Source organism: Melitaea cinxia, chromosome 4 (assembly GCF_905220565.1).
Source record: "Melitaea cinxia chromosome 4, ilMelCinx1.1, whole genome shotgun sequence".
Lineage (NCBI taxonomy): Eukaryota > Metazoa > Arthropoda > Insecta > Lepidoptera > Nymphalidae > Melitaea > Melitaea cinxia.
Window position 1 is genome coordinate 19,818,309 of NC_059397.1, and position 72,089 is coordinate 19,890,397.

The 72,089-nt window shown below is 44.4% G+C and overlaps 1 protein-coding gene and 1 non-coding gene across 2 annotated transcripts; one reads left to right on the forward strand and one right to left on the reverse strand.

The window, feature by feature from the left end:
* Positions 1-6,586: 6,586 nt before the first annotated feature.
* Positions 6,587-6,659, reverse strand: Trnak-cuu. Its single transcript has one exon. It is a non-coding gene; the product is annotated as a tRNA-Lys (tRNA).
* Positions 6,660-17,628: 10,969 nt separating this feature from the next.
* On the forward strand, positions 17,629-46,416 carry LOC123670478 (fat-like cadherin-related tumor suppressor homolog). Its single transcript, XM_045603973.1, has 34 exons — positions 17,629-20,673; positions 20,743-21,022; positions 21,113-21,219; positions 21,670-21,880; positions 22,328-22,518; positions 22,693-22,836; positions 23,701-23,862; positions 24,262-24,466; positions 25,154-25,293; positions 26,000-26,241; positions 26,963-27,388; positions 27,981-28,203; positions 28,284-28,385; positions 28,765-28,986; positions 31,272-32,069; positions 32,177-32,309; positions 32,455-32,679; positions 32,753-32,776; positions 33,296-33,532; positions 33,642-33,851; positions 33,932-34,341; positions 34,429-34,885; positions 34,955-35,269; positions 36,328-36,486; positions 36,641-36,930; positions 37,042-37,300; positions 37,714-37,883; positions 39,091-41,314; positions 41,399-41,856; positions 44,418-45,033; positions 45,168-45,644; positions 45,726-46,022; positions 46,097-46,207; positions 46,283-46,416. The coding sequence occupies exons 1-34, from the start codon at positions 17,629-17,631 to the stop codon at positions 46,414-46,416; spliced, it is 13,704 nt and encodes a 4,567-aa protein (XP_045459929.1).
* Positions 46,417-72,089: the final 25,673 nt, after the last annotated feature.

The window sequence follows — 72,089 nt, forward strand, 5'->3', positions numbered from 1 at the left end:
TTGTACACCTAGTAAAAAGTTATGCAGATTTTTGAGAGTTTCTCTCGATTTCTCTGGGATCCCTACATCAGATCCTGGTTTCCTTATCATATGATAAGGAAACCAGGATCTTTACCATATGGTACCACACATCTTCTTTCCAACAAAAACAGAATTATCAAAATCGGTTCATAAACGACGAAGTTCCCCCAACATACATAGAATAATAATAATAATAATATATATATACGGTCGAATTGAGTAACCTCCTCCTTTTTCTGAAGTCGGTAAAAAAATAACTATAAATAATAAATTCTTATGCCGCGATATTATTCGTAGCGTAACTTTTCAAGTGTTCCTTTTTCGTTTTTTTTAGAGAGCTCTGTTGTTTATACACTGAGAATATTAAATATTGTACAAAAGAACTTCTCTTTAATAAAATAATAGACGGTAAAAATTAACTTCGCACAGATGTGTGTCAACAAATTATGTTATGCTACTTGACCCCTACCTACCTCGCTTGGTGTCAAACCTTTTTTATATATTCCGATTTTATTCACCGACTTCCAAAAGAGGAGGTGGCTCTGAACACGAAATACAGGTTCCAAGATGTTATCTTGTATAAGATAAGTAGAGTAAAAGCTGTATCAAGAATAATATTTGATATATATAGAATAGACGACGCGTTGGCGCAACAATCACAGCACTGGTTTGTGGCTTTTGCGCTGGCGGTTGCGGCTTCGATCCCCGCACATGACAAACATTTGTATTGGCCCTACAGATGTTTTCCGTGGTCTGGGTGTTTGTGCAGTCCTTGTGGGTCTCCCCACCATGCCTCGGAGAGCACGTTAAACCTTCGGTTCCGGTTGTTATCATGTACACCTGATCGCGATCGTTACTCATAGTAGGGAATATATCCGCCAACCCGCATTAGAGCAGCGTGGTGGATTAAGCTCTGATCCTTCTCCCACATGAGACACGAGGCCTGTGCCCAGCAGAAGGATATTACAGGCTGAAGAGAAGCAGAAGGATATTATAGGCTGAAGAGAAGCAATAGAATATTACATTAGTATTAATTCAGACAGTCCATAAGTTTACCTCAGAACTTTTTACTGGGTGGACTGATTTCGATGATTCGTTTTTGAATCGAAAGGTGGTGCTGATGTTGTTTACAGTTTATATCACAACAATCTACTTTCAAACTTGCTGACATGCAGGATTCAAAGATTACATTTAAAATAGATTCGTATCCGTTTCGATCTTATTAAAAATGGATTCTTCATTGCTATGGTGAGTTGATTATTGTCTACAAGTGCTTTTTCACTCGAAACTTTTCTAAACCGATTCAGTTGAAATGTTGCACGTAGGAATTTAATTGACCCTGATAAGAACAAGACCAACTCGCGCTTTTTGATTTTTATCAACTTCAGAACGCAGCACTCGTAGATTTGTTTGTTTATGAGTGAAAGTAAACCTTGTCCTCAGATTGCCACAAACATTATTTTGTCCGATTTAAGTCGAGGTTATTATTCAAGATATGAAGTTCATTGGCTATAGTTTACTTTTTAACCGACTTCCAAAAAAGGAGGAGGTTCTCAATTCGCCTGTATTTTTTTTTTTTTTTGTGTATGTTACATCAGAACTTTTGACCAGGTAGACCGATTTCGACAAATTTTGTTTTAATCGAAAGGTGGTGTGTGCCGATTGGTCCCATTTAAATTTATTTGAGATCTAACAACTACTTTTCGAATTATATCTAATAATGCGTTTTTACTTGACGCTTTTTTCGTCGACCTACGTTGTATTATACCGCATAACTTTCTACTGGGTGTACCGATTTTGATAATTCTTTTATTGTTGGGTAAGGGGATATCCCTAGTTTGGTACCATGATAAGGAAACCAGGATCTGATGATGGGATCCCAGAGAAATCGAGGGAAACTCTTGAAAATCCGCAATAACTTTTTACTGGGTGGATCGATTTTGATAATTTTTACTGTAATCGAAAGCTGATGTTTATCATGTGGTCACATATAAATTTTATAGAGATCTGATAACTACTTTTTGAGTAATCTTTGATAACGCGTATTTACTTGACATTATTTTCGTCACCTTGCGTTGTATTATACCTCATAACTTTTTACTGGGTGCACCGATTTTGACGTTTCTTATATAAATTAAAAGCTACTATTCGTCACGTGGTCCCATTCAAATTTAATTGAGATTTGATTAGTAATTTGTGAGTTATATCTTATATTGCGTATTTACTTGACGGTTTTTTCGTCACCCTACGTTGTATTATACGTTATATCTTTTTACTGGGTACACTGATTTTGATCTTTTTTGTATAAATCAAAAGCTAATACTTGTCATGTCGTCCGTTTTAAATATGATTGAGATATAATGAGCAATTTTTGAGTAATCTTTGATGACACGTATTTACATGACGATGTTAAGACGACTGTGGTCATGTTCAATACTTTGCCACAACGCCATCTATCAAAATTTAATGAAATTACTTCGTTCACTATCGATCAAATTACAATATTCCACTAGAGTAGAGAGTAGCAGTTTATTCGTTATAAATATATTTGAGCTTTTAATTTTTGAGTTTTCGCTAATACTGGGTATTTACTTGGCTATTTTACGTCGACCAACGTTATATTAATCTCATTACTATTTTACTGGGTGGACCGATATCGATGATTCTTTTTTTAATCGATAGGTGGTGCTTCTCATGTGATCCCATTTAAATATAATTGTGATTTGACTCGAACTTTTTGAGCTATATCTGATATGGCGTATTTACTTGACTGTTTTTGGTGTTTTCTTCTTAAGAATCGATTTTCATTTAAGGCCCCGGAATGAAAAAATTGAACAGTAAAATCTACTGAACGAATGACCTTGTTAGAGATGGCGTTCAGACGTTTTCTAATAACGCAATTAGGTTCCGATAGATGGCGTTATTGATTCATTTATTTACAATTTGATATAGTAATATAATATATAATTCTTAGACTAGTAACCTTTTTGTGCCTATTTAGTATTTAGACAGTTGATCTGAAGGGGTAAACTCCAGTCGTGCATCGGAGCTGTGTGAAAACATGAACATTACATATTTTTAATAAAAAAGACATAAACCGTAATTCAATATAAATCCGCTTCAACTAAAAAACCCGCCGTAATAAGCGATGTCAGCGCTTCGCGCGAATCGACGACGGGCCTTTTATGAAATTTCTGCCTTCAATCGCTAACAAAATGTTAGAAATAACAGTAGAACATTATATAATTCTACAATTTTATAATGTCGCGTTATATGGAATACGAACAAAGTATTACTATTTTTTCGTCGATCTACGTTGTATTACTCTGCGATGTAATTGAAGTCGGTTTTTTTTTCGTTTGCGAGCAAACACAATTATATAATATACAGTGAAAACTGTTGCAATTGTCTTCAACACGACCGATTTATATTTAATTTATTACAGTATTTACAATAGATGTATGATCCTTTGGCGATGGTTGTGGAAAGCACATGACAAAGTAAATCATCTTACTATTATTTTTTAAAATGAACTCAACCTGAAATGTATAGGAGTGTAGATATAAAAATGTGTGTAAAAATAAATGTCTATATAATGCTTAACTGAGGTAGGGCACAGCAGGAAATTTTCTGCTCAAAATGTGGAGCAGCCCGACTGTGGCAGTACCTTACAGAAGATCACAGCTAAATAATACTGCTTCCAAACAGTGTTGTGTTCCTGTGGTGAGTAAGGTGACCATAGTTTCCGGGATTTTGGCAGGCGTCTATAAGCTACGGTAATCGCTTACCATCAGGTGAGTCGTACGCTTGTTTGCCGACCAAGTTGTATATAAAAAAAAAATTGTAAAAAACAATGTCGATATAATGCTTGACAAAAACCACTTCTATTAAGGGTTCGAATCATAAAGAGAGACGAAAAATTAGAAATAAGTGAAAGTAAAAAAAAAACAGCAGTATGTAACATAAAGTAAATTGTATAAAAACATATCCTAGAGAAAGTGTCGGGACCCACGTCTCGTGCCAACATTGCGTTAAATAATCTCATTCTAGTTATTTGCAGTTTTTTTATCTAAATTAATCCTACTCTAACGGCTTAAAATATATAGATTTCAAGATGATATCTATGATATGTGTATTATCAGTTTTATGAAATGAATATTATATATTACGTGATCTGATTCATTCTTACGTTTGAGGGTAGGCTTAAATAAATTTTACTTTTTAGTATCGACTTCTACTTACCTTCTATTAAGTCGAGGCTTTTAATAATTGTGTTTGCAAGCAAACGAAGAAAAACCGACTTCAATTATATCGACAAGTAATACAACGTAGGTAGACGAAAAAATAGTCAAGTAAATACGCATTATCAAAGATTACTCGAAAAGTTGTAATCAAATCTCGATGAAATTTAAATGTGAATATATACGGTCGAATTGAGTAACCTCCTCCTTTTTTGATGTCGGTTAAAAAGTTTAGTTCAATCCTTTTTCGGTTACGAAGTACCTACGTTACATCGTTGAGTTATTGTTTCTTCATTTATTTATGTGTGTATGTATGTAGTTTCTAAGTTGTATTATTTTATTCTAATCGTATTTTTGTTCTACCGTTTGTCTACTTACACCAACACGACGTATGTAACGCGTGGGAAGCTTAATACCTTTCCTTATAACGTTTCACAACACTCGCGTCTCAGACTAAATGAATTCAACAAATATTTTAACATTCATCGCAAAAATAACGACGACTTAAAAAGCAATTTGTGTTGGTCCATCTTTGTGTGTGTACGAGTATCGTGTATGTTGTATGTGTAGCGTTTAACGTCGACACACATTCAATGATTTTGATAATTTTACTTTGTTCGAAACGTTGTTTGACACTGTTCTTAGCTGTGTTTCGAGAAAGTCTAACGAAGCTAATCTGTTCCTAATCCGCGACGGTCATCTGTTGATTGGTTCAGACCCATCGATGAATTATTGTGTTAGTTAACGGTCGGTTTCATTAATAAGTTTGTCTTTGATTTTGATTAGTTACAGATTTGTAATTCAATTCGTTGGAGTAACGTTAAAATCAATTTAATTATTATATTATTGTGATTAGCTGTGCCCGCGACTTCGTTCGCGTGGATTTTAACAAAAAGATTATTGTTTAGTTCGCAGAGTTATAAATAAATTTCTAAAATAAAAGTAGCCTAAGATACTCCTTAAATAATATTAAATTTCCGTCAAAATCGGTTCAGCCGTTTCAGAGATGGAACTGGAACAAACAGACAGACAAAAAATTTTAAAAAATGTTATTTTGGTATAGGTACCATGTATACATACATCCTTATGCATTTAGTAAAAAACGGTTATTTTCATATTATAAACAGACATTCCAATTTTATTTATTTGTGTAGATTAGCTGTGCCCCTCAGTAAATGGGATATCCAATACAAAAAGATTTTTTCAACTCGAATCAGCAGTTCCTTAAATTAATGCGTTTAAAGAAACAATAAAACTTAGGGGGCGTCCATAAATTACGTGAGGTGTTTTTTTTTTTAAATTTTCTGGACGCCCTCCAGGTGAGATGTCGTGACATTTTATTCAACCCCCTCCCCCATCCCCCAATCTCACGTGAGATTTTTCAAAATGTGGGTTTCTTACGTAAACACGTTGGATTGTTATTGTAAAAAGAAAAAAAATGCTTCGTGTTTTGACAAAAAAAAACAAATATGGTGGTTTGACAGTCAGTAGATCTATAACGTCGAAGTATGAATGAAATTATTTTCTTTCGAACGAATTAGTGAATGATCTTAATCGTATTACGATTACGCTTAAGATTAAATCTTAAGCATGTACAATCTGGATTAAATGGACCAAAATAGTATTTTTTTTGTTTCAATCAAAAAAAAATTGCGTGATATTTGCCGAGGCCCCCCTCCCTCCAACATAAGATTAGATGAGATTTGACTTGACCCCTCCCCCCCTTAAATATCTCACGTATTTAGGAACTTATCAGCTTTATACTATTAGTATAGATTTATTGTTTTCTAGTAAGCAAGTGCTCAAATAGAATAACGAGATCGGGCGCAAGTAGTAATGATAGTGGCAACTGTTTGTGACGCATGTAGCATATATTTTTAATAGCGCCTGGTTTCGTTCCTGCTGATGTATAATAGCACAGTTATGCATTAGCGTTGCTATTTACTTTTTCTAGGCGACTGATTTAATTTTGGAATACCCTCGTATTGTATTACGTCGCGGTTCACCTTGGGGGGTAGTTGTGTCGCGACGCGCGGGGTTTGCTAGGGTATATAAGCCTCAGGGCGAGTGTTTGCGGGCCCTTTTTGCTCTTTTCTTTTTTGGGTTAGATTCTCTCGCCGTCTTGGGATCTAGTTGCGATTTGTTGTGGGTGAGTCGTTGTAGTTCTTAGGTAATAGCTTTGCTTTAGTGTAGTTGATTTTGTGTGTTTTGAAAAAAAAAATTAAGATTCTGTAGGATTTTTTTACTCTCTCTCTTGTGTCTCGTGTTAGGAGTTGTGGGTGACTCTCTAACCCAACGAACAATTTTTTAACACGTAGCACTGGCGCCCAACGTGGGGCCCGAACCCACGACCCTGAGATTAAGAGTCTCATGCTCTACCGACTGAGCTAGCCGGGCATTAATTCCATCGGTGATCGCGCGTCGAATCGTACTGTTTATTGTCAACGTTGTAAATCGTTTTCTCACTCTTATGCCGATTGTTTTAAGGATCGGAATGTTGTGTTTTGTTTTGGTTGCGGAGAGCCTAATGTTAAGCGTCCCGATTGTGTTAAATGTAAATCGAAATATAATAATGGGGCTAAAGATTTAAAAAAACGAGTAAGTTGGAACCGAGTTAAAACTAGTAATAATATTAATTTTTCTAAATCTGATTGGGATTCTTGGCTTAAAACAATTTCAATTTATTTTTTATCGTATAAATTAAACTCGGTTCTGTGTAATGATAATTGTATTGAAAATAGGCCTTATGCCGTTATACAAATAGATGACATTAAGTTGTCGGGTCTCTTAGACACTGGTGCGTCTATATCAATTTTGGGGGGTAATTTTTATAAGGATTTCTTACAACGAGGTTATACTCTTTTTAAAGATAATATTATTTCTGCGGTTGTGGCTAACGGGAACAAGTTGTTTTCTCTTGGTTACTTGTGTTTACCGGTTGCGTTCGAAGATCAACTTCATTTTATAAAATTTTTTGTTTTTCCGGAAATTAATTCAGATATCATTTTAGGTATTGACTTTTGGAAAATATTCAAAATTTGTCCGAAATATATTAATTCAGTTAGTTTTAAACAAGAATCTATTTTGTGTAATAATTCGGATGACGTCATTACGGGTTATGAACATTTAAATAGCGATCAGCGTTCAATTGTTGATAGCATTATTAATCAGTTTCGTTCTGTTTCTTTTGAGCGGAAAGGTTTAGGGTTGACTACCGTGGTTACTCATAGAATTGATACGGGGGATGCTGTTCCCATTAAGCAACGATATTATCGGATGTCTCCTGAGAAACAACGAATTCTTTCGGAGGAGGTTGATAAGATGCTTGAGTTGGATGTCATCGAACCCTGTCAGAGTGAGTGGAGTTCTCCGGTACTTTTGGTTCCTAAGGGAAAGGATACGGGTAGCTATCGGTTATGTTTGGATAGTCGGAAACTGAATGCGGTAACCAAAAAGGATGCATATAGTTTACCTTATATATCAGAAATTTTAGATAATCTTAGGGATGCTCATTATTTGTCAACAATCGATTTTTGTAGTGCCTTCTTTCAAACTCAGAATCAGGAATCGGATAGGGATAAAACGGCTTTTTATATTCCGTCACGTGGTACATTCAGGTTTAAACGTATGGCGTTTGGTTTAACTAACGCACCTGCCACTCAACAGAGACTAGTAGATAAGTTGTTTGGAAACCGTTTCGGGGTTAAAGTTTGTTGTTATGTTGATGATTTAATAATTGCAACCGCGGATTTCAATGAACATGTTTCTATTTTATTACAAATATTGGAAATTTTAAAAGAATGTAATCTTACTATTAATTTTGATAAATGTCGTTTTTTTAGGAGTCAGTTGAAATATTTGGGGTATGTAATCGATAAACACGGGTTGCGTACGGACCCGGATAAGGTTTCTGCAATAGTTAATTTTCCCACTCCAACCAATGTTAAGGGTTTAAAACGTTTTTTAGGGACAGCGTCGTGGTATCGTCGTTTCATTAAGGATTTCAGTGCTTTGGCGGCACCGTTAAATAAATTAACTTCTACTCGTAAGGGTGCACCTCCATTTAAATGGACGGAGGAGGCGGATTGTTCTTTTAGAAAGCTTAAGGAGTGTTTGGTCTCTGCTCCTGTTCTCAGGTGTCCTAATTATAACGAACCTTTTGAAGTTCACACGGATGCGAGTAGTTATGGGATTGGTGCGATGCTCTCTCAGACCTTTGAAGGGAAAGAACATCCTGTCGCATATATGAGTAGGTCACTTACCAAGCCGGAACAAAATTATGGTATTACGGAACGGGAAACATTGGCGGTTTTGACAGCGGTCGAACATTGGCGTTGTTATCTCGATAATGGTAAAAAATTTACAGTTTACACGGATCATAGTGCCCTTAAGTGGTTTTTATCATTGTCAAACCCGTCGGGTCGTTTGGCTCGGTGGAGTACTAGGTTATCAGAGTTTAACTTTGAGATTAAACATCGTAAAGGTTGTGATAATGTTATTCCTGACGCGTTGAGTCGTTCGGTTCCCGTGAGTAGTATATTTTCAATTTCAAATTATAAAGGTAATGATAAATGGTTTCTTAATATTTTTAATGGCTGCGCTAATAAGCCAGCATCGTTTCAAAATTATTGTATTAAAAATGATAAATTATTTAGATTGTCTAAAAATAAAAATTATTTAACATCGGAGTTTGATTGGAAGGATGGATGTGATTCCTATGGAACATCGTTCGGGAATAATATCAATTAATCATGATGTACCTACTGCGGGTCATTTGGGTATGTTTAAAACTCTTAAAAGATTAAATTTAAAGTACTTTTGGCCGAAAATGTATAAAGATGTTTTAAATTATGTCAATAATTGTTCTAAGTGTCTAGAATATAAAGCTCAAAATCATTTGACATTAGGTGTCATGGGTCGTCCTAAGAATTGTGTCCGTCCTTGGCAGGTTATTTCAATTGACATTATGGGTCCATTGCCTATTAGTAGAAAACAAAATAATTATATATTGGTTGTAACTTGTTGTTTTTCAAAATTTTGTTTAATTTTCCCTATGAAGCGCGCAACTTCCAAAGTAATAATTAAGTTAATTGAGGATAATGTTTTCTTAGTTCATGGTATTCCACAGTCGGTAATATTGGATAATGGTACGCAATTCATTAGTAATGAGTGTATCAAATTTCTTAAAAGTTATAATGTTCCTAATGTTCATTTTACTCCACGTTATACTCCACAGGTTAATCCGGTTGAGAGATATAATCGTACTATTTTAACTTGTATTGCATCCTTTGTCGATGAGGATCATAGATCGTGGGATAGGTACTTACCTCAAATTCAATTTGCAATTAACAGCGCGGTGAATGAAACTACGGGTTTCACTCCGTCCTTTTTAGTTTTCGGTAGGGAGTTAGTGTCGTGTGGTTCGCATTATTTGGACTCTGATAGTATAGAAAATATGATTTTTACTCCTCGTGACTGTTATGCGGAGAACTTAGGTCGGTTGGCGAGTATTTTCGATAAAGTTCAATTTCGGTTGTATGCCGCTCATTTAAAAAATACTTCAAGTTATAATTTGCGTCGTAGGACTGCGGAATTTAATGTTGGTGATCTTGTTTATAAGAAAACTTACTTCTTGAGTGATAAAGATAAATACTTTTCTAAGAAATTAGCGCCTAAATTTATCAAATGTCGAATTGTTGGTAAAAGATCTCCTCTTGTATACGTATTACAGGATATGAATGGTAAAGATCTTGGGGTTTGGCATATTAAAGATTTGAAGTTAACAGGAAGTTCTGGTAGTAAGGGTAATTGATATTGTGTTTTATTTTAAATCTATATTACGTATTCCATTTTTGAGACGGGTGATGATCTCATTTTTTTTATTTTGTGCTTATACAAGTACATGACTTATGATAGTTGTGAGTTGGGTACATCTCTAATGTACTTTTGGTGTTTATTTTTGTTGAGTTATTCCACTGAGCAATAACTTAATTTGTGTGTGTTGGGTGCATCTCTAACGTATCTACTCACTCAATTTTTTTTTGTTTAAAGCCTACGCCATAAGTTGTTGTTGTTGTGTTACAACTTAACTCTGGAACGGGTGGCGATTCCACATATTATTTTATTCTATCGAATATATATTCGATTCTAATTGTGTTATGCACATTCTAAAGCCTACATCAGGAATACGGTATTAAATATGGATTAAAAAAAAAAAAAAAATTGTTAAATTAAAAATTTTAAGTAGCTGCTGAGTGGTGCTCATTTATAGACCGTCACTCTGAGTGTCAGGGCGTTAATTGTCTAGGTCGGTTAACGCACGTTGATAGTTGAATTTCAGGATGTTGTATGTTAGTGACGTATGATTGGGTCGTAAGACAGTGTTGCAGTGAATTCAAAATTATATGTGGTGTTTTTGTAATTCGATTATCTCTTATGATTAATCTATCAAAAAAAAAAATTTTTTTTCTCTTAGTATGGAGTTAAATTTTATAATCCCTTCCTGAGCTTACCAGATTCTCTCCTTACGTTAGTTTTTTTTAGAATTTTGCCAGAGATGCAAAATTCTTCTCTGTCGGGGGGGGGTATTGTAGCATATATTTTTAATAGCGCCTGGTTTCGTTCCTGCTGATGTATAATAGCACAGTTATGCATTAGCGTTGCTATTTACTTTTTCTAGGCGACTGATTTAATTTTGGAATACCCTCGTATTGTATTACGTCGCGGTTCACCTTGGGGGGTAGTTGTGTCGCGACGCGCGGGGTTTGCTAGGGTATATAAGCCTCAGGGCGAGTGTTTGCGGGCCCTTTTTGCTCTTTTCTTTTTTGGGTTAGATTCTCTCGCCGTCTTGGGATCTAGTTGCGATTTGTTGTGGGTGAGTCGTTGTAGTTCTTAGGTAATAGCTTTGCTTTAGTGTAGTTGATTTTGTGTGTTTTGAAAAAAAAAATTAAGATTCTGTAGGATTTTTTTACTCTCTCTCTTGTGTCTCGTGTTAGGAGTTGTGGGTGACTCTCTAACCCAACGAACAATTTTTTAACACGTAGCACGCAACAGCTAACGCAGACTTAATTGTTGCAGGTTCCCGGGAAGCGAGCGCCAAGCGCGTGTTCACGACCACACATGAGGTGAGGCGCGTTCACTCCTCTGTGACTATCAATTTATTAGTATCAATACACATATTATTTTATTTTACACGCGAAACATTTTACATTCAATATAAATAAATAAATATTTACAACATATACACACGGTCATCTGTTCCTAAAATAAGCAACTTAATGCTTGTGTAACAGCCGACTGGTATAGCTACATATATTTATTTGTGTACAAATAAGTGCACTTACAAATATTAGTCTGTGTAATATTTTTAGTGTTAATTACCCGACTGCCAAGGGAGGGTTATGTTTTTCGCGCGTATCTTGTATGTATGTATGTATGTAATATTCTTTACTACCTCATATTTCCAGAACCACTAAACGGATTTACATAACTGAGGTATCGTTAGGTTCGTCTTTGCTGCCCAAGTGTTCTTAGATAGGTGACATTAAAAAAAATCAAACATGGCGGCTGTGCGAAGCCATTGTATTTAATGAAAAAAAAAATTTTTTTCTCGAATACTACAATATGGGTATCAAATTGAAGGGCACAATACAAGGATTTTAAAAAGGTATATCATGATTATTATTACCGTAATACTAAGACAGAAATACAATATTAAAGTTTAAAAAATGTGGACTTTGCTCTTTCGCACGCCTATGCCATGTCAAACTCGCCTCCTAGGCGACGATCAACTTCGGGGTGTAGCCTTTCAAATAAAATACAATGGTTAAAAAAAAACATACAATTAAAATTAAAAATAAAAATTAATAAATGTCACACCAATTTACAATTACATTAATAAAATTAATAACAAATACATAATACCAAATACAAACAAATAATTTTAATAATAATTTCATTATATTAAAACTAATAGTTGTTGACTTAAGCAGTCACCTATTTGCTAAAGGTCAGGCTTACGTTGCTTTGAGCAGAGTGAGATCTTTCTCCGGGCTTGCTATCAGTTCTCTTGACCCTAAAAATTTACTTAATCAACCACATGATGTAAACTGTTTTAATTAATTGAACCGATTACGTAATTTGTCTGACTAAAAAGACATAAATAAAATAATAATTAAAAAAAAAAAACAAAAAACCCGCCTGCGTGAAGAACAACTAATAGAAAATCAACTGAAAAAGCTGGAACAAGATAAAAATTCAATATGCACACAAAGTCAGCGAAATAAATAGAAACAGTATCAAACATTTTTTGCTGTACATTTAAAATATATTAATAAGGTAGTCCTTCGAAACTTTATGCAACGTCATAGATAATATGCAGTCGGAGGCATGAAATTGAAGGATAAGTCAAATCATTCTCTCTTTGTGCATGTCTCCGACTGCATGTTATCTATGACGTTGCATAAAGTTTCGAAGGACTACCTTATTAATATATTTTAAATGTACAGCAAAAAATGTTTGATACTGTTTCTATTTATTTCGCTGACTTTGTGTGCATATTGAATTTTTATCTTGTTCCAGCTTTTTCAGTTGATTTTCTATTAGTTGTTCTTCACGCAGGCGGGTTTTTTGTTTTTTTTTTTAATTATTATTTTAAAAATGTGTAACGTTTTATAACCGTCTCATGTGTGGACTATACTTTTGGTGAATTGTTTTAACAAAAAAAAAAGTTTTATAAGTACTTTTTGGTGTTTGAACGTATGTTTGTATAAAGGTGAATTAGCTTAAAAACGTATTAAAAAAATATGATGTTAAAAATAAGTGACCCATAGTTAAACGAATTGTTAACTTATATCAATTATCAATATAAAGCTCTGCATACGGCATGGTAGGAGGAGGTGGGTGATAGGGCGCGCGGCTTTGATATTACGTGACATTTCCCACAATTCATACGTAGACGCAGAGTCCTTTCGGAGATAAATCTGTGAATGAGGCGTAATTTTTATGTCAGTGTTTATGAATGTTCGATAAAGGTTCCTTGTTGTGATGACGCAACCAGTGACCTCAAATGTCGCAACAAACGGTAAAGGTGTTCGTCTCGCGTGTAACTCACAGTACAGAACTACAACGCTGACCCACGTACATCGCCGCTACTCACCGGAATTTTTGTTTCTTACCGGTTATGGCACGACACGACACATATTCACACTACAAGGAACACATTTTTTATCAAATCATATTTTGATTCGAAGACGTACACAATTATTTAGATTAATGTTTCGGGAATTTCAACATTCATGTCATTAAAAAAATTAAAATGTATTATTTAAAGGAATGATTTCATTGTAAACTATAAAACTATATGAAGTCATAATGTACGAGTAACTAGTAATTTAGATACTTGTATACAAATTGTAGTAAAAACTGATTGAGCCTGCACCCACCACACCAACACACGCTATACACCAGTTGTGAACCGCGTCCGCTATTATGTCATCAACAATGTTATTGTACCTGTAATGAGTTGTGGCTGGCCGCCGGTATTAACTAAATCTTTGTACCAGTAAGTATTACATGCGATAGTATTCTCATATAAAATTATTTGTAGAAATATTAATTAATCATTACTAACATATCACAAACAATTTTACCGTTAATAACGTGAGGTTATAAGATCCACGTCTACGTGTGTCAAGGTTACATGAAGGCACTTTTTTATATATCGAAATTTAAAACAAAGTAGTCAAAAGCAAATATACTAAATGATATTAGTAAAAAAAATATCAAAACTATCCCGTTATATCTAAATTAAAAATCAATTAACTTTTAACCTTTAAAAGCTAAATTAGCCAGCATAATATTGATGCAAGTGAAACCTCGGGATGACGGTAGTAAACAAAACCTGTTACTGTAAAGAATGTTCAGACTCATTATACAAACAAGTTCAAAAGCCTAACATTTTTTGCATTCTTAACACGTTTTTGTATCTAATTGGTAAAATAAATTCGCCAAATTGCACCGAATGTAATTTAAAAGAAGACGTATATCACGTTATGGTTGAATGTGTTCGGAACGAAGTTGAAAGATCAGATTTGCAAGTGGATTTGTATGAGGTTGGCAAGTGTAACTGTATTCTGGCTTACCCGCTATTTGAGGAAGCCAGAATCACTACATAGTATAAAACAAAGTCGCTTTTTCTGTCCCTGCATATGTATGTACGCTTAGATCTTTAAAACTACGCAACGGATTTTGATGCGGTTTTTTTTAATAGATAGATTGATTCAAGAGGAAGATTTATATGTATAATAACATCCATTAAATAGTGGAGAAATACTGTTATTTTTGAGTTTTGTAATGTTATGTCGTAAATAATAAAAATTTTTTCGCTTAAATTGCAAACGCAGGCTGAACCCTACGAGATTTATTAAAATAATGTACTAAGTATTGTACACATTGAAAAGGTCTACAGAAAACTCCGCGATGGTATATACCTATCTCTTATGGATATCCCACAATAACATTTTTTTGTCATTTACTTTTTACGACAAATAATGGCTAATTTTCGAAGCGATTTTAACCAATACAGCATTAATCCTTATCCAATTAAATACCTTAAATATGTTTTTTATTTAATATAGATCTATATGGCCTTTTACAGCATATGATTTAAATGAATATTTTCGAAGATATTACAGATTTAAAAATCGCGGTACGTAGCGTTTGCGGCGGTTCCAGCCGGCTTTTACTCTAAGTTAACGCGTGCGGGCCACGGGCAGTAATGAATAAATCAAAACTACTGGATCGATTTTAATCATTTTTTCAGTGAATGACATAGGCTATAATTATATTTTATACCCGTGCGAAGCCGGAGCGGGTCGCTAGTGTTGTATAAAATTGTGAAAGTAGCTCTTAAGCGTAGATAGTATTGAATTTGTTGTAAGACCTATGAGGGTGGCATCGTCAGACTGACGAAACCCTCCATAAATAATAAAGATTAAAAAAAAAAAAAAAAATTCTTAACACGTGTAACTTATCCAATCAAGCGAGTGTTCTGCACTGCGCTACTGTAACCTACTGATAACACATTTTATCTGTGAGGTGTTACAGTTAATAATGAACGAGACACGACGACCAATACGTATAATATGAACCGATAGGAGCGGTTGTGTCACAACGAAATATCCGTTCATCCTCTCGTTTGAATACTCACTGCCCTCCGCACGCGGAGGTGCTCGAACTGGTGATAATGAGCGATAAGTAAACGATAGGTGAACGATAAGCCGCCGTGATAAGCGTGTCAGCGACCCTCTCCGTTCACCTGGACTCGCCCCATCGCACCACGGTACTGAGACCCTAACTCTACACATCTTCTGTGTATTAGATACTCAATATTTCGAAACAAAGCCTAACCATTAAAAAGGCGAGATGCGAATTATTTTTAAATGCCCTAAAAAAGATGCAAGATGCAGCTAGCATCTTCTACTTTTCCGTGAAAAATAAAAGAGTGTTGGAATATAACAAAAATCCAAGTATGTTGGTAACACTTACCTATATATTGCATTCGGTCACCAGTCACCTGTATACATTCAAGTTAGTAATCATTCAGTTCATGCCTATGCAGTATTGTAATTTCTTTGCACACAATAAATATGATCGTCAAATAGTAAGGACGTATTTATCTTTTCCCTTGCGATCCATATTCCAACAGAGTTATACATCTCTAGTGACCATACCTGAAATTATGTGAAATATTGTTTTAATGCTAAAAAAAATAACTTGATTTTTATACAACGCAAAAGAAAATTAATTTAACTATTCCGTGTTTGGGCCTATTTCACCAGTTGTGAATAACGCTATTTGACAGATGATGATATCCAACAGATAAAAGTTTTTGATTCATTATTCTTTTTCACCATCGAATTTCACTGTATTTATGAGATATTTCTATTTGCAAATATGTATCTAAAAGCTGTAGTTGATTAATTGACACGAAAGCGGTCCTAATATGCCAAGACAAACCCAATAAGGATTTAATGCCATTGTTACTGTTGAAATAAAAATATGTATGTAGGTATATATATAAATAAACAAATAAATAAATAAATTGCCTGTTCTACCACCCGCCGTCAAAGTCTAACCGTAACTTATTCGCAGGATAAACTTTATTAACACATGGTGAAACGTTGTAGTTCACAGATTTGAATGAACGCACTCATCGTAATGTTAATACTGTTTACACAATGCGTCGATGGCACACAACCGCAGCTCGCGGTGAAACTACGAATGTACGAGTGTATGGAAAATATTATGAATGTAATTGATTCCAATCAGCTTCGTTTGTCAAATATTTAATTTAATTTCTGTGTTGTTTTTCATTTTAATTGAACTTAACAAATACATAAACAATAAATCTACTTAAAACTTGAAAATAATATTAAATAACTTAATTATTTATACTTCGCGGCGCGGAAATCGGTTAAAATAAAATACCTATTTGTGGAAGTAATGCTTCGGTCAGACTGCGCGTTCTAGCGTACAACGGGTCGTCGCGTACAATACTTATGTGTATGGTTTGACGCTGCGTTAAAACAGTTTTAAGCTAAGCTATTTTACGGTATATGAAGTGTCCTATAACCTTATAATTGTGTTTGCTGGCAAACGAAAAAAAAACGGCTTCAATTACATCGACAAGTAATACAACGTAGGTAGTAGACAAAATAGTCAAGTAAATACGCATTATCAAAGATTACTCCAAAACTTGTAATCAGATCTCGATGATATTTAACTGTGACCACATGATAAACATCGGTTTTCGATTAAATTAAAAATCATCAAAATCGGTGCACTCAGTAAACTTTATGCGGATTTTCGAGGGTTGCCCTCGATTTCTCTGGGATTCCATCATCAGATCCTGGTTTCCATCATCAGATCCTGGTTTCCTTATCGTGATACCACACTTAGGATATCTCCTTTCCAACAAAAAAAGAATTATCAAAATCGGTTTATAAACGACGAAGTTATCCCCGAACATACATTAAAAAAAAGTATATGAGGTCGAATTGAGTAACCTCCTCCTTTTTTGAAGTCGGCTAAAAATGTGTTCGCATTTTCCTACATGATAGGTAGTTTTAAAAAAAATGTATGTAGGCTGCATACCCACCAAGCTTGAGCGACAAATTGGGTACATCAAGCATGGCTCACTTAAGTGATAAGTCATCGCATACTTATAATACATACATTTTCAACAAATTATTATGTAGGTTACAGATTTAACACCAATAAGCACTTTTTAGTTAGTGTATTCCAATATTGCATTGCATATTAATTGACATTACAATGTATATATGTTCAGAAGTAAGCAGACGCAATGCAGAGCGCCCGTGCGCTGCTGGTGCTGGCGGCGCTGTGCGGCGCGCGCGGCGGCCCCGGCCCGCCCGCGCCCGCGCTGCGCTTCGAGCACGCGCTGTACAACGTGAGCATTCCGGAGAACAGCCCGCCGCGCACGCACGCCGCGCAGCCGCCCGCCGCCGACCCGCTGGGCCTGCGCCTGCCGGGGCCCGGCGCGCACGTGCGCTTCCGCATCCGGCACGGCGATCGCGACAAATTCTTCAAAGCGGAGGAGCATGTCGTCGGCGACTTTTGTTTTCTTTCTATTCGCACGCGCGCGGGCCACGCTGACGTCTTAAACAGGGAGCGAAGAGACAATTATAGACTGGAGATACGAGCCACTGCGCAGCTTTCCAACGGTCGGCAGCTCGAGGCGGACACGGTAGTGGACGTGGAGGTTACAGACGTAAACGATCTCAGTCCACTTTTTTATCCTACTGACTACGAAGCGACAGTCCAAGAAGATGCTCCCCTACATTCCAGTATTGTACGAGTCTCGGCTGAAGACGCCGATCTAGGTATTAACGGTGAAATATACTACAGTCTAGCAGAACCAACCGATCGGTTCGCCGTTCATCCCACGAGCGGCGTGGTGACAGTGACACGTGCCTTATCCGTGGTGGAAAGTTCGCGCTACGAGATCACAGTATTAGCCCATGATCGAGCTTCCTTAATAACTCGTGGTGAGAAAGCACCGGCGGCTCGAGCGTCTTTAGTTATACGTGTTATTCAAGCAAACCTGCACGCTCCTGAATTAAGAGTTCGACACTTACCTGAACTTATCGAAAACTCGACGGCTGAAATATACGCAATCGTAGAAGTTAAAGATCAAGATTCTGGAGAGAACGGTCGTATCGCTGGGCTCGAGATAGTCGACGGTGACCCAGACGGCCACTTCCGTGTCAGAAACTCAGCACAACCAGGAGAATATGACATCGTTGTTCACGCTCTTCTCGACAGAGAGAGCGCGCCTCGTGGCTATAATCTTACATTACGTGCAACAGATGCAGGCAAACCACCTCGTTCCTCGTACTTAACGTTACCGGTTTTACTAACAGATACAAATGATAATGCGCCAATATTCAGCCGCGAAATTTACGAAGCAAGTATTCCTGAGACAGCACCACCAAATACACCTGTTATCCGTTTAAAAGTAAGTGATCGGGATGAAGGTCCCAACGCTCGAGTGTACATTGAAATAGTAGGTGGAAACGAGGGTGGTGAATTTATAGTTAATCCAGAAACTGGTGTTCTTTACACTGCTGTAGAACTTGATGCTGAAAAAAAATCTCTTTATACACTTACTGTCTCAGCTATCGACCAAGGCAACGCTGGAACTCGAAAGCAATCGTCGGCAAAAGTAAAAATTGCCATTCAAGATGCTAATGATAACGATCCTGTATTTGAGCGAGATGAAATAGAAGTAACATTAATGGAAAACGGTCCAACCGGTGCAATCGTAGCAAGAGTTGTTGCACGAGATGCAGATTCGGGTGAAAACGCGTACATATCCTATAGCATTGCGAATTTACAACCCGTACCTTTTGATGTAGACCACTTTTCTGGCGCTATCCGAACGACTAGACTTCTTGACTACGAAAGTATGCGTCGTGAATACGTTTTGCAAATTCGTGCAAGCGATTGGGGCTTACCCTATCGTCGCCAAGCAGAAATGCGTCTAACTGTGCGACTTGAAGATGTTAATGACAACCGCCCGCAGTTTGAACGCGTCGACTGTGTTGGATATATTTCACGGCGATTAGCTATCGGATCTGAAATTGTGACATTATCCGCAATTGACTTTGATTCTGGAGACGTAGTGTCATATCGTATTATCGGAGGTAATGAAGACAATTGCTTCTCTCTTGATTCAAGTACTGGAGTTGTTGTACTTTCTTGCGACCTAGGTGATATAAGAACTGAAACACGTTTACTAAATGTTACCGCAACCGATGGAACTCACTTTGCAGATGCAACTACTTTAACATTACATCTAGTGAGTGGTAGTGGTAGTGGAAGTGGCAGTGGAAGCGTTACAGAATCTAACTCGCTAGAATGCCGCGACACCTCAGTAGCACGTCGATTAACCGAATTGTTGGCTGCTGCCGAAAGAAGTAATGCGCCAATTGATTTTGCAGAAGACTTTCCTTTAGCTTCATCCCGATATGGTGAAAATTTACACTATCCAGAATTCGTTGACTTTCCAGTGGAAGTCAAAGTGAATGAATCAGTGGCACTAGGGACTAGTCTAGTGCGCCTGAGGGCCCGTGATCGAGATCTTGGCTATAACGGTCTCTTGGTATACGCTATTTCTGGTGGTGATGCTGATTCAGCGTTTCGTATCGACCCAGATACGGGAGAGCTTAAAGTTATTGGCTATTTAGATAGAGAACGAGAAAGTGAATATTACTTAAATATAACAGTATACGATCTCGGACACCCACAGCGTTCAGCCTCGCGTTTGTTACCCGTTACAGTACTAGACGTAAATGATAACCCTCCGCGATTTGAGAAAACACTTGCAAGCTTTAGAGTGACAGAAAATGCTATTAACGGAACAGCAATATTTCACGCAAATGCCACTGATCGTGACGGAGGTGAATTTGGTCATGTAACGTACAGCCTAAGTGGAGGAGGTGAAGGTGAATTTTGTATTGATCGCGACACTGGGGTGATGTCAGTTTGTGCTCCCCTTGACAGAGAACGACGCGCTCTCTACGAACTGACAGTACGGGCAACAGATGGCGGTGGGTTGCGTGCAGAAGCTTTAGTCCGTGTCGCTGTCGACGACGTAAATGATAACGCTCCAAAATTTGCTTTGCCAGCGTATAGCGCTCGTATTCGTGAAGATGTACCGAACGGGACTTTAGTGGCAGTACTTGAAGCATTTGATCCAGATTTAGGGGATGGTGGAGTGGTAACTTACTCGTTGCCAGATCAATCGCCAGATGACGTCGTTTTCACAGTTGACAGTACTTCTGGTACTCTACGGACAGCAAAACGACTAGATTTCGAAGAAAGACAGGTAACCGTAGTTGTATATAATTTAATTTATTTATCGTATTTTTTTCATTACTCAATAATTTACTTTTAGGTTTATGGTGTTACGGTACGTGCAACGGACGGAGGACGACCAGCGTTATGGGCCGAAGCTACGCTTATCGTAGAAGTAGCAGACGTTGACGAGAACGCCCACGCTCCCGTCTTCGCTGAACGACAGGCGTTCGCCGCGTCGGTGTCGGAGGACGCGCCCCCCGGCACCACGGTCTTCACCGCCACCGCTACAGACGCCGACCCGCCCGGCCGTGACTCTCGTCTCGCCTACTACATTATTGCCGGCTCTGGCATGGCGCTATTCTCCATCGACGATTCTGGTACTGATATTACTTCCTTTTTTTAGCAAGTTTTCAACGTAACAATAACCATAACAAGTCACCTTAGTTGAACATGTTTTTGAATTACAGGGGTTATTAGAACACAAACACCATTAGATCGAGAAACAACGCCTCACTATTGGCTTACGATATGTGCACAAGATCATGGTTTAGTTCCGCGTCACACTTGCGTCCAGGTAAGAAATATTTTTATTCAGTAAAAAAAACACTACCATTCATAAATAATAAATAAATATACGCTTCCACTGAACTAGTGGAAGCCCCACCAGGATTTACTCTTGTGCCGGGGGTCCAGAAATACACAATATGTGCAATTATACACAGATCACGGCAAAAATGTATATGGCCAAAACAAACGTATGCCATGTGTGGGTATCGTTCCCGCGACTGCACGCAACAACCATAAGCCAGTGCTTTCAATCTTTCGCTAACGTCCAAGATTCACGATTCAGCCTGTAACATCCAACTGTTGGGCGTCGGCCTCTTTCTTCATATAAGAGAAGGATTGGAACTTAACCCACCACGCTACTCCTCTGCGGGTTAGCGGATATATTCCCTACCATGAGTAACGATGGCTATCAGGTGTATATAATAACGTCTAATCCATCGTAACGAAATATTCCCAGGTGTACATAGAGGTGGAGGACGTGAACGACATGGCCCCGTGGCCCGAGCAGGCGGAGTACGTGGCCGCCATCCCGGAGCACTGCGCGGCCGGCACGCACGTGGCGCGCGTGCACGCCGTCGACAGCGACGCCTCGCGCACTCCCGCCAAGCTGCGCTACTCCATCGTCGCCGGTAACCCGGATGGGCTGTTCACCATAGATGAAGAAACGGGTAAATCTTAATTTGTAGTAATCAATTTTTACACGATTAATGGCAATGCTAAGATGTAAAAAAAACAAATAAAAAAAAAACTGTATCGGTACAACCCTACCATACCCGTTTAAAAGCTACCTGTAGTATAATTAAATAATATATTAATTAAAAATGTTTCTTTGGTAAAATTTTGTGTCCAAAATAGTGGTAGAAACCCAATAGAACCGGTATTGTCTGACATTATAAGCTTCCGGGTTAACTAGGTCAAACTTTTGCATTCGAAACCATTACTCAGATCAAACTGACGTAACTTGTACACAAAGGGTTAAACTAACCACCCGTCCTCGGGACCGATATTCTCTTATTCGTCGTGTCCATGTGCCGGCGGCACATTTGTCTGACGTGCCTCCCGAGCTAGGGGGTAGTCGAGGACGAGGCTCCAGCTGATCAGTGCACGTCCGGCAGGCGAGATAACGACGACGGGGCGCACGCTGGACCGCGAGGCGGCGGCCGCGCACGCGCTGGAGGTGTCGGCGTGGGACGGCGCGCTGGCCGGCGCGGCGCGCGTGCGCGTGGCGCTGCTCGACATCAACGACCACGCGCCCGCCTTCACGCAGCGCTTCTACGACGTGCGCGTGCCCGCGCCGCCCGCCCAGGCACTTGCAGTTAATATACCTCTCTAAGCAATCTATTTTTAAATTTATATGAGTACTAGCATAAAAGAAAAGTTTTATGTGCAAAAATTACTATGAAAATTGTATTAAAAATCCTATTGTAGTCAAATAAATTCTCACAAACAAACGTCTAATTAACGAATAATTATATTCCAGGACGACGAGGCCGCGTCTGCGGAGGGCGAGGAGAGCAGCTCGGAGACGGAGAGCGAGGCGGACGCGGATGACGAGGACGAGGGTTCCGGCCGCCTCGCGTGGGACGAGTGGGACGAGGAGCCCACCGGGACCTACATCATTACCGTCAGTACCGACGAACATAAACGAGTTTACACCAACTGAATCTAAATATTAAAAAAAAAACATTTTAAAAACATCAAATTCTCTAAAAAATACACATGAAAATTATCGGAGCCACTGCCCTGTGCTCGTGACGCCAGAGAAAACTGGCCAACCGAATGCTGGCTAAATGGTTCTCATCATCATCACTTCAGCCTATCGCAGTCCTCTACTGCACATAGGCTTCCACAAGTTCGCGCCAAAAATGGCGTGAACTCATGTGTGTTGTCTATAGTCACCACGTTGGGCGGGCGGGTTGGTGACCGCAGGGCTGGCTTTGTCGCGCCGAAGACGCTGATGCCCGTCTTCGACCTGTGTATTTCAATGTTAGCAATAAGATGTGCTGTGTGGCTACGGCACTAAAGAATTTAGCTACCCCCTCTCTTCCCGTGGGTGCGTAAGAGGCGACTAAGGGATAACAAGGTTCCACAACCATCTTGGAACTTAAGAAGCCGACCGATGGCGGGATAACTATCCAACTGCTGGCTTTGAAATACACAGGCCGAAGACGGGCAGCAGCGTCTTTGGTGCGACAAAGCCAGTACTGCGGTCACCAACCCGCCTGCCCAGCGTGGTGACTATGGGCAAAACACATGAGTTCACGTTATTTTTGACGTAAACTTGTGGAGGCCTATGTCCAGCAGTGGACTGTATAGGCTGTAATGATGAATAAGATGGTTATCTCGCCATCGGTCGGTTTTTTTAATGTTCCGCGGTGGAACTGTGTTATCCCTTAGTCGCCTCTTACGACCGCCATTACTCGTCGTACGTAACTATTACACGTCTTACGTCGCCATGGCTCGCTCGCTCACCGCGCTCCCCGCGCAGGTGGCGGCGCTGGACGGCGACGCGGGCGCCAACGGCACGGTGCGCTACAGCTCGCGCGCGCGCGGCGCGGCCCGCGGCGCGCTGCGCGTGCACGCGCGCTCCGGCCGCGTGTTCGCCGCGCCGCGCCTGCCGCTCGCGCCGCACCTCACCTACGACCTCGCCGTGAGTACACCCTCTAGGTTCTTCAGATCTACTCCTGTGTTGAGGTCTGGAAACGAACACGACACAAACGCCCAGACAGCGATAAACATCTACTGGGCAAAATGAATGTCTGTCGTGAACGGGGATCGAACCAGCGATTGCCGGCACGACAGCCAGTGCTGCGACCGCTGCGTGCAAAGTGTTCCAATCTCACAGAAGATCACAGTTAATAATAGCGCCCCCAGGAAGTGTTCGGTTCTCCCGGGGAGGGTCAGAGGTAGGCTACCCAACGCACTTGCGATGCCTCTGGTGTTGGTGTTTACGAGCTAGGGTAACCGCTCACCATCGGGCGGGCCGGACGGTTGTTGGCCGACCTAGTCGTATAGCCTGTGAGACGCGCTGACACTGCCGGCCCTGCAGGTGCGCGCGTGCGACGGCGGGCCGCGGCCGCGCTGCGCCGTGTCGCGCGTGCGCGCGCGCGCGGCGGCGGCGGGCGGCGGCGCGGCGCCGCGCGTGCGCGCCGTGGCGCCGCTGCAGGCCGCCGAGCTGGACGCGCCCGGCTTCCTGCTGGCGCTGCTGCAGGCCTCCGACCCCGACGGCGACGCGCTCTACTACGACATCGTCGGTCAGTCACGCTTCATTATCCTTAAAACAGATTATATTAGTAATCCCTATTTTCACCACCCAATAAAAGTAAACCTTTTAAAAATTATTTATGTAATTTTATACTATCGACAAAAATAAAAAAAAAAATATATTTTTTTATTTCACTTAATAGTTTGAATTATTGTTATTATTATTATTATTATTTTGTTTGTTTTATTTATTTTACTACTTACATTTGTAATTTTTTAAAATACTATGTTTCCTAAATACTTTTATGTACTTAATGAATCAAAATTTTTTTAAAAAAAGTCAAGAACTAGAAAATATATATAAAATTCAACATTTTTTTTTTCAAATTGTGTTGCTACTATACTATCCGAAGGAACTTTGTTCCTACCTGGTGTCCCATGACACCACATAATTTTCTTTTGTTTATCTTACTTTGTAATTATATACTTGTATTTTTGTGGGTTTTTAAATCAAATATTTGACTTTAGTACTATTATTAATACTAATCGGTCATCAACCCTTTATTTTATTTTTATTTTGTTTTTTTTTATTTAGGAAACATTTATATAATTTTTGTATTTAATATCACTTATTAAAAAATGTATATCGATATAATGTTTTATTTTTCAATAATTCTACATAGATTGCGAGTATGTGACATACTCTCGTGTTTTTAATAGTTATATTTGATTGTTAGATGGGGATCCCCGACACCAGTTCTACGTGGGCCGCGAGGACGGCAGCCTGGTGCTGGCGCGGCGCTTGCTGTGGGAGGAACAGGCGCGGTACTCGCTCAACGTGTCCGTCACAGATGGAATGCACACGGTTTACACGACGGTAATTCTCGTTTTTTAAGCACACAAAATAGTTTTAAAACACACTGGAAATGTTATAATTTATATTATATTCAGAAAGTTACTATGATTGTCATTTTTTTTATATCATATAATGAAAAATAAAATTATATCACTTTTATTAAAAAGTTTCAAATAAAAATACACACTGCTTACTGACATATTAATTCAATACAATACGACACAAAAATGTATAAAAAAATTGGTTGTCTTTAAAGTTGGCTTAAAGACGATAGTTTTACGTGACAACGTCATAACCAAAAAATTTCCTCGGACGTATAGGCCAATCGAGTGAAAGAGAGATAAATGCGGCGCAAGCGTACAATGAACGTAACGGGACAAGGGGTCATCCTTTTTCGTACATACAGCCAGCGTTCATCGGTTTATTAGACGTTGACACGTCAAAAAAAAGATAATAAAATAGTACTTAACATATACCAAAAAATGGCACAAGTACAAGTAAAAACACACACAAACAAAACCGTTTAAACAATATGAGTATCAGCAAAGTATAGTGTCGCGGCACAAAAAGACATCTCGGCAATGGTCGAAGCAAGGCGAAAACGTAATATACGTTAAACACTGGGAAATGTATCTTAATGACTGATACGATTAAATGCGTAGCTACTTATCGAACGTCTATCATTGGAAGACACGGAGATCGTTCTGATAAATACCGTTCTCTCCAGGTCAACATAACCGTGATCAACGACGCGAACGAGGGCGGCGTGACGTTCTCGCGCAGCGAGTACGTGGTGGAGGTGTCGGAGGCGGCGCGCGCGGGCGAGGCGCTGCTGACGCTGCAGGCGGCGGCGGGCGCCGGCGCGCGCCTGCTGTTCGGGCTGGCGGCCGCGCGCGCGCCGCGCGACCTGCGCGCCTTCCGCCTGCGCGAGCTCAGCGGCGTGCTGGAGCTGGCGCGCGCGCTCGACAGGTGCGGCCGCGCACCCGCGCCGGGCAGCGTGCTGGATCGAGCTTCGTAATATCCCACTGCTGGCCATAGGCCTCTCTCCCCATGTTGGGGAAGGATCACAGCTTAATCCACCACGCTGCTCCAATGCGGGTTGCCGGATATATTCCCTACTATGAGTAACGATCGCTATCAGGTGTATATGATAACAACCGGGACCGACCGCTTAACGTGCTCTCCGAGGAAAACACCTGTATGGTCAATACAAATGTGTGTCATGTACGGGGATCGAATCCGTAACCGCCAGCGCAACAGGTACAACCCACGGCTGTGATCATTGTGCCAACGCGGCGTTAAATTTCAATTCTTCTAAATGGGTAAAGGGGCCTCCGCCTATCAGTGGAATGTTAGAGGCTGAATGAGACATAAAGTGTAATAAAAAATTGATATAGAGTCAACAAACAAGCATACAACTCGCTTGAGGCTAAGCGATTACCGTCTCTTATAGAGGCTTGCAACACCAGGAGCACTGGTCTCGCGCGTTGCCGATCTCACCCCAATCACACTTTAACTTAGGTCACCACAGAAACACAACACTGCTCGAAAACTGTATTATTTAGCTGTGATTTTCTGAATAGTCGAGGTGCTCTCTAAATTGTGCCCTACCTCAGTCAATGTCTACATAAGCGTCACTCGGTGATAGAAAGCGACGAACGCCACGCCCTGACTCTACTGCTGTAAACAGAGAGACGGCAGCGGTGCACGAGCTGACGGTGTGGGCGCGCGACCAGGCGCCGCGCGCGTCCGTCGCGTTCGCGCGCGTCACGGTGCGCGTGCACGACGCGGACGAGCACGCGCCCGCGTGGGGCCGGCGCCTGTGGGAGGCGCGCGTGGCGCGCGGCGCGGCGCCCGGCGCGCTGGTGGCGCCGCTGCGCGCGGCCGACCGCGACGCGGGCGGCGCGGCGCGCGTGCTGTACGCGCTGGCGGGCGACGCGGCGGGGCTGTTCGCCGTGGACGCGCTGGGCGACGTGCGCCTGGCGCGCGCGCTGCCGCCCGCCGGCCCGCGCGACTACACGCTGCACGTGCGCGCCGCCAACCCGCCGCCCTCCGAGCGCTCGTCCACGCTGCCGCTGCACGTCGTCGTCGTGGAGCCCGACGACGCGCCCCCGAGGTGACTGCGACTGCGCGCTCACTTGCCAAACGCTCGCCTGTTTCGACCCACTTCATAAATCGTGACACCGCCTTGCATTTTACTTTAGTTCATATTTTACAGCTCGTACAGTCGAATGCACTCATCGACATTCGCAACATAATATTAACGTAACGTTTAAGAAATTTAATAAACATTTTTAAACCACACCGCTTTGTAATTAAAAATCTACTAAGATTTTAAATGCGAAAGTTTGTGAGAACTGACGTATGGATGTTTATTACTCTTTCACACTAAAACTACTAGACCGATTTTAATGAAACTTGGTAAGTATATGGGCAAAACACATGAGTTCACGTTAGCGTTCACGTCCAGCAGTGGACTGTATAGGCTGTAATGATTGGTAAGTATATAGCTGGAGAACTAGAATAACTTTTTATCCCTATATTCCCATGGGATCGGAATTTGTGCGGGTGAAACCGCGTGGCAGTTACTTTTAACAATAAACATGTATCACTGATACTGAGGCTGCCAACATTGTTTTTTTTTTTTGCTACTGGTGTTTGGGACCGTCGCGATATGTCGAGTAATGTGATGTAACCCGTTTCGCCAGGTTCCTATCAGACGACGTGGTGTGTGAGGTGTACGAGAACGAGCCCGCGGGGACGGTCGTCGCAACGCTCGAGGCGCGCAGCTCGTCGGCCGTCTGGTACACGCTTCAAGGAGGGGAAGGCCGGTTTAATCTCAACCCCGCCGCCGGCGTTCTGTCGCTTGCCTCTCCGCTGGACTACGAGGCTCAAGACTTATACAACGTTACCGTAGTCGCCCTCAACATGGTAGGATTCATTATTCGAGTCGTATTTTGTCGCTTTTGTAGATGTAAAAGTTCTAATTCGAGAATCTCACTTCTGTGTAGGGTGGCGGCAGTGCGACGGCGCACGTGACAGTCCATGTCCTCGACCGCAACGAGTTTCCTCCGGTTCTCCTTCGCCGCGAATACCACGGTCGGATATCGGAGGTGAGAAACAGGAAATATGTTCGAAGCTCACTTTTCTTGTGAATTTTTTTTTTGTAAACCGAGTTTTAAAATAATGCAGACGTACGGAATATGAGTATATTTTTTATTTGGATAGATAGGTAGGTAGACAAAATTTTTTATTTATAATTCCACATTCCACTTAAAACAGTAAAAGTAACAAAAGATCAATCCTAGGAAAGATCGACTGAATTTTAGTAATCTGCTACGGTGAGAGATAAATAATAGTGTATTGGCGTTACGTCATAACTTCTGACGGGGTCTTTCGATTTCGACGATATTCTTCCGTTTTATTCAAAGTTACCTATGCGTGTTGCACAACCGAGCGGCACAGCAATGATCTCGCTCACTCGCGCGGCAGGCGGCGCGCGCGGGCGCGCTGGTGCTGGACGCGGCGCGCGAGGCGGGCGCGCCGCTGGTGCTGGCCACGCGCGACGCGGACTCGCCGGCGCACCGCCAGCGCGCCTACGAGCTGCAGCCGGCCGCCGCCGCGCTGTTCCGCCTCGACCGCACCACCGGCGCGCTGCAGCTGGCCGCGCCGCTGGACTTCGAGCTGCAGCGCGAGCACCGCTTCACCGTCAAGGTACTCGCTCTGAGCTCCGGGCCGGGGACTGTGCGCCCTCGTTATCACCACTTCAGCCTATCGCAGACCGCTGCTGGACATACGCCTCCACAAGTTCGCACCAAAAGTGACATGAACTCGTGTGTGTTACCCATAGTCACCACGCTGGGCAGGCGGGTCGGTGACCGCAGGGCTGGCTTTGTCGCACCGAAGACGCTGCTGCCCATCTTCAACCTGTGTATTTTTCAAAGCCAGTCGTTGAATGGTTATCTCGCCATCAGTCGGGTTTTTAAGTTCCAAGGTAGTAATGGAACTGTGTTATCCTTTAATCGCCTCCTACGACAGCCACCGGAAGAGAGGGAGTAGCTATATTCTTCACTGCCGTAGCCACACAGCGTAATGAAACCCGCAGCAGGCTTAATGAAAATGATCCAGTAAATATGCAAAATGAGAACCGACTAATGAGCGCGTAAGCGCGGTTATACTTTACAATAAAGGACGGGTTATACACGATTAGCTCCGCTACGCGGTTACACCGTCGGGATAAAAAAGTAGACTATATGTGATTCTAGATCTCCTGCTATCTACGTACCAAGTTTCATTAAAATCGGTCCAGTAGTTTTTACGCGAAAGAGTAACATACATACATACATACATCCCTCACTAACTTTTGCATTTTTAATATTAGCATAGTTATAACTAACAACCTTCTAAATTCATTTACTTAATTAAAGTTGTCAGAATGTGATTTTATTAGGCCACCTGTCATATATATGTCGTTTATGTATTATAATAATAATAATAATAATCATTTATTTCAGACAAAAATTGCCCATAAAAAGTGTTAGTAACAATGATCTTATAAAACTATGTTAGTAACAACACTAAAACAAAATAAGACAAATTACATAATATTAATACTAAATACTAAATAGGATACTTTTGACTGGCCGATGGTAGGATAGAAGTTCTACTTGACTGCGTGCAGTCGTATCCAGTGCTCCATTATCGGCGAGTCAAAACTATCCGTCAATGCGCCCAGGATGGTGTTGGCGCTGGCTCGCACCCGTCGCAACATTGATGCGCTACGCTTGCGCATTATAGCGCCAAAAGAGTCCACCCCCGCTTCGGCGAACATACCTGAAGCGCTGCACCGCCAAGACAACCCCATCAATAACCTAAATGCATTATTATAATGGACGCGCAGACCACTGTATGCCTTCCTCGTGTAGTTCACCCACAGACTACACGTGTAAAGCGACTGGCAATATGCTTTGAAAAGCGTGATCTTTACTTCTTTATTACAGTGTGCAAATCTGCGGGCTAACATATTGCAGCGGACGGACAGTGACCTGCGCTCCCTTTCCATGTCCTCGTTGTCTACGAGGTTCTCGACGACCCAATGGCCGAGATATTTAAAACGCGATACTCTCTTTAGAGCTGTACCATAAAGAGACACAGTTGGTACATGCAAACAGGGTTTTTTACGCACTTTAAAAGTCATGACTTCACTTTTGTTTACATTGTATCTCAAGCCATGGACCGTTGCATAAACCTCGCATATTCCTAGCAGCCTCCTCAGGGCACCGATCGATGGGCTCAGTAGCACCATATCGTCAGCATAACTTATATTATTTACACAAACACCTCTAACATGACACCCTATATGTGTACTGCTAAGCTCATCGAGCAGAGCGTTCATGTACAGATTAAAGAGTCTGGGTGAACTTAAACCCCCCTGTCTCACGCCGCACTCCAGCCTATACTCATCCGACAATGAATCAGCCCATCGTACTCGGTTACATTGGTGTTTGTACCAGAAACTAAACAGAGATATTATTTCATTGGGCACACTAGTTTCTTTTCTTAATTTGTCCCATAGCTTATTATATGATACAAGGTCAAATGCCTTCGACAGATCAAGATAACATGCATACACTGGTGTCTTTCTTGAAGTGTAGTATTGAACAGTCTGCTTGAGACAGAGGATAGCACTCTCAGTGGACAGACCAGGCCTAAAGCCAAACTGAGCGTCGTTTAATTGGAGGTGCCTAGCCAAGTGCCGGTCAAGCAGGCTGTCCAAAACCTTAGCTACAGTAGTCGCAAGTGAGATTGGTCTGTAGTTAGATATATTAGACGGATCACCTGTCTTATTTTTAATAAGAGGAACTACTAGGGTATTATCTCACATAATTTTTTATTGTCATTAAACACAATCATGTATATATTGCTTATGCCGAACCTCGTACTATTAAGGTGAGTTTATGGTTCGCACGGCTCGTGACCAATAGTGTCGGATTTTTTAGGTCGTCGATATGGGAAATCCTCGGCTGCCCTCGGACAGTGTCGCCCAAGTCGTAGTGGAGGTCGTAAATGTTAACGACTGTCCCCCGACATTTACGCAATCGACGTACGAAGCGACCGTTCTGCTGCCGACGGTGAAAGGCGTCAGCGTGCTGTCGCTGTCCGCCAGCGACCCCGACGACCCGGCCTCGCTCACGCCCCTCAAGTTTGACATCATCGACGGGGACGCGCGCGGCGCGTTCGCACTGTCCGCCAGCGGCGAGCTGAGCGTGGCGGAGCCGGGCGCGCTCATCGCCTCGCACCGCCTGCGCGTGCGCGTATCCGACGGGCTCTACTCGAGCACGGCTCGGGTCGAAATTCACGTGCGCGAGCCGGACAACTCGGGACTCGCCTTCCAAAAGGCGGACTACTACGGCTCCGTCGTCGAAAATTCCACCAAACCGGCCACCATCACCGTGCTGAACGTACTAGGAGCCGCACTGAACGAGCACATCGAATTTCGGATACTGAACCCGACCGAAGGGTTCGAGGTGGGCGCCACGTCGGGCGCGGTGCGCAGCACGGGGCTGGCGCTGGACCGCGAGGCGCGCGACGCGTACGAGCTGCTGCTGCAGGCGCGCAGCGCGGCGGGCGGCCGCGTGGCGCGCGCGCGCCTGCACGTGGCCGTGACCGACGTCAACGACAACTGCCCCGTGTTCGTGGAGCGGCCCTACGTGGCGGCCGTGCTGGCGGGCGCGGAGCCGGGCGCGCCCGTGCTGCGCGTGCGCGCCGTCGACGCCGACGCGAACGACAACGGCGAGGTAACGTTTACGTCGAACGCGACCATTACATCTACATATTCAGTGAGAAAAGTTAACCCGGTTACGATGTACGCGATGCTTACCCTAGGCGATCGTTTTTCCCGCAGGTTCGATACGAGATGAAGCGAGGCCACGGCGAACTCTTCCGCGTCGACCGACGCACCGGACAGATAACTTTGAAGCAAACCTTGGATGCGCACAATCAACTCTACTCTCTGGTCATAGCCGCGTTCGACGGAGGTGAGTCGATAGAGGAGAAAGAAACACTTAAAAATTTGAATTCGACCCACTATCGAGTGGCATTATAGCGTTTCGGAGATCGATCTTTGTAATATACGGACGCTTCAAGTGAAGACGTAGCGCCTCACTGAACACCCATCCGCAGGCACGCCGGCGTGCGGCGCGGAGGCGGCGGTGGCGGTGCGCGTGTGGGGCGGCGGCGCGGCGCCCGCCTGGCCGGCCGCGCACGCGGCGCGCGCCGTGCGCGAGGACGCGGCGCCGGGCTCGCCGCTGGGCGCGCCGCTGCAGGCCAGCTCGCCGCTGCGGCGCCGCCTCATCTACACGCTGCACGACGGCGCCGCCGACCTCTTCGAGATCCACTTCGACACCGGTGAGACCCCCCGTCCTCCCCGCCCTCGCCCCGCGCGCTCCTCTCGTACTAACGTGTCGATTTTGTCCCGCAGCGCCCGACCGAGGGAGTGGTCCGTGTGAGTATCGGCCGCGAGTTGTGCTTAATTTTCGTATTCTCATTTCACGCCTCGTTTACGATTTGAATGCATGATATTCGTGTTGCCGACATGTCGATATCGTAGTACCGATGTGTAAACGTAATTATCCTTAAACCTATTTTTTGCAGTCATTTTTAAATTATTTCGCTTATTAATTACGTCTGTGTCGCAAGCTTATGTCACTAATATCGGTTCCATTTTATTAAAACTGTGCACTCGCTGTAAATTCCGCAACAGTACGCCATAGTCTCCCCGACCTCTCCCTCACGATCACTCCATCGCATCGATTTCACTATACATTACCAACGAACCGTTTAAAGCGCGTCAGAATTAAAAAAAAAAAACATCTTTTGTATATTACATCTTCACTTTATTTATTTAAAAATAGAAAAAAAAACCATAGAAAAAAATTCCAATAATTCGAAGAGCGCTTTAAGCGGTCGTCGCTGTAACATAAGCAAGCGGCTTGTGGCGATATCTGACGGCGGGTGCGCGCAGGCTCGCTGGTGGCGCGCGCGGCGCTGGACCACGAGACCGCGCCGGTGCACGAGCTCACCGTGCGCGCCACGGACGGCGTCACGGGCGCCTTCGCGGACCTCGCGCTCACCGTCACCGTCCTCGACGTCAACGACTGCGCACCCGAGTTCGACGACGACGAGTACCGCGCCACCGTGTCCGAGGCCGCGGCCGTGGGCGACCTGGTGCTGCGCGTGCACGCCTCTGACGCCGACAGCGGTATGCACTTCGTTCTACGCATTTCATATTTCTTTATTCATCCCTAGCATCCACAGTTCCGATCATTCGCGACTGCTTAGTCACAGACTCAGAGACTCAATTATTAAAGGTGCGAACGGCGAAGTGACATACTCGCTGTCAGCGTGGGGACCCGAGAAGAACGAAGAGGAGACGCCGTTCTCTATCGACGAGGCGTCGGGGGAGATCCGCATCGCCGCCCCGCTGGACCGCGAGCGACGCGCCGCGCACCACCTGCTGCTCACCGCCGCCGACGCGGGTCGGCCGCGACTCGTCACCACCGCACACCTGTTCGTCACCGGTGGGTCGATCGAGCGATAGCGACGGAACGTAAGAACCGCATAAAATATACGCAGACGTAACTCCCGTAACCCTCGGTAGTGGACGACGTGAACGACTGCGCGCCGCGCATGGAGCGCACGGTGGTGGCGGCGCTGGTGTCGGAGGAGGCGGCGCGCGGCACGGCGCTGGCGCGCGTGGCGGCGTGGGACGCGGACGCGCGCGACGCGGCGCGCCTGCGGTACGCGCTGGAGGGCGCGCCGGCCGAGCGCCGCGCGCTGGCCGTGGACGCGCGCTCCGGCGTGCTGGCGCTGCTGGACGCGCGCGCCGGGCCCGCGCTGGCGCAGCGCGCGCGCTCGCTCAACGTGTCCGTGTCGGACGGCGCGCACGCGGCCTTCGCGCGCGTCAAGCTGTCGCTCGCGCCCGCCAACCGCGCGCCGCCGCACTTCCCGCACCTAGTACACGAGGCGCGCGCGTTGGAAAATCAACCTCCGCCGCTCTTACTCACTACGGTCAGTGTGGACGTCGACTTTTGGAATCGAAGTTTTTAAGCTGCGATTGAATTTCTCGTCTAATTTCCGATGTGTTCGTATACGTAGGTGAAAGCCTACGACGACGACGCCGGCGAGTACGGGACCGTGACCTACTCCATACCGTCGGCTAAGCTCCGCGAGACGTTCGCGATCGACCCGAACAGCGGCGCGCTCACGACGCGCGTGCCGCTGGACCGCGAGCGGCGCGCCGAGTGGGAGGTGCCGGTGACGGCCAGCGACGGCGGCGGCCTGCTGCGGCACACCACAGTGCGCGTGCGCGTGGCCGACCTCAACGACAACGCGCCCGCCTTCCCGCTGCGCGAGTACCGCGCCGCCGTGCGCCACGACCGCGCGCCGCTCGCGCCCTTCCTCACGCTCACGGCACACGACCCGGACGCGGGCGACAACGCGCGCCTCACCTACTCCGTCTACGAGGGCGAGCTGCGGACGGACGCCGCCGGCCTCTTCGCCGTGGACCCGCTCACGGGCGCCCTGTCCTTCGCCCGCAACGCCTCGGCTTTCGGTGAGGATCGAAGCGCGCGCCACACTCGCTCCCGTGCCCCACTGGCTCTGACCGCCCCCTCTCCCGCAGCGGCGCGCACGCTGCAGCTGTGGGTGCGCGCGCGCGACGGCGGCGCGCTGGCGGGCGAGGCGGGCGTGGCGGTGCGCGTGCTGGCGCCGGGCGAGCGCGCGCCGCGCCTGGCGCCGCCGCCGCCCGCCCTGTTCCTGCCGGAGGACGCGGCGCCGGGCACGCTCATCGCCGAGCTGCGCGCCCCGAGCGGCGCGCTGCCGGCGCTGCGCCTGGCGCCCGCCGCCGCGCCGCGCGACCTGTTCGCGCTGGACGCCGCGGGCCGCCTCGTGCTCGCCGCGCCGCTGGACCGCGAGGCGCTGCAGGAGCATGTCATCGGTCGGTACATGTGCTGTCGAGCTATATAAACTTGCTGCCGACATCGTGCTAGCTCTATTCGTAGATCCTACCATTAGTTTCTACTACATTTCGAAGTAAATATTCATTTTAAATTTTACTTACGTATAAATAGCTCACTTTTCTAACTTAGTTGTGTGGCTACGGCAGTAAAGGATATAGCCACCCCCTCTCTTCCCGTGCATGTCGTAAGAGGCGACTAAAGGATAACACAGTTCCACTACCACCTTGGAAATTAAAAAGCCGACTGATGGCGGGATAACCATCCAACTGCTGGCTTTGAGATACACAGTCCGAAGACGGACAGCAGCGTCTTCGGCGCGACAAAGCCAGCCCTGCAGTCACCAACCCGCCTGCATAGCGTGGTGACTATGAGCAACACACATGAGTTGATTGACTTGTTGAGGCCTATGTCTAGCGTGGACTGTGATAGGCTGAAATAAAAAAAAAGTATTTTATTGGTAACAAATAAAGGTACAATTCACATTTTTACAATTAAGGTGATATAAAGAAAAGTATTCACAATTAAAGTGAACTTGTTATCTGAACTAGTAAGATAACTGTATCCCAGAATAACAGGGTGCTCCCCTCTAGAAATCTATATTTAAATTACACAATTAGACATGAAGTGTAATACAGAGCAAACAATAGTTAACTAAATAAAATAAAATATACATGTGATTGTATGTGTGTGTTTATGTGTTTGTTTGTGACTAAAACAAACTGAAACTAAAAACTTTATTTTTACATTGTCCTTTTGTAAGTGAATATATTTTTAATGAGCTGTTAATAGAGTTATAAATTGTCGAGCCATTATATAAAAATGCTTTTGCGCCAACTTAGTTCTGCGTTTCTCGACTGTACAAACCAGATCGGTTCTCCTCTTTGTAAGATTCCCGTTGTAGCCTATTTTGCAATGTTTACGAAGTACAGTTGTCTGAAAAAAAAGCTGCCGAACAGTTAGAACTTTACACTCCTCATACAAAATGATGATGATGATAACTAATTTCTATTTTAATACCTTTAATTCGGTTTGACAGGCATCATAGCGGAGGATGCGGGCAGTCCGGCATCTGCTACGATGGTTATCACGACACTTCACGTACTGGATGTCAACGAACACGCGCCCAGCTTCCACTCGCAACCCTACGTCGTACACCTCGCCGAGAACACGCCGCCGCACTCCAGCGTGTTACAATGTAATGTCCCATTTAACTTCCAAGTCAGTGTGTCCATCGTACATCGAACCGACCACTAATAGTTACCTAAACTGGAAATCGAAATCTCTCTATTCTCCCTCTCTCTCTGTCTCTCACCCGCAACTTATTATTTATTCGCGTTTCAATTTCTTAGTGATGGCGGACGACCCGGATTCGGGTTCAAACGGCGAAATAAAGTTCTCCCTGGCGGACGGCGAGGGGGACGAGGACGCGGCGGGCGTGCCTTTCGCCGTGGACGCGCACAGCGGCTGGGTGACGACCACGGCGGCGCTGGACCGCGAGACGCGCGCCGAGTACCGCCTGCCGCTGCTGGCCAGCGACGCGGGGGCGCAGCGGCGTTCCGCGCGCGGCACGCTGGTCGTGCGCCTCGTGGACTACAACGACTGTCCGCCGCGCTTCACGCAGGACACCTACTCGGCCGAGGTGCGTACCGTCCGCCCAAAGGAGGTCGGGAGTGGCGCGACGTGACCGTGAGGCAGAAGCTCTAATAATAATACTATTTTGTTATTTGGAGCACGTACCTACCGTTTGCAGGTGCGCGAGGACGCGGCCGCCGGCACGGTGGTGGCGCGGCTGGCGGTGCGCGACGACGACGTGGCGGGCGCGGCGCTGAGCTACTTCGTGGCGGCGGGCGACGCGCGCGCGCGCTTCCAGGTGCGCGCGGCGGGCGAGCTGTACGTGGCGCGCGCGCTGGACCGCGAGGCCGAGCCCGCCTACTCGCTGTCCGTGGCCGCCACGGACGGCAAGTTCACCGCCTACACCGCGGTGCACATCACCGTGCTCGACGTCAACGGTGACTACTTCTCTACTCATGCAAAGCTTTTAGTGCACCACGTATGTGGTATATTCCTGATGAGGCTCACCCAAGCTCCCGTTTTGTTTTTCGCTGGTGTGCTTAATTTTATTACTCAGTTTATTGAACGTTTTAATTAAATTATCAAGTAGGTCTAAGTAGGTCAAGTAGGTAAGTAGGTAACTGCGGAGTTTCTTGCCGATTCTTCTCTGCAGAATCTACATTCCGAATCGGTGGTAGCTTCACTTTTACAAAAATAATAATTAATTTCTAAAGTTTTAATTTGTAAAATGACGATTCGAAAGTGCTCTTGGAGCCTATTTGAATAAAGCTATTTTTGATTTTGATTTTGATTTTGGTCGTTCAACGCCATGCTACACAATATCAGTATACGAATACGCATGGGCCCGCAGACAACCCGCCGTACTGCGCGCGGCACCGCTACCGCGCGCGGCTGCCCGAGGACGCGGCGCGCGGCGCCCGCGTGGCCGCGCTGCTGACGCGCGACGACGACGAGCCGCACAACGCGCGCCTGCGCTACTTCCTCAGCGGCGACCGCGCCGACCACTTCGCTATCGACAAGGTCTCCGTCGTACACTAAAGCGTTTCACTCGGTTTTTTTGTAATATTTATTTATTTATTATTTGGCACAGATACACGATACAAATTATGGCATTTCTTATAAGAATAAATTACAAAAGAAAATAGATAAATTTGCATCTCTATAACAACTATGCACAACATGCAAATAAAGTTTATAGAATATATGTGGCTAATTAAATATTATAAAAAGTATAACTAAAGTGAGAAATAAAAGAATAATGTTACTAAATATTGAACGAAAGTGTTGCAAACCATTAATCTATGTTGTTTGCAAGCACACATATATTATCTGGATCTTTTATTGCCCTAACAAATGAGTTGGGACTCTGGTGGAATATATCTAGTTTTTTAGATAACAAATTATATTGCCTAGAAAAGCGTACAAGAGGATCGTTATTTAACACATTATTTTTTACAGAAGGTACACCAATAATTGTGTTTGCTTGCAAACGAAAAAACACCGACTTCAATTACATCGACAAGTAATACAACGTAGATCGACGAAAAAATAGTCAAGTAACTACGCGTTATCAAAGATTACTCAAAAAGTAGTTATCTGATCTCGATAAAATTTAAATGTGACCATATGATAAACATCAGCTTTAGATTAAATAAAAAATTATCAAAATCGGTACACCCAGTAAAAAGTTATGAGGATTTTCGAGAGTTTCCCTCGATTTCTCTGGGATCCCATCATCAAATCCTGGTTTCCTTATCATGGTACAAAACTAGGGATATTTCTTTTCCAACAAAAAAAGAATTATCAAAATCGGTACATCCAGTAAAAAGTTATGTGGTATAGTACAACGTAGGTCGACGAAAAAAGCGTTAAGTACAAACGCATTATTTGATATAACTCGAAAAGTAGTTCTTAGATCTCAAATAAATTTAAATGGGACCAATTGACCACCTTTCGATTAAAAAAAAATTGTCGAAATCGGTCCACACGGTCAAAAGTTCTGATGTAACATACATAAAAAAAAAATACAGTCGAATTGAGAACCTCCTCCTATTTTGGAAGTCGGTTAAAAAGTTGTAACATATACGAGTATGTAAATGTATAGGAGTGCTAATTTGTATAGAACGTGTGACTGGTGTGGCTTACAATTTACATTACAATTTGTTAAATTCATAACATATTATAATAATTCTAACGCAGATTTAAAGTTACAATTTTATAATTTCAGGAAACGGGCGTCATCACCGTAGCTGCGACTCTGGATCGAGAGACTATCGCCGTTTACCACTTGACGGCGCACGCGCAGGACCGCGACCGCTCCGAGTGGGCGTGCAGCTCCGAGCTCGAAGTTACCATCGACGACGTCAACGACAACGCGCCGCGGTTCTCGGCCTCCGTCTACAGCGTCACGCTACCCGAGGACGCCGAGCTCGGCACGCTCGTGGCCAAGGTGCACGCCACCGACGACGACCTGGGGGAGAACCGGCTCGTGCGATACTCGTTCGTGGAGGACGCGAGCGACGCCTTCGAGCTGGCGGCGGACAGCGGCATCATCACGCTGCGCGCGGCGCTGGACCGCGAGACGCAGGCCGAGCACCGCCTGCTGGTGCGCGCCGCGGACGCCGGCCGGCCGCCGCGCTCCGCCACCGCCACCGTGCGCCTCACCGTGGCCGACGTCAACGACAACCCGCCCGAGTTCGAGTTCGAGCAGTACAGCGCCGCCGTGCCCGAGCTGGACGCGCCCGGCACCGAGCTGCTGCGCGTGCGCGCCACGTCGCGCGACTCCGGCGTCAACGCGGACGTGTACTACGCCATCGTGGGCGGCGACGACCGCGACGACTTCGCCGTGCAGCGCTCGAGCGGCGTGCTCACCGTCGCGCGCCCGCTGGACTACGAGCGCAGGAAGGAGTACTTCCTGACGGTCCAGGCCGTCGACGGGGGCTCCCCTCCGCTCAGCGACCACGCCACGATCAATATAACTGTCATGGATAGCAACGACAACACGCCCGTATTTTCGCAAGCGTCGTACGGAGCCCGCGTTCGGGAGGACGCCGGTATCGGTTTCCGTATTCTGCAAGTCATAGCCGACGACGCAGACTCCGGTAACAACGGTCGCATTACTTATTCCATCGCGCGCGGTAATCGCGACGGCAGTTTCACCATCGACCCGGACACGGGATACATTTCCGTTTCGGCGGCATTAGATCGAGAAACCATTCCGGCCTATGTCCTGGAGGTTCGTGCTAAAGACCGCGGCGTGCCCGCTCTCGAGACCACCGCAGTAATCAATGTTGAAATTTTAGATGCGAACGACAACCCACCACTCTTCGAGCAGAACAACTATACGGCAATCGTGCAAGAAAATAAACCTCTCGGTCATACTATTCTCAAGTTTGTTGTCGAAGATGCGGACTCACCACCGAATGCTGCACCGTACACTTTCGACTTTCAATCCGGAAATGAAATGGGCGCCTTCCGACTGGAACAGGATGGCTATCTAAGATCGGCGACGCGCTTCAACCATCGTATTAAAGACCGTTACGTGTTACAAGTACGAGTGTTCGACAATGGCACACCGCCACTTTTCTCTGACGCATGGGTCTACATAAAAGTTATCGAAGAATCCCAGTATCCACCTGTTGTAACTCCATTAGAAATCATCATCAATTCTTACCTCGATGAATTTCCTGGTGGTGTCATCGGCCGCGTTTTTTCTACTGATCGCGACGCATATGATTCCGTATCTTACGCCTTAGTTCCAGTGGACGGTGCACCGTACCCCGCAAACGATTTGTTCGAAATCGACCCGCACGATGGTACGTTACGAGCCGCTCCGAGGCTCGACGTAGGAGATTATCGTCTCAACGTCACAGTTTACGACGGAAAGTTTACGGGATTCGCAATCGTTAGAATATCAGTTCTGCTGATATCGGATGAAATGCTCGCACAGGCCGTCGTCGTTCGATTTCGCGAAGTAACAGATCGCGACTTTGTTCTCAGTCACAGGAAAGGGTTCGTGCGAGCCGTGAGCGAAGCGACCGATTGCGAACCGAGCGACGTATTGATCGTCAGCGTCCAACCTTTCGGAGAGGACATCGAAACCGAAACGAGTAGAACTCGGCGCCAAGTGGCACAAGATTTGGACGTCGCTTTTGCAGTCCGAGCGCCCGGCACCGACGGCTTCCTACTGGCGGACGCGTTGCGGCGGCGCCTGCACGCGCACCTGGAGCGCCTGGAGGAGCGCGCGCGCCTCGTGGTGGAGGAGCTCGTGCGCGCCGCGTGCGGCGGCTGCGTGCACGGCGCGTGCGCCGAGCGCGTGCGGCTGCGGCCCGCGCCGCGCGCCGTGGCCACCGACGTGTTCTGCCTCGTGGCGCCGCCGCACAGCCTGCGCGGCGAGTGCGCCTGCGCGCGCGGCTTCACGGGCGAACGGTGCGAGCGGCCCTACACAGAGTCTACGGGAATCGATAACCTGGCGTGCCAGTGTGACTCGTCGAATTGCGACCCCAATCTGATACCGCCGGGCTACCGCTGCTGCGGCGGAGACGACTGCCGACCGCCAGCGGCGGTCGCTCACCTGTCGGGCGACGGATACCTCGCCTATCGACTGGAGCGAGGCGTCGTGGAGGGATCTCGACTCCTGGACGACGATCTCATAGTGAGTCTTCGGTTCCGGACGCGACGACCGCGCGGCACGCTACTGTACGCCGCGGGACGCATCGATTTCGCCATTCTCGAGATAATCGAGGGGCACGTCCAGTTCCGCATGGAGCTGGGCGCGGGCGAGGCGCGCGTGCGCGCCGGCGGGCCCGTGGCCGACGGCGCGTGGCACGACGTGCGGCTGGAGCGGCGCGGCGCCGGCGTGCGCCTGGCCGTGGACCGGCGCGCGGCGCAGGCGCAGGCGCCGCCGCCCGCCGCCGTGCTGGACGCGCGCGCCGACCGCTTCCTCGTGGGCGCCGCGCTGCAGCGGCACGCGCACGCCCTGGCGCCCGAGCAGGTGCGTGCCCCGCTCGCGTTAACACTTATTTTATTGTTCACAAATAAATAGGCACAGTTCACACTTTTAGAAGTCATAAGGTGTGAAGAAATGTATTTCAGCAATATGACGTCACTACCTTCAATATAATCATGTTCGTGCTATACTTCGTGATAATTCGTTTCATTATAAAACTATTTTCGATTCAAAATAATAACTTTAGTTTTACAACACTTTTACCAATAAATTTAACGTTACACTCGATGACAATATTTCAATGAACACAAAAAGTTTTTCTCACGTTGCTTCTGACATCGTTTAGGCTAGCATAATTTAACTAAAGAGAAGCTATAGGAATTTCTTTATTTTATTTATTTGTACTTTATTTTAAATTGTTTCAGTAGGTATTAACTTTGATAACTCGAAACTACTCTAAACATGCTTAAACACGAATGTAATGTGGCGTAGTCCAATAATGAAGTAGAAGCAAGTCGTAGAAACCGGTTGTTGACATCGGGTAGTGTCTCGCACCGACATATACGTTATCCCTAACTAGTAAGAAAACTTTGTCTGTCATTCAACAACAACTACTGTCACCAATAACAGGGTTTTTCCAACTGTTTTTGAATTAAAATTAAATAAATGTTCGTATATTAAACGTAAGATTTTTAAATGTGTTGAATATCAAATAGGGTACTTTCGGTAGTGAAAAATAAATTATAAAATTTATGTAGGAATACACTTAAATATTCTGATTTGGAATCATAAAAACACATCATCGTTTTATTATATTGTAACATAGATAAAGTAAAAAATATAGATAACGCACCTAGAACAGAAAAGTGAAGCCACTTTTTTAAAGATGTGTGAGTGAGTGAAGTGTTGACACTTTTTAAAAAAAGTCCCTAAAATTTTTATTAAACAATTAATTTAATATAGGTAAAATGGGTATGTGGAAATAAAAACCTGTTTATAGTTTTAAATATATTTACTCCTTTTTTCGATTCAAATTGTTACATAAATCTATTTTAGCCGTGTTTTGATTTATTTAATTATATAAATCTGTGTCAATGAAAACTTGCGTTTTTAAGTAATTGATGATTCCTCTGAGGGGCAAGTTCCTGCTTTAAAGACGTCTAACTCTTTGCTGTAATAAATTGATTTTATTTTTACATTTTTTTTAAATTTAAGTTCCTGTTTTTTAACTTTTCTCTTAGTTTATGTTTTCTAGGTGTATCAAAGATTGAATCTTGGTTAAGGACTGATTTAGACTCATCCGGTAGGTCCTAGAACAAAAAATATAACATTAAAATACGTAGTAGTAAGTAGCAGCATGTACTTGATGGTACTCTGCGAAGTCCACGTTTTGTACTGTACATGTTAGCTTTATCAAAATGGTTTAAACAAACCAACTAGATGAGGATGGCTGTCGTTGTAGTTCATTTCGGCTCAGTCGTAAAGCAGCTACCCATTCATCTCCTATTAAAATATTCGTTGGAAACCTAAAACCATGATATTTAGTAGTAAAATATGAGTAGTTAATTCACAAATTTAAACAGAAACAAACGAGTTAAAAATTCATATTTAACTTGACTTCAATTTAGGAAAAACATAAAAATCACACAATAAAAAAAAAACAATGTTGTCCACTTTCTACTTAATTATTTTTCTATCATTGCCTACAATTTACTTACCCGCATTTTGGGCTAATGGAAATAAAAATTACTGGTAACACTCCCTCGGTACGTCATTTCGGGACATCGAAATTATAAGTTCCGAATAACCTCAATATTATTTTGGAATAACAAGAAATATAAAGTTTTGTATGTACTTACGTGTGAAACGATATTTCTTCAGACTTTTTATTCACTTTAGTATTGTTTTTGCACCATTTAATTACAAAAGAACGGCATTTTATAGGCAAAGTTACTGTACGAGGCCCCGTGAGATACTAACGAAAATGAGCGTAGTTTGATGCATATGTGTGCGTGAGCGCGTGTGTTTACTTGAAGGAGCCGAGTTTTGTGGCTTCAGTAACAACAAAGGCCGCGCATTATCTACCTTTTTTTACTTGATCTATGTATTGTAATTAAAAATCGTATATTTTAATCTGTATATCACGTGACCTAAAACACGACCCTCCATGGTAGGACGTCATACGGGCAAAAACAAAAGTATATCAGTGCTGTAAACAGCTAGGTACATAATTATCTATAAACTTTAACTCCAAGGAGTAATAGTTGTGATCTTTCGTTAGTGCATTTCATTTGTAGCTATTTATTTATTAAAATGCAAAAAGGTTTTGTAAAAGCAGATAGTACGAATCTGCCGGAAATTATTTTTTATCATCTTTTGACGTATTGAACGAGTTCGGTCTCACATACGTCATACACGACTTTTGTTATTAACCATATTACGTCACCAAAATGGCTGATAGCACTTAAAATGTAATTTGATTTTATGGCATGAAAGCGTGTGTATTTTGCCAAAATATATTTTTGTTGTCGCTTTTTATTGGAAAATCAACATTTTGAAGTCTTTTTTCAAACATAGTGGAATACCCTATTATTTCACTGTTTTAGGTGACATACGGATTCCACGGCTGCATCTCAGACATGAAACTGAGCGGGGCGACGCTACCACTGGAAGAAGGCGGCACGTCCAACGACGGGCGCGCACAGCTCGTGCGGCGCGTGCGCGTGCGCGTGGCGGCCGCGTGCCCCGCGCTGCCCGCGCCCGGGCCCTGCGCCGCGCAGCCCTGCCTGCACGGCGGCACGTGCCGCGAGCTGCCGGACCTGCTGGAGGAGCTGGCGGGCGCGGCCGAGGCCTACGAGTGCGTCTGTCACGCGCGGTTCCTCGGGCGGCACTGCGAGGTGGACGGCGACCCGTGCGCGTCGCAGCCGTGCCTGCACGGCGGGTTCTGCTCGGCGGACGGCTCGGGCTCGTTCCGCTGCGCGTGCGCGGCCGAGCTGTCGGGCGCGCGCTGCGAGCGCGGGCGCTGGTGCGCGGCCGGCGTGTGCGCGCACGGCGGCTCGTGCGAGGAGGGCGAGTGGGGCCCGTCGTGTCGCTGCCGCGGCTACTACGGGCCGCGTTGCCAGTACGACGTCGACGAGTGTGTCGGCGAGCCCTGTCTCAACGGAGCCACTTGTCTCAATGAGCCGGGATCGTTTCGATGTCTGTGCCCGCCCGACAAAACGGGTCAGTTATTTTACGTACCGTTCGCCTTGCCTTAAACGCCTACTTTATTTTTTAGCATCGTTAGTAAAAAAACAACGCTAAGTTGTATCAAAATTTATTAACACAGCTATATCATAACTTTGATATTATTCCAGGTATGAACTGCGGCAACCCACTGTACTCGGACGCGGTGGTGGCCGGCGAGGCGGCGGGTGGCGGGCGCGCGCTGCACGAGCTGTGGCGGTGGGCGGTGCGCGCGCGCTGGCCGCTGGGCGTGGCGGCCGCCGCGCTGCTGCTGCTGCTGGCGCTGGCGCTGCTGCCGCTGCTCCTGCGTCACAGGCGCCGCGCCCGCGCGCCCGCCGCGCCGCTCAACAGCGCCGTAGAGAAACTACCGCCGCGCGCCTCCAAGCTGTCCAACCTGGAGGCCGTGCGCCGCGGCCGCCCCGCCTCTTGTGCCGAACCGCCGCCGCTCAACAACATCGACACGCTCCGCTCGTACGGTTCCGCCGGCGACGAGCTCGAGGGCATCCCGCCAGACTACTTGCGCAACCTCAACATCGAGCCCGTGGACCGCAAGCCGTGGTCGGAGCAGATGCACCTACACACCTTCGCCGACAACAAGATATACAATGGTGGGAATTTTTAACCGACAGTCGTCGCATTCGATCTCGAACGATAGAACCTACTTACACGTCAATACGTCTCGTCCGTAGATCTGAAAGGCTGCAACACGCGGGCGCGCGCGCCGTCCCCGGCGGCGGCGCGGCGCGGCGCGGGCGAGCCGCACCTGGTGGGCGGCTACCACTGGGACTGCTCCGACTGGTGCGGCGGCGGCGGCGCGCTGCCCGGCATCAGCGAGGTGGCGGGCTCCGAGCGCCCCGACTCTTCCTCGCCTCCCTCGCCGCCCTCCCCGCGCTCGCCCCGCCCCGCACGCCTTTCGCCGCGAAGAACGCTGCCGCTCGACACCGACTCTGCGACCGACGACCACGAGCCTCTCCGGTTTACGGACGGTGAGTGTGGCGCCACCCGAATGTCCGAATGTGGATTAGGACCGATCGTCGTAACGCAATCCGCCCGTTTTCAGCGTCCTCGTATCTTCTGAACGCGGACGAGTACTCACCGGCCGGAGACGAGGGGACGCTACGAGCTCGCACTATACGCGAACCAGACGCCCACAGCCTGATCACGATGCTAGGTGAGCGCTTGTCGGAAATTTCCGTCAATAAACGAAAACGAAAAACAGTTAAAATAAACTTGCTTCACATTTTAGAGGAGAGGCACTCGCTCCTGGGCGACGAGGGCTCCTGCAGCGACCTCTCCGCCAACCTGTGCGAGATCGAGGACTCGGAGGCGGAGGAGCCGCCCGCAGTGCCGCCGCCGCCCGCGCGCCACACGGACGTGTGACGGCGGCGCGCGGCCCCCGCGCCGCCCCCCGCCCCGCCCCGCGCCCCGCCCCTCACGCCCCTGGCGCGGTGCGTCTCGCGCGGCATCTAGCGCCAACCGTCGGCGTGCTCGCCGCGGACCGTCGAGATCCAACAGACGACGTTTTGAAACTTAGTGCACATTGAAGAAACTTCTTCCCTGTGAAAAAAAGATAACTTTGTCGTTGTGGACTTAAAATTATTTAAGGGATTGTATTGTGTATAAATGTATCTTCTCAGATGTTACTTAATCCTTGTAAAATACAAAGTACAACGCTCGCCAGCGTTGTGTGACAAAGACTAAGTATAATTGTACATTAGTAGGTAGACGAGCGGCCGCCCGCGCCGCGCCCGCCGTGTGACGTGCGCCTCTGTGTGACTTGTAAATATGTATCTACGTGTGAGTACAGGTGTTGTATTTATGTATATAAAGTAGTGAGCGCGCGGGGAGGCGCGGGCGTCGCTTCGACGATTACAAATATGGTGCTCCGACTATAGTTTCATATCATGACTTTAAAGTATGCATTTACAAACCTTTCTCCTTCTAGGCTAGCCGTTACCTGTAAGGAATCTATTTTTATATGTGTACAGTAGCGTAGAGCGGCCGCCGGCGAACTGACTGACTGCAAACGATCGCCCGGTGCGCGCCGATTTTGTTACAAAAATTGTTCGCAAATATTGAACGATTGATAATTTATTTAACTATTGTTATAAGTTTTGACAAAACTAATGAAGCGAATAAAAGTACAAGTAATACTTACATGAAAATTTGTTTTATTTCTGTCACAATCTATCGATCACAATAAAGCTTATTTGAATGATTTTGCATCCGGGAAGTTTAGATAACTATTTAACAATTAGCTATACCTAAGAAGAGTATGCTTTGTATCTCTCTTGAGAACGTGTTTGTTGAGTATTTGATATGAGTGTGTTCCAATGATGGAGATACATAAACAGTGGGACGTACGTCAGCACGGAACAAAAACCTTGATTACATTTATTGGACGTGTATTTCATGTAAATGATCACGAGAATACACTTACCTCTTACAATACTCGTACACTACTCGTAAGCTCGCGATGCAAATTAATTAGTAGAACGGAAAATTCACAAAGCTTCTGCTATGGCAATTAATTCCGCACGCATTACTGAGATATTTGACGTAATTTTGAAGCAAGCCTGACTGTTATTCTGAACATCATAAAAAGCTGCACCTACACCCGATCGATCTTTGGAACCGTCTGTAAAAAATTTATAAATTCGACTATAGCGATTATTTTTTCCCTTTTTTAATCGACTTCCAAAAAAGGAGGAGGTTCTCAATTCGACTGTATTTTTTTTATGTATGTTACTTCAGAACTTTTGACTGAGTGGAGCGATTTCGACAAATTTTCTTTTGATCGAAATGTGATGTGTGTCATTTGGTCCCATTTAAATTTATTTGAGATCTAACAACTACTTTTCGAGTTATATCTAATAATGCGTTTTTACTTGACGCTTTTTTCGTCGACCTACGTTGTATTATACCGCAAAACTTTCTACTGGATGTACCGATTTTGATAATTCTTTTTTTTTTTGCTGGAAAGGGAATATCGCTAGTTTGGTACCATGATAAGGAAATCAGGATCTGATGATGGAATCCTAGAGAAATCGAGGGAAACTCTCGAAAATCCGCAATAACTTTTTACTGGGTGTACCGATTTTGATAATTTTTAATTTAATCAAAAGATGATGTTTATCATGTGGCTACATATAAATTTTATCGAGATCTGATGACTACTTTTTGAGTAATCTTTGATAACGCGTAATTACTTCACTATTTTTCGTCTATCTACGTTGTATTACTCGTCGATGTAATTGAAGTCGGTTTTTTTCCGTTTGCGAGCAAACACAATTATTTCTAATTGCACTCATGATTTTTTATTTAAATAACCAGTTCATATTTTTTTATTACTATGTCGGTAAAATCAAAAAATATTATTCATATTTTATCAACATGTAATTCCTATTTGAATATGATTTCCAAAACACACGATTTACTAAAAATGCCGAGCTAAGTTCGGTCACCCAGGTACTATCTTTTAAATTCAATACTCAACACTTATTATTTAAGAAAGCCGCTCCCGACCGAGTCTTGTCTGCGTCAGTTTGTAGCATTTATTATATATCGGTCTAGCGCAGTCGGTAAGCTCGTAACGTATCTATGTAAATTAACTTTTTTAACCGACTTCAAAAAAAGGAGGAGGTTACTCAATTCGACCGTATATATATATACTAGCTGTGCCCGCGGCTTCGCCCGCGTTGAAATCAGTGTGTCACAAAAATTTCCCGGCAAACTTTCAGTGAAAGTCTCATCAAAATCGGCTTTGCCGTTCCGTAAACCTTCCTCTTGAAGCCCTCTATCCATTTGTGAAACCGCATGAAAATCCGTTAAGTAGATTTTGAGGGAATCGGTCACATACGCTTTTGGGAACTTTGTTTTATAATACACTAACTGTTGCCCGCGACTACGTCCGCGTGGTTATGAAGATATGCATTACTATTAAGATGCTTAACGCAAATTATTTTTTTATTTCAGTCACTTGAAATGCTTATCACTCTGAGTAACTTTTTCAAAGGCACAATTTAGTATAATTTAATAGTTATTTTTATAAAACCTCTCTATACACCACATTTTTAGTTTTATTTTCAGGCTGCAGTATGAATAACCTATCAGGCGAACTTGTTGCTACTGTATATGTTTCATACAAACTATCAACCCCAATTAAACCCCCTTAGCGATGGAATATCGCAAAATCCGTTCTTAGCGGACGTCTACTAACTATAATCTACCTCCCTGCCAAATTTCATCTTTGTCCATCTTGGATGGATGGACCATCCAGCGGTTTTTGAGTTCTCGTGATGTCAATCAGTGACCTTTCTCTTTTATATATATAGATTACGATGTATTATTTGGACACTTCCTCGCCACCTATAGATCATACATTTTAAATTTCAAGTCTCTTACCTTAATAACATATGACTTTCATATAAACTTCCAACCCCCGTTTTATCCCCTTATGGATCGAGTTTCGTAAAATCCGTTCTCAGCGGATGTTTACGCCCTATAAGGAACCTATCTGCAAAATTTCAAGTTTGTAGCTGTTATAGTTTCAGAGATTTCGTGATGAGTGAGTCAACCTACCATACCCCATTTTAACCCCAAAAGGGAGTTGATTTCTAAAGATACATTATTTGAACACCTTCTCAACATCTATAGAGCATACATTTTAAATTTCAAGTCTCTTACTTCAAAAACATAGGACTTTCATACAAACTTCCAACCACCGTTTTATCACCTTAGGGGTCGAGTTTCATAAAATTCGTTCTTAGCAAATGTATATGCCCTATAAGGAAGCTACTTGCCAATTTTCAAATTTGTAGCTGTTATAGTTTCGGAGATTTCGTGATGAATAAGTAAACCTACCATCCCCCGTTTTAACCCCAAAAGGGAGTTGATTTCTAAAGATTCATTATTTGAACACCTTCTCATCATCTATAAGGTATACATTTTAAATTTCAAGTCTCTTACTTCAAAAACATGGGACTTGCATACAAACTTCCAACCCCCTTTTTACCCCCTTAAGGGTCGAATTTTGTAAAATTCGTTCTTAGCGGATGTCTACGCCCTATAAGGAGCCTTTCTGCCTCATTTCAAGTTTGTAACTGTTATAGTTTCGGAGATTTCGTGATCAGTGAGCCGACCTACTATCCCCCGTTTTAACCCAAAAAGGGGTTGATTTCTAAAGATATATTATTTGGACACCTTTTCACCATCTATCTATAGAGCTTACATTTGAAATTTCAAGTCTCTTACGTCAAAAACATGGGACTCTCATACAAACTTCCAACCCCCATTTTACCCCCTTAGGGGTTGAGTTTCGTAAAATCCGTTCTTAGCGGATGTCTACGTCCTATAAAGAGCCTACTTGCCAAATTTCATCAAGATCGGCTTAGCTATTCCGTAAACCTTCCTCTTGAAGCCCTCTCTCCATTGGTGAAACCGCATGAAAATCTGTTCAGTAGATTTTAAGGGAATCGATCACATACACTTTTGGGGACTTTGTTTTATAATACACTAATTATTTAACGCAAATTATTTTTTTATTTAAGTGACTTGAAATGCTTATCATACTGATTAACTTTTTAAAAGGCACAATTTAGTATAATTTAATAAAAACTTTATAAAACCTCTCTATACACCACACTTTTAGTTTTATTTTTAGGCTGCAGTATAAATAACCTATTAAGCGAACTTATAGGTGTTGTATATGTTTCGTACGAACTATAAGCCCCCATTACATCCTCTTAGCGGTGGAATATCGCAAAATCCGTTCTTAGCGGACGTCTACTAACTATAATCTACCTCCCTACCAAATTTCATCTTTGTCCATCCATGTATAGATTACGATGCATTATTTGGACACCTCGTCACACATCCATATGTAGATTACGATGCCCCGTTTTAACCCCAAAAAGGAGCTGATTTCTAAAGATACATTATTTGGACACCTTCTCACCATCTATAGAGTATACATTTTAAATTTCAACACTCTTACTTCAAAAACATAGGACTTTCTTACAAACTTCCAACCCCCGTTTTACCCCCTTAGGGGTCGGGTTTCGTAAAATCAGTTCTTAGCGAATGTCTACGCCCTATAAGGAACCTACCTGTTAAATTTCAAGTTTGTAGCTGTTATAGTTCCAGAGATTTCGTGATGAGTGAATCAATCTACCATTCCCCGTTTTAACCCCAAAAGGGAGTTTCTTTCTAAAGATACATTATTCGGACACCTTCTCACTATCTAAAGAGCGAACATTTTAAATTTCAAGTCTCTTACTTCACAAACATAGGACATACAAACTTTTCATACAAAATTTCAACCCCCGTTTTACCCCTTTAGGGGCCGAATTTCGTAAAACCCGTTCTTAACGAATGCTTACGCCCTATAAGGAGCATATCTACCAAATTTCAAGTTTGTAGGTGTTATAGTTTCGGAGATTTCGTGATGAGTGAGTCAACCTACCATCCCCCGTTTTAACCCCAAAAGGGAGTTTATTTCTAAAGATACATTATTTGGACACCTTTTCATCATCTATAGAGCATACATTTTAAATTTCAAGTCTCTTACTTCAAAAACATAGGACTTTCATACAAACTTGCAACCCCCGTTTTACCCCCTTAGGGGTCGAGTTTCGTAAAATCCGTTCTTAGCGGATGCCTACGTCTTATAAGGAGCCTACCTGTCAAATTTCAAGTTTGTAGGTGTTATAGTTTCGGAGATTTCGTGATGAGTGAGTGACCTTTCGCTTTTATATATATTAAAGATATATTTTTTTTTATGTATGTTCGGAGATAACTTCTTTGTTTATGAACCGATTTTGATAATTCTTTTTTTGTTGGAAAGGAGATATTCATAGTTTGGTACCATGATAAGGAAACCAGGACCTGATGATGGGATCCCAGAGAAATCGAGGGAAACATTCAAAAATCGTAAGGGTGACTAGTAAATTTAATCATGATTTCATTAAATACTATAAAGCACTACTATTTAATAAAGGTCTGGAGTCGATCTGATGATGGAGAAGAAAGATAGTCGAGGGAACTCTTCAACAATTTATAGCAATTACCTGCTGTGTGATCATCTGTGTCGCAGGACCAGGTTTGATGATGGAGCCAATAAACACTCGAGGGAATTTCTCAACAATTTACAGCAGTTACCTTTTGCTGTTTGACGACCGCTTTGATATAATGGTGCATGTGCCGTGTCGGCGGCGCCTAAACACCGACGGTCGCAGATTCTATTCCCGCTCGGAGTGAATATTTATGTTTATACAAATATTTATTTTCGGTCTAGTTGTTAATCCTTGTGGTTCTCCCAACCTAGCCTCAGAGAACACGCTAGGCTGTCAGTCCAGGTTATTATTACGTACACCTGATAGCGAACTCTACTCATAGTAAGTCGACGCGTTAGCGCAGCGGTCACAGCACCGGCTGTTGCGCTGGCGTTAGTGGGTTCAATCCCCGCGCAAGACAGACATTTTATTGGCCATATAGATGTTTGTCATGATCTGGGTGTTTGTGCTTGTGTATTGTGTGTTTTCGAACCCCCAACATAAGAGAAAAAGTATCCTTGTTAGGTCTATCCATCACTAAAAATTGTAAAATAAAATAATTTTTAACAAAAAAAAAACCGACTTCAAAAAGGAAACTAAAAAGTGAAAAATAAATTTACTTAGTACAAAGTAATTCATATTTTGATTTAGTTAATCAGAAATGAATAAATAAAAAATTTTAATTTTGAAGTTGGTGCAAGTAAATACTACAACAAACTGGCTACAATAACAAATACAAACAACACACACACAACAAACAAGTACAAAAAATATTATTAGATATTATGTCAAAACAATAACAATAATAACAGTATTCAACCTAATAGTCAATGAAACAAATTATGAAAGAAAACTGAATACAACTTACGAGTAGATACTACAGTAGTTATTGTTTTACTTGGCACCGACTTCAAAATTAAAAATTTTTATTTAATCATTTCTGATTAACTAAATCAAAATATGAATTAATTTGTACTAAGTAAATTTATTTTTCACTTTTTAGTTTCCTTTTTGAAGTCGGTTTTTTTTTTGTTAAAAATTATTTATTGTCGATCCTGATGCAAAAACAAACACGTTTTAAAATCAATGAAACGCTAGCGCGATTTAAACGACACCTTATGCCATCTTTTGGTAGATATCAATAATGATGTAGTTCTAATATGCTTTCTTTAATTTAACACATAAATATGAGTTTCCGCAGTTTTATGATAAAGAAGATAGTAATAAAAAATAATAATAAATCCTGCTACTGTCGTTGAAGGGAAATCTCAATTATGTTATACTGTGTGACCAGAGTATTACGTGTTTGATAAACGCAAGCAAATGCTATATTCAAATTACTAGCGGCCACATACGAATACATTTTTATTTAAAATGTCTGATTTATTTCTAATTAAAATGTAATTAATTTAATAAAACATAATTATTCTACCTATTATCTAGTCATTTTAAGACAACAGAATGTATTTTCAAAGTGTTCGTGTGGCGCTATTACCAATTTACCAGCAATAGTACGAGCGGAAGCTGTAGATGACGTGAACGACGTATTAACAACCGGTCCAAATAAATTACCGTAAAATGCTGCTACTTTGCCCGGATTTTAAAGTTTTTTCTCAATAACTCCTTTTGCTTAAAGAAAGTCATAAGTGATTTCAGTCACTATTTAATGTTGGAATCTAAGCCACTGTAATAAAGTTGATTCTAACGAATAAAACGCATTTAAACCACCAAAATTGTGCTTTAGAAAAGTAGGCAAACTTGAGATACAAACTATAACATTGCCTAGCTAAATATCTTTTAAAATAAACTAGCTGCTGCCCGCGACGTCGTCTGCGTGAACGCTATACAGCACCCAAAATACCTACGATTATACCTTTTAAAATAACATTTATTTACCCGTTTCTTCTTTACATTTCATATCTACAGAAAAATCTCATAGGTGGCGCTTTCATTTGGCAACATTCAAATAATATGCGTCGTTAGACTACACGTTGTTACAGAATGCGTTGAGGAAATAAAGGTTCACTGCTCGTTCCCTGTAGGTGAATGATGACCCGACTTCATAATATCCGTGCTAAATTTGAAGTAAATCCATGCGGTACTTTTGAGTTTATCCCGGACATACATACAGACAAGCAAACAAAAATTTTAAAAACTATATTTTTGGCTTCGGTATCGATTGTAGATCACACCCCAAGTATTGTTTAAAAAAATATTCAATGTACAGTTTTGACTTTCCTACCATTTTATTTATGTATAGATTCTAAAGTTAAACTCGGTATCTCCGAGAGTTTTCTATGACAATCAATCAGTCTTCTAATTTACCGGTAAAACTTAACGTTATAAAACGTTTCCGTCTCCTAAGTTCCGTTAAAAAAATTTAAACTTTATAAAAGGTGTCAGTAAATATATAAACTTGTTTTCTAATGGTAATTGGTAACGTTATCAAGCCTTGGTTCAAATTAATTTGTTGAAACATTTGGTTTGCTTAGTAACAAAAAAAAAACAAATATAAATTACTTTCAAATTAAGTGATTAATTTATGTAAAATTCAAATACACGTAACTTGTCAAAATCATTTAAATTTTCAGTATGTACGCGCTAATACTCAGCTGTCATTCGATTAGTCTCCCCAACACTTAAAAAAAATTCCCTAAATCTTTAAAGTCCCTCACAAAGTCCCTAAATTAAAAACAAAACCCTCTAAACCTAAAATAGAAATTACTTAATAATTGAGACTATTATTATTATATTTTCTTATTAGTTTTATTTTTATTTTTAAAGGGTTTTAAAATAGAAGATAACAAATATTTTTTTATACTTTGCTTTTTTCTACTTATACTTTAGTAAAAAAATATATATTTAATTTACTAAAATATTTTAGTAAATTGATAATTGAAGGATTGTTATTTTTTTTTTTTTTTTAATATTATGATCTGACGAATTAATAATTCCCAAGAAAATACCCAAAAAAATTAATCGCCTTAAACTTTTCCGCTATTTGCAAAATATCCCAATATTTTGGGGAAAATCCCCCAAGTTTGCATCACAGCATTCGATATTTCATTTGTACTTGCTACGGCCGTGTAGCAAGGGAAAGAACCGATGCGAGAAAGGTGAGCGGATAACGGTTTCGGCGCGTTTTTAATTGGCTAATAATAATTTGAATAACTTTAAAATGACAGTCTTGCTCCTTTGCCTTAAAATGACCGTTACTCATAAGACGTTATCCTTCCGGACCGCCTTTTGTTTTAAATGTATTCGCTAGTAAATATCGTTAAAATAATCGTAGCTATTAACGATATGTGACTAAATAGAATTTTATTTAGACTTTTTTTTTACGTCTTAATAATTTGTGTGCAAAAGTGAAGTGAAATATTTCGTGATAATTGTGTTTGCTGGCAAACGAAGAAAAACCGGCTTCAATTATATCGACAAGTAATACAACGTAGGTAGACAAAAAAATTGTCGAGTAAATACGCATTATCAAAGATTATTCCAAAACTTGTAATCAGATCTCGGTGAAATTTAAATTTGACCACATGATAAACATCGGCTTTCGATTAAATAATTAAAATGATCAAAATCGGTACATCCAGTAAAAAGTTATGCGGCTTTTCGCGAGCTTCCCTTGATTTCTCTGGGGATTCTATCATCAGATCCTGGTTTCCTTATTATGGTACCAAACTAGGGATATCTCCTTTCCAACGAAACAAGAATTATCAAAATCGGTTCATAAACGACGGAGTTATCCCCGAACATACATTAAAAAATATATATACGGTCGAATTGAGTAACCTCCTCCTTTTGAAGTCGGTTAAAAAGGACTGTGTGTAAGTGGAATTGTTTGAACTCTGGTTGAAACTACGTATTATGAGTTTAAATACGCCCGCTGCGTACGGCGCTGGTCTCAACGACGCAGCAAAATGATGCGATGCCACCAGGTCAGTGGTCGTTTTACATTTATGCTTTTATAAACATAATATATAGCATCTGATTGTTAAAACTGCTTAAAAATCCATTCGATAGTTATTTAGTTTATTTAGAACATTAATAGGTAAAGCTTTAGATTAGGTAAAACCGGATGGGGGGGGAGAGGGTGGGGAACGCTTCCCCTGGTACCACTGTCACACCTCGGAACCCCATGGTTATGGAGATATCCATGGTTAAAGTTTTGAGGTTAGAAGAAGAATTTCGAAAGTTAGAGGAACGCTTGGCTCCGGCGCTGCGGGAAGTGCAGCCCTTCCGCCCTTGCGTGCGCGTGCAGCCGCTCCTCTACGCATTCGTTCGCACGCTTTCGCACGGCGGGCGAGGGCTGCCCTCCTTCCGCACCTCCGCGGCACAAAAAAAACACTCTAGGGGTAGGACAGACTCAAAACTTTAACCATGGATATCTCCATAACCATGGGGTTTTGAGGTGTGACAGTGTTACCTTGTATAGATTCTCCTACACCCTCCACCCTCCACACCCAAAAACCCCATAATTCGGTTTTTCTAATTCGGTTTTACCTAATCTAGATCTTAGCCCATTAATAATAAATTACAAAGCAAATCTTAGAAGAAATCGGCGAGTAAAATATATCCCGCAATAATAAATTGACGCGCAGACCTTACATCCCCGCAACGTGTTCCTTGTTGTCGTTGTACTCGTCTATTGGATCGTCATAAGATGAAAATAATATAAAGCGTCTAAATATACACGCTTTGTATTAGTTTCACCTGGTTGTTTGTAACTTCATTTTGACCCACTTCAAAAGTTCAGATTTGATTTAAACCCACATTACAGTATCCCAATGATTTGACATTTTACTGAAGATTGAAGATTACTACATAGATTATAATTTAGAAATAAGAAGAGAAGAAAATTTTTAAGGAGTGTAGTGGGTCTATTATAGTTACTATATTGACATCAAGTATTAAAACATATAGATATATTATACTACGTAACTATTAGAAATTGATAACCTAATAAGTGGATATATACAGAGTGGGGATGACAATACAACGAAAATTGATAACACCGGTAATACTAGTTTATAGAAGTATTTCAAAACCATCAAATAAGTCCTAACGTCAAAATCTAAAAAAAAAAAAAATTTTTCAAGCCATAAGAAAAATATAATAAAATTTTATTACAACATGTGTCACTATAGGTTCACTGACCTCTTAAGACGCGCGGTGACACAACGAACTACTACTACTGGTTGGTTTGTTTGGTCGGTGATAGTAGGATAAAAATTTTTTTAATTCGTTTAATTTTCGATAATTATGTTCGACATGAACACTGATGCACATATTATAATTATCTTCTTATATTTATTAATTTTGGCATGATGTTGTCATTGGCGGCCATATTTCTTAATTTATTAAAAGCTCTAATAATTCTATTTTGTAACTCATCAACTGTATTTGATGTCACTATAAAAATAAATTAAATATCGCACAATTCACTTCAAGAGTATTTCAAGATAATCCAATAATTAATTAAAACGAACAAAACTCGTGCGCATATGAATAAAATTGATAAATCAACGCGTATGACATCAAGAAACCTGAGTACCTAAATAAACGGCACAGAGACCACTGGCCGCTTGTCGCGTACGCGGCGAGACAGGGACAAAACCTATAACCTGTTTACTCTAGCTGACGCACCAGGGCTGCCAGATGTACGATTTTAATCGTACTCATACGATTTTTTTTTTGCATTTGTACTCATGTACGATCGCTAGACTTAGATCGTACGCAAATGTGCGATTTTTGTATTCCTATTACCTGGAAGTATTTCATAATTAAAGAAATGTCATTCACCGGCAAGCATGAATTTCGTCGAATTCCCTAGCTAGGTAACGCGTGCCTAAATCTTTTACTTGAATGAAGGCTCTTTGAAAACTCATATAAAGATTGTATTTGTTTGCTTTCTAATTAAACTTATAATTTCTCTTGTGGTAATAATTACGACTTAAAAAAACACATTTTTGAAATAAAAAACAATTTGAAAATTATAAATCACTAGCTCTATTTGCTTTAAAGGAGGCGGGCGAACGTCCATAGAAAGTTGGGCCTGAACGTTACATTGATGATTTTAGTGTTATTCTATAGAAACTATAGTCCTTTATCAAATACAGAACATTTTGCACAAATCCTCCATGGGAGAAAAGAGTTACAAGATTACTTTGTTTAGTAAAAAAATAACCTCAAATCGTTATAGTCACTTAGTACTTGTGTTATTTAAAGTACAATTACACGACTATGGACACCTACGGTTCAATGATAAAGCATGTTTATTACAACTGAATCTATGTATTTGTTATTTTTCATTTGTCAATAATAAAGGGGAGAGTTAAATAAAAAATAGTTAATTATTTTAACATTTATTTAATCATCATCATAAATTAATAGAATGTTATTTAAAAATTGTGCAGGTGGTATTAGGTTTTCTTGATATCTTGCCCAGCCTAGGTACCATATTACGGACATAACATGGCAACAGCAACCTACTGTTCGTCTCCCTACAACACAATTGCAGTAATAAGCTCGGATGGCATCCCTTCCTCTGCGAGAATTGTCAACTAATACATATACAAAGTACGTTTTTGCACTTATATGCCGGGACTTTATTCGCCCTCTTAATAACCAACAAGTACTGGGTGTTGACAATTCTCTCTGTAGGTTGCTGTCTGTTTCTCGACACACTTCGACTTCATATCGCCCATCATGCCTGATGTGCTCTCCGTAATAGGACCTGGCTTGTTTGATCTGGTATGTCCCCAAAGATATTTTAATTAAATCACTGTATGTGAGCTGGGGAAAATCATTGAGATTATGATTATGTACATTCATTCTAATAAAATCAGCTCTGCGTCTATTCACATTATTTTGATTAACATAATCTCCTAAATCATTTTCTTTGAACATATTATCATTAATAATCTGTAATATCTCCCCAGCATCATCACGGTTTCTAATAGGAGGGCGAAAAGTATTAAGAAGAGACGCAGCCACCTTAAAATCTTTCATCAAGTGCCTGGAGGCAGTATTAAAATAATCTTGCCGTAGCAATTTAAAGTCTCTTTTAAACCAGCCATTAACCACTTCTACAACCCATCTACATATGGTGACTGCCCTCGACTTATTTGCTTCAATAGTGGAATGCTGCCATTCACCCTCCTGTAATGTTGGTGGGACATACATTCTGTAACCACATTCGTTTAACAAGGGCAAGGCATCTCTGAAGCCCCTATCCAATATAAAGGCATCATCTGATGTAAAATATTGGCGTAACATTGAATCAGGGTCACGAAATTCTTGATTAATTATATCTGCATCAGATGTTGTTGCCGGATAGGGGCCCATCACATCAATAATATGACCATCTGTACAAACAATCATGAACGGTTTTACTAAATTGTCATATTTATGTAAACTATAAGTACTTTTTTGATAAAAATAATTCGAACTTTTTTGAACATAACAGTACGTTCCGTCAATTATTATGACAGGCTTATTTTCACCATCCACAGTTCCAAATAAGCCCTGGGGTATTAATAATGTTCTTTCTACTATTTGTTGCCGGTTTATGTGGTTAAGACCCAAATGCATCGGCACAAAATAATTATATAAAAGGTCTCGAGCTTCAGACACATAACCATCTAGAGTTCTTTTGGGAATATTAAATAATTCTGAGATTCTTTCATTAGAATCACCAGTTCTCAATTTCATTAAATAAGCAGTCAATCCAATGCGCCCTGAAGGTTTGCGACACAATTGGGGTACTTCATTTAAAATACTTTGGAATTGATCTTTTGTAAGACCTATCCAGTGGTGGACCGAGTGGTCTGCCATACTTAAAATGTCCGAAAAATTGAGCGCAGCACTTGGAAGGCCTTTCAGTAGAAGCATATCCTGAATATGAAATGCTGTAAACACATTAACATAATTTTCTAAAGCCCCTGCTAGAAAATCCCAAGATTGTGTATTATTATGCAGATTGCATAATCTGTTGTTTTTTGGAACATAGAAGTTTAAAGAATTTAATAACATTTTTCTTGTGCTATCAGGAACTCTACTTCTTTCTGACCTTTGACACCCTTCCACAAAACAACGTGACTCTGTTTCGACAGCCCTAATGTAGTCCGGTAAAACTATCATATCTCTCTGTCTTTGAGCAGATTGAGACGGAGGCTCATGAAGAGATTCATGGCTTGTGCTGGTAGATGGGGATGGGGGCTGACGGGTTGACCAAGTGGTTTGAGATATATATTCATGGGGTGTTAGAGTAGATGAAGAAGTTTCACCCTGTTGACTTATTTCCACTTGTGACGCTGAGGATCCAGATGGTGAACCAACAAAATGATGAGCATCTCTATCGGCTCTCACCCAGCAACTGTGACATATAAGAGCTCTGCCATGTGGAATCTGAAACAGTATTTATATTTAAGTCATTTTATAGCTATGAATTGAACACCTGATACTATAACCAGATTAAGTATAGTGAGATATAAAGTATGTTTTTTTTTTTTTTTTTTTTGGTCTAAATCTCACTGCTGGGTACTGAGTTAATTACTAGTCATTCAGTGTGAATGACTATAATATATTTGCATTATTATATATGAATTGCTATAACATTGGCAAAAAGCTACCGCACTTCCTCTTTTAACTTACTAGGGAATATAATAAATAAACATACAAAAACAATACTTACACTACGAGGTATAATCCATTCACGAATAACCGTTCGAATCATTTTCTCTCGTTCAGTGTCAGTACGCAGTACATGTGATCGTGCCCGTAATACTGAACGACCACAGTTGATGCATACTTGACGATGTCCAGTTGTTACATGTGGAGATGATTCATTAATGCCCATAGCAATAACTGCTAAATTCCTGCAGGCTTGGCAGATGTGATGAGAGTCGTTAACCTAAAAAAGACAACATTGATTAGTACCTATTATTCAATTAGACTATGAAGATTTAACTTTTGAACAAGTCGAAAAAAAGCAGTGACATCAAGTAGATGCATGCCTTGGCACAATCAAGATTTGTCAGAAGGATCCTCAGCCAGTTTGCATAAAACTTAACTACAGTAGTTTAAAATATATTGTTAATGAAGACTAAGTTTTTTTTAACCAGCAGAAAATAGTTGTGGTAAATAGAAAATCACTTCAATAAAGTCTTTCGTGTTTCATTTCAAACAATCGAAAGACACATTTACAAGTTTTATTCATATTACAAAGTAATTTAACAGTGACGAAGTGATAAACTTAACTTACCACTTGGGGTGCAATCCATTGCTGTATAACTGAAAGAATGCCGTCATCTTCCAGTTGATGCATTCCTATAGTAGTACTGCGCCAAGTGGCTATACCGCAATTTATACAATGATGTTGTGCGCTCATTGTATTAATTTATTTGTGTGTATTCGAAATCCAAAAAACAGGCTGAGGTCGTCGAGAAGGCAAGTTAACAAAATCCGTTGTGAGAAAAGCGTGAGTCGTGTGTTACAGCAATAATCGTCAGAATCCTTTAAACGTAGCGAAAGTCGTGAAATAAAAACCAAAAGATCAAACGAAATGCACAAAACACAAAAATATTTACGGCCGCAAGCTGAGAACAAAACGAGCGAATGACTTTGCCGCTTGACTGACACCCGACTTAATTTTTTTTTTTTTTTTTTTTTTTTTTTTTTTTTTTTTTTTTTTTTTTTTTTTTTTTTTTTACGCTTTCGATTGCCACATTAAAAAATAAAAGTAATCTTTTTTTTTATAATTAAAATCTTTTTTTTTTTTTTTTTTTTTTTTTTTTTTTTTTTTTTTTTTTTTTTTTTTTGAGAAAACCATTATACCCATTGCAAATCACGATGGCATTGCATACTCTTATTATGCAACATAAGTACATAATAAAAAACCTTAAAAATAAAGTAAAAAAAACGAATTGATAATCCAATAATTCGTTTTTCTCACCTAGCAACATTTGAAGTGGACAGAAAAAAGTACAAGGGCACAGGAAAACAAAAGTGTTTCAATTTATTAATCAATTTACTATCCCATGGTAAAATAACGAATCGTTTTGGCATTTGGAATGAAAAAACTTGAAACGAATATTAATAAATATTTCAATAATGTAACGGACCATAAAGTTCAGGCCCATTTTCGCCCGTCGCCTTTGTTATGTTTTCCCCATTATAATGCAATCTGTAATGTGAACGAGCATTCAGTGAAGTTCATTTAATTAGAACAAAACTTAGAAACAGTTTATCCAATGATACACTTAAGGGCACATTATTAGCCAAGCAATTAATAAGAAGAAAAGAAAATTATACGAATTTTAAGCCAACAAATTCTTTTGTTAAAAAATATGATTACAGAAAATTTGAGTGTAACAAATAGTTTTATTTGTTAACCTCATACAAAATTTTCTGGCAGCCCTGGCACAGCAAGTAGTCTTCCGTACTTACGCCATATTTGTTTACCATTTAGGAGAATTCTAAAAAAAAAGAATATACAAATAGACACTACCACGATAGCCCCAACGATAGCTATTTTAATTCATTCTTTTACCAAAAAACGCCAAACATTTATAGCGTTAATTTTAAATGAGTTCGAGTTGAGCCGTTATATATTTTTCTTACGGTTTTAGTCTCACATTTTTCTCAGTTCCGTCGCCCAGCCAAATGTCAAGCTTGCCGTAAGGAACTTCGTTAAAACATACAACAAAATACATACTTAAGTATGAATATTTTATAGTTTAGTTTAAATAATTAAAGAAAAAATCAAAAGTACAGCAGTTTTTTTGGGTGGCTTTATTTTGAAGTAATTCAATAATATGATTAATTGTTCGATCTTTTACTACTGTAATATAAACTCTTTGTAATTAAGAATTATTTTCTACTTTTTGGTTTTTTTTTTTTTTTTTTTTTTTTTTTTTTTTTTTTTTTTTAATCTATAATTTTTAACATCATTTAATGTATTTACGATCGACCTATTAACCAGTACAATAAGTAATTCTTTCTAGACCGCTAGGCTTATATGTTATCAGTGCCATCTACCGTTCTTAATGTGCGCCAATATCTTACATTTAAAAATAATGAAATATATAATTGTGTAAATAAATAAATAAATATATATGGTAATTACCATTGTGTTGTATTGTTAATTGGTAAACTTTTAATATAGTTAAACATGCTCAATGTGCTATACTTGGACTAAATTATTTAATAATAATCTAACAAAAATATAAACAACATTATTCGTAAATCCTCATGGTACATGTCGTGTCAGGCAAACAAAGTCTACATCTGTAAAAACATTATATACATATATATATATATATATACATACATATATATATACATATATTATATATACATATATTATATGATTACATATTTATATATTATTGTTATATATACGTATATATTATGTATGACAATGTCTACGTATAAATAAACGAATGCTATTTTATTGTACCTCAGGTTGTTCTAACTTGGGTTATCAGTCACCTTTAAACAGTATGATGAGATCTCGCTGCATTAAATTGTGTTTATTAGCAAAGTGCAACAAAAAAAAATTAAAACAAAAGAAATCAAAGAATTAAAGAAAAATAAAAGAGAAATAATTTGTAGAAAGAAAAAAAAAAAAAAAAAAAAAAAAAAAAAAAAAAACCTAATAGCACCAGCAACATGTATATACTAATTTGTATTGCGATCGGTATTTAAGGAAATAAATAAATAAAACAATAATCGATTTGTCGTATTCACACTAGATGGCAGTGGTTGTCTTTTGAATCACGCTAACGTTGTGATAATCTTAAAACATATGTTAAGCGATGGTTCGGTTTTCTCTTGGTTTCGTGGTTTCGTGGTTTCGTGGTTTCGTGGTTTCGTGGTTTCGTGGTTTCGTGGTTTCGTGGTTTCGTGGTTTCGTGGTTTCGTGGTTTCGTGGTTTCGGTTAGGTTTCGGTTAGGTTTCGGTTAGGTTTCGGTTAGGTTTCGGTTAGGTTTCGGTTAGGTTTCGGTTAGGTTTCGGTTAGGTTTCGGTTAGGTTTCGGTTAGGTTTCGGTTAGGTTTCGGTTAGGTTTCGGTTAGGTTTCGGTTAGGTTTCGGTTAGGTTTCGGTTAGGTTTCGGTTAGGTTTCGGTTAGGTTTCGGTTAGGTTTCGGTTAGGTTTCGGTTAGGTTTCGGTTAGGTTTCGGTTAGGTTTCGGTTAGGTTTCGGTTAGGTTTCGGCTAGGTTTCGGTTAGGTTTCGGTTAGGTTTCGGTTAGGTTTCGGTTAGGTTTCGGTTAGGTTTCGGTTAGGTTTCGGTTAGGTTTCGGTTAGGTTTCGGTTAGGTTTCGGTTAGGTTTCGGTTAGGTTTCGGTTAGGTTTCGGTTAGTTTTCGGTTAGGTTTCGGTTAGGTTTCGGTTAGGTTTCGGTTAGGTTTCGGTTAGGTTAGGTTAGGTTAGGTTTCGGTTAGGTTTCGGTTAGGTTAGGTTAGGTTAGGTTAGGTTAGGTTAGGTTAGGTTCCCAGGCCTTTGGAGCCTAGGCCCCAGACTTAGGTCTGGGACCTAGGCTCCAAGGGGAGCAGTTCCTGGACTTCTACTGGGCGCGTCCCCCGGGTGGCGGATAGGGGAGTGCCGCCTGCGGTTTCACGACTGCGGGCGGTAGGGGTCTTCGGATCCCCGCGGACCAACACCAGGCGGAGGCGTCCGGGTCCCGCTCTGGTCTTTTGCCGGAGTGGTCCCGTGACATTGCGCCACGAGGGAGCGCGGAGTTTGCGTGGAGTGGCCTAGCCCTTCACGCGGCGCCGGAAGAGAGGGCGCGGAGTGGGACGTGGACCTTGGCGGTCCCCCCGGCACTAGAGGGCGGGGTGAGCGTCATCGCTCGCCCCCCTTGGTGATTAGATGGTGAGACTGGCGCTGCGAAGGCGCGGAGAAGCGGGGTGGGGATTTTCCCCCCTGCTCCAAGTGGACGGGCGACCTCGGCGGCGGTGACCCCGCCGTCGGGTAGAGTGGGCGGGTTTCCCGTCCGCTCTACGCCTCATAATCTCGTAACCCCGTGCGAGGTGTCGTGGTCATGTCTCGCGGCTTCGTTCGGGACCGAGGGGTCTTGCCTTAACCGGCCGGATCTAGAGGAAGAAGACCTCTATAAAAATTACCCCGAATCCTAAGCGGCGACACAGCGCGAAGGGATGCGTGGCCGATGGGAGGTTCGGTCTAACTGTGTCATTCAACAACATGGACACGACGAATAAAACGTTACTACCCCAGGAGGGTACCTGCGCCTCCGGCAAAGGAGAATCCCTCCGTGCATCTGCAGATGCACGCTGCCCGTACGAATCTGGGGAGGGCACCCATCGTGTTTGTGTTCGCGGTTCGTCCGCCGTAGAGAGGCCCGAGAAGGGCGGAGTGGAGGTAGTGCCCGAGAAGGGCGGAGTGGAGGATGTGCCCGCGAAGGGCGGCGAGGACGGGAAGCCCGAGAAGGGCGGTGTTGTTCACGGGTCTTCTACCCGTGAAGCTGTAAGCTCGCTTCCTATACGACTACCATTGGTGATGCTAACGCGCATCAGTGATGAGTGTGGGACAGAACCTGGACAGGTAAGGAGTAGGTCCTGCTCGATTACGAGTCAGGAAAATATGTCAGAGGGTCTGACTGCCATCGACTCCGACGATAGTTTTCCGGCCTACAGAAAGGCCCGAAAACCGGGAAAACGACAACGACTGCTCTCATCTCCGTCGGCGTTGTCTTCGGACGAGGAGAGCCGTCAGACGTCGTCGAAGCTGGCGCGTAAGCGCTGCCAGAGGAGAGAGGAAGCCTCGCGCGAAAAGGAGAAAGCGCTGGAGGCGAGCATCTCTGATGCGGAGGAGAGACGTCGGGCGATGGGTTTGGACGTAAGCGACGCTCGAACCGCCGACGCCATTAGTGCGCAGGTCGGTAAGGACGTCGACGTGATTTACCAAGTTGCGACCAGGTCTATGAACCTGAAGGGTACCTCCGTCAGGGCCCTCAAGGACGCCGCCACTTCAATCCGGCTCGGGGTGGAGGTGTTGAAGGAACGCACTTCCTCGGACGAGGTCCGCAAACTGCAAGCGGAGAACACTCGTCTGAGGAGGGACGTCGAGGACCTCAAATGCCAAGTGGCGGAGTTGGTCAAGGAGCGTCAGCCGGCTGTCGTTCCGGGCCCGGCTCCAGTCACTACCAGCGAGGCTGACAAGGAAGAGCGGATGCGGGCGTCGCTGTTGTCGTCGGTTCGAGAACTGTTCGACGCCCGCCTTACCAGCATCGAGCAGAGGCTGACGCCGACCAAGACGACGGACCACTCGAGTGATGCAACGCAGCAGGTGCCAGCGCTAACCACTAGCGCTGGAAAGAAGAAAGCTCGCCCGCGCAAGGCTGCGGCCGCGGCGGCGAAAGCCGCCTCGTCGGCGGCCTGCTCGGGTGAGGGAACCACGCCGACCACACCGGTTGCTGCTGGCGACGCCGAATGGGTCACCGTCGCCAAAAAGAAGTCAAAGAAGAAAAAGAAGAAGAAAGATAAGGGCAAAGCTCCTGAGTCGGACGCCGTTGCTAAGGCTGCTCCGCAGCAGCAGCGGAAGGGACTCAAAAAGAAGAAGAAGACACCCAAGTTGGTGGCCCCCCGTCGGCCCGCAGTGATCATCGCACTGAAGCCGGACGCGATCGAACGGGGGGTCACCTATGCCGACGTTATTCGCCAGGCTGCAGGTTCGGTGAATCTCGCCAGCCTGGGAATTAAGGAGGGCTTAAGCATTCGTTCTGCCGCAACCGGGGCCAGGCTGTTAGAGCTGTCTAACGACCAGGCCCCGGAGGTGGCGCAGCGTTTCGCACAGGAGCTCGAAAAAGCCGTGGGAAGTGTGGCTAGAGTCGTCCGGCCCGAGAGACACGTCAGCCTGCGTGTTTCCGGACTCGACGACTCGGTCACGAGAGAGATGGTCGTCGACGCGGCGGCAAAAGTGGGAAAATGCGACGCCGGGTCCATAAGGGCCGCGGAAATCGCATTCGGTGGGAGCGGGATGGGATCAGTGGTTCTCCGCTGCCCGATCCCGACAGCGAAGGCACTCGCCGAGGCCGGCAGACTTCTGGTCGGCTGGAGTTCGGCGAGAGTCAGGCTTCTGGAGCCGCGCCCGTTGCGCTGCTTTGGATGCATGGGTATCGGGCACACTCGCCCGACCTGTCCGACGGCGGTAGACCGTAGCAGACTCTGCTACAGGTGCGGCCTCGAGGGGCACTTGGCCCGCACATGCACTAAGGCGCCGAATTGCGCGGTCTGTGCCGCTTCCGGCAGACCGGCGTCGCATGTGATGGGGGGACGGAATTGCCGTCCCCCTAAAGCCAATCGGAAAGTGGCCGCGAAAGTGGCCACTCCCGCTCAAAGGAGAGAAAGCCGTCAGGCAACTGAGGAGGCTGCGCCAATGTCTCCTTAGCGTGTGGGAGTGGGGGTTAAACCCCCCACTTGCCGGGCTGGCGGGCGACAGATAAAGGGGTATCTGTCGTCCGCACTAGTCGGCCCAGAGGAGGAAGACGCACTTCTTGTGTTCGAGTGCGTCTTTCGGAGAGCTGCGAAACTCTCCGCGACGGGCCCGCAAGGGCAAGCGCCGGCGGGATTGCGAAAGAACAATGTGTCCTTGTGATCCCGCCACATTGGCGTACGGCAGAACACACGTGGCGGTTTTTATTCAGTAAGAGTCTGACTCCCCTCGGTGTCCCCGCGCCGAGGGTGTCCATGAAGGATTTTCCCCCACGTAAAAAAAAAAAAAAAAAAAGGTTAGGTTAGGTTTCGGTTAGGTTAGGTTAGGTTAGGTTAGGTTAGGTTAGGTTCCCAGGCCTTTGGAGCCCAGGCCCCAGACTTAAGTCTGGGACCTGGGCTCCAAGGGGAGGAGTTGCTGGACTTCTACTGGGCGCGTCCCCCGGGTGGCGGATAGGGGAATGCCGCCTGCGGTTTCACGACTGCGGGCGGTAGGGGTCCTCGGACCCCCGTGGACCAAAACCAGACGATGCGCTCCGGGTACCACTCTGGTTATCAGAGTGGACCTGTGAGCGCAGGTGTGTTGGCACGGAGGTGCGGCTGTGTGTGTGGCGCTGAGACGGCGCGGAGACGTGGGGGCGGGTTTTTCCTTCCCCCACACGGTGGACGGGGTGGGCGGGTCAGCCGTAGGCTCGCCCGCCCTGTAGCGCTAAGGCGCGGTGTGTGGTGTGCTGGCTGGGTTGTACTGGCTCCCTGGAGCTTGCTCGGTTGCTGGTGCAATCCGGCAGACCAGTTGCGTGAGGGCCGGGCTGTGCTGGCTCCCTGGAGCTTTTAGCTCGGTTATCAGTGCAGTCCGGCGGACCCGTGGGGTAGTTGCGGGGTCGCGCTGGGCTCCCTGGAGCTTGCTCGGTTGCTCGGTGCGATCCGGCGTTGGAGGTGAGGCTTTTGCCTAGCCGGGAGGGGCAGGACGGGTGGGTCCGGGGGGCCTGGCTCGCCCGTCCTGTAGCGCAGGGGCGCGGTGTGCTGGCCGGGTTGTGCTGGCTCCCTGGAGCTTTGCTCGGTTGCTGGTGCAATCCGGCAGACCGGATGCGTGAGGGCCGGGCTGTGCTGGCTCCCTGGAGCTTTTAGCTCGGTTATCAGTGCAGTCCGGCGGACCCGTGGGGTAGTTGCGGGGTCGCGCTGGGCTCCCTGGAGCTTGCTCGGTTGCTCGGTGCGATCCGGCGTTGGAGGACGGGCGGTCCTGGCCCCCAACGCTATTTTCCGGCGTTGGAGGTCAGGCCTGCCTGGCTTGGAGAGGGGACGCTCCTGGACATGTGTCCCCATTCTGCAGACGGTAGACTGGTCTGGTTGAGCGTCCCCTGCGTGGGGGTGGCCGGCCGGAGGGACAGTAAGACCTTCGGCCGGCTTGAGACCGCACGCGCGAGACGAGGGAGCGCTCTCGGTGCCTGGGAGCGCTCTACAATCGGAGGCGGCCTGTCCTGCACCCGCAGGCTGGCCCACCGTCCGGGGCGTCATGGCGAATACTTTTAAGTGGTCCCGTGGCGCCCCACCAGGACGACGAGGGCACCGCTGGTTTTTACTGAGTAGTCCGGCATTGCACTTTCCGCCGGGAGTCTCAGACTTCCGTCGCCTTCGGGTGGCGGGGGTGCGTAAATGCATTTTCCAGCGTAAAAAAAAAAAAAAAAAAAAAAAAAGGTTAGGTTAGGTTAGGTTAGGTTAGGTTGCGGAGGGCCCTCGTGGCGGTCATCGGCGGAGACCTCGCGCTGTCGAGCGTGGTCCGCTCCATGCTCGGCAGCGCGAGGTCCTGGTCGGCCGTGGCCTCCTTCTGCGAAGAAGTTATTTCGCTGAAGGAGGCTGCGGAGCGTGAGCGCGAAGCCGACGCTCACGCCGACGCGCTACGAAGGAGGCGACCGGCGGGACGGAGGAGGCGTCGCTACGCGCTCCTCCACCCTCCGCATCGTGCTTGACGCGGGGGCGCAACCGGCGCCCCTCTCCTCCTCGCAAGTCACGGGGGGGGGAGGGGGGCGCGTGGGGCGCCCTCGTGGCGGGCGCGGTGTAGGGGGGGGGGCGTCGCTGGGTCGCTCCCCCTCCCTCCGCATCGTGCTTGGCGTGGGGGCGCTCCGCGCGCCCCTCTCCTTCCCGCAAGTCGCGGGTGGGAGGGGGGCGCGCGGGGTGCTTTCGCGGCGGGTGTGGTGCGGGGGGGGGGAGGCGTGGCGGCGCGCTCCTCCGTCCTCTGCATCGGGCTCGGCGCGGGGGCGCTCCGCGTGCCCCTCTTCTCCCTGCGGCGATGAGGGAGCGCTCTCGGTGCCCGGGAGCGCTCTACAACCGGAGGCGGCCTGCCCTGCACCCGCAGGCAGGCCCACCGTCCGGGGCGTCATGGCGAATACTTTTAGTGGTCCCGTGGCGCCCCACCAGGACGACGAGGGCACCGCTGGTTTTTACTGAGTAGTCCGGCATTGCACTCCCCGCCGGGAGTCTCAGACTTCCGTCGCCTTCGGGTGACGGGGGTGCGTAAATGCATTTTCCAGCGTAAAAAAAAAAAAAAAAAAAAAAAAAAAAAAAAAGGTTAGGTTGCGGTGATCGCTCCGGCCTCTGCGGGCTTCGTGGACGTCCGGAGGGGGAGCGGATACGCACTCGGTACGATGGACGGAGTGGCCGTCATCGGCGTGTACGCTCCCCCGAGCCGGAGTCTCGCCGACTTCGAGGCAATGCTCGCGGAGATCGGGGCGTCGATCGCTCGGCGGCCGCACCGTGCCGTTCTGATCGCCGGCGACTTCAACGCCAAGTCGGTGACCTGGGGGGCTCCGGCGACTGACGCGAGGGGCGCGATCATGGAGGAATGGGCGGTGGCAACGGGCCTCACGTTGCTGAACCGGGGCACGAGGAACACCTGCGTGCGAAGGAGCGGTGGGTCCATTGTGGACGTGACTTTCGCGTCCCGAAACCTCCACAACCGCGTCCGGGGTTGGAGAGTCTTGACCGACGTCGAGACCCTCTCCGACCACCGGTACATTCGGTTCGACGTCTCCTCGTCGCGTTCGAACGCGTCCGACTCGAGCGTTCCGATCGGCACCGGCCCGCGCTGGGTGCTGAGTCGGATGGATGCGGAGATCGCCGTGGAGGCTGCGATAGTGGAGGAATGGATCCGCCGACCTTCGGAACCGGCCCTTTCCGTCGACGAGGAAGCAGGGGGCATCCGCGAATCACTGGCGCGGATCTGCGACGCGGCGATGCCGAGGGCGAAGCCGTTCCCGCCGCGGCGGCACTTGTACTGGTGGCGTCCGGAGCTCCGCGACTTGCGCGAAGCCTGCGTGAGATCGCGCCGCCGATTCACCAACTACAGGCGGAGGCGAAGAAGGGACCAGGCCGCAGAGGACGGCCTGTACGACTCCTACCGGTCCGCCTGCAAAGCGCTGCAGGCGGGCATTGCACGCGCTAAGGAATCGTGCTGGGACGAGTGGCTGCGAACTCTGGACAGAGACCCGTGGGGCAGGCCGTACCGGGCGGTGCGGAAGAAGCTCCGTCCGTGGGCACCCCCTCTGACCACGAGCTTGCAGCCGCAAATCTTGCAGCGCGTAGTCGAGTCCCTCTTCCCTCATAGGAACGAGTGGAGCCCACCGGCTATGGGTGTCGCGGAACCGCGTCTCGCGGAGAGCGGGATCCCCCCGGTGACCGAGGCGGAGCTCGGTGCGGCCGTCGCGAGGCTCAAATCGAAGCGCACCGCCCCGGGCCCGGACGGCGTGCCGGGAAAGGTGCTGAGCCTCGCGACGGGTAGCATGGGTGGCAGAATTCGGGCCCTGTTCGACAGGTGCCTGGAGCAGGGCCGGTTTCCCCAGGTGTGGAAGACGGGCAGGCTCGTCCTGCTGAAGAAGGACGGACGGTCGGCCGAACAGCCTTCGGCCTATCGACCGATCGTGCTCCTCGACGAGATCAGTAAGGTGTTCGAGCGCATCCTGGCGACTCGAATTCTCGAGTCGATGAACCCGGGATTGCACGAGGCGCAGTATGGATTTCGTCGGGGGCGGTCGACCGTCGCGGCCATCGCCCACCTCAGGGACCTCGCCGAGTCGGCGGTCTCCCGGGGTGGAGTGTTGTGGGCGGTCTCGCTGGACGTGACCAACGCGTTCAACTCTCTGCCCTGGGAGACGGTGAGGGTGGCGCTGGGATACCACGGTATCCCGCGCTACTTGCGTAGGCTCATCGGAGCTTACTTTGCGGGAAGGGCAGTAGAGTTCCCGATAGGCGGTGGCGGTCTGTCGAGGCGGTCCATGTCGTGCGGCGTTCCGCAGGGTTCGGTCCTCGGACCGCTCCTGTGGAACATCGGCTACGACTGGGTGCTCCGCGGCGCCACGTTGCCGGGAGTGTCGGTCATCTGCTACGCAGACGACACTCTCGTCACCGTTCGCGCCGGCGGGCACCGCGAGGCGGGCCGCCTCGCCACGGCCGGCGTCGCGCAAGTGGTGGCCAGAATTCGGGCTCTCGGGCTGGAGGTCGCCTTGCAGAAGACGGAGGTCCTGGCCTTTCACGGGCCGAGGGCCGCTCCTC

Excerpts from the sequence above, each read along its gene's own strand:
- LOC123670478 (XM_045603973.1), top strand. The coding sequence starts at position 17,629 with ATGCAGAGCGCCCGTGCGCTGCTGGTGCTGGCGGCGCTGTGCGGCGCG. Across the intron at positions 24,467-25,153 it reads GCTCTACTACGACATCGTCG|ATGGGGATCCCCGACACCAG; the intron begins GTCAGTCACGCT and ends TTTGATTGTTAG. Across the intron at positions 28,386-28,764 it reads ACCACGGTCGGATATCGGAG|GCGGCGCGCGCGGGCGCGCT; the intron begins GTGAGAAACAGG and ends CTCGCGCGGCAG.